The 72089-nt window shown below is 39.8% G+C and overlaps 2 protein-coding genes across 3 annotated transcripts; both read left to right on the forward strand.

Moving 5' to 3' along the window:
* The first annotated feature begins 7252 nt into the window (after window positions 1-7252).
* On the forward strand, window positions 7253-9959 carry LOC110941929 (cytochrome c oxidase assembly factor 5). Its single transcript, XM_022183623.2, has 3 exons — window positions 7253-7471; window positions 9302-9406; window positions 9741-9959. Exons 1-3 carry the CDS (start codon window positions 7403-7405, stop codon window positions 9780-9782), a joined length of 216 nt encoding a protein of 71 aa, XP_022039315.1. The 5' UTR covers window positions 7253-7402; the 3' UTR covers window positions 9783-9959.
* Window positions 9960-18173: 8214 nt separating this feature from the next.
* On the forward strand, window positions 18174-26840 carry LOC110941930. 2 transcript variants are annotated; one of them, XM_022183624.2, is made up of 7 exons: window positions 18174-20072; window positions 20472-20629; window positions 21146-22445; window positions 22865-23022; window positions 23571-24780; window positions 25403-25560; window positions 25968-26840. In XM_022183624.2, the coding sequence occupies exons 1-7, from the start codon at window positions 18215-18217 to the stop codon at window positions 26655-26657; spliced, it is 5532 nt and encodes a 1843-aa protein (XP_022039316.1). In that variant the 5' UTR covers window positions 18174-18214; the 3' UTR covers window positions 26658-26840. The 2 variants fall into 2 exon arrangements, with proteins under 2 accessions (XP_022039316.1, XP_022039317.1); XM_022183625.2 differs by having other exon boundaries at window positions 25974-26840.
* Window positions 26841-72089: the final 45249 nt, after the last annotated feature.

Below are 72089 nucleotides of genomic sequence, written 5' to 3' on the forward strand. Positions count from 1 at the left end.
GGTCCCTTGCGCTGGAGTTTAAAGCCGGGCGTGGGTCATGCTAGCGATCCTATGTGGCCGGCTCTTATTGGCTTGTTAGGGGGGGGGGATATTCCACGGTCCTCCCAACCGCCCGAGTGTGACACTCCACAGGTTAGCTTAGTCCCATAGCCACCTGGGGGTTAATACCCTATACCGAGTCGAACCGTTTCCCCATGGAAGAGGTGGGGGGCTGGTGACCTTCCCTGGAGTCGAACCCAGGTCTCTGGGAGAGAATGGGTGGGACTGGCCAACTGGGACACCCCAGTTGGTTAGCTCTTATTGGCTTGTTGGCTAAGGCATAGCGGGCCATGTTTAACTTTTAAAATAGCCACGCCCTAAACCCACGCCCCACCATACCGTCTTCAATGTGGGCAGCCCAGCGAAGCCCACCCAAGCCACGTGTCAATCCATGCCCCAAACCCCCGCCCAACCATACCCCATGGTCTTAATAGTTTTATTAGCTTCTTTACTTTTTAAGTTAGATAAGCCTTTGTCAACCAGTACTGGTATCGAAAATACCAGTACAGTTATCGGTACATAAAGATAAAAATCGACGCTAGCCTGGTACAGAAAACACTAATAGTCGGTATCGAATTGACCTATGTATTAAAAACAGAAGAGATTGAACAGTAACAATAACTAAATATTAAAAAGAGTCTTTAATGAAAAGTAATAAAAATAGAAATGAATGAATAGTATTGGGTACCGATATCAAATTTACTAAAATGAGTGTATTTTCGGTATTCGTTCGGCACTGGTATTCATCGGGTTTTACCCTCAAATACCGGTGCCGTACCAGTACCGACCGTATAAAGCCGTAATGTACCAGGTATATTCGGTATCGGTATCCATTTTTGGGGATTTCGGTAATGCTATTTTCGGTACCGGTTGGTACCGAACTCATCAAATCCTGTAGCAACGTAGCAATGCAAGTAATTGCACAGTTTAGATTACTTTTCATACACACAGTAAGTAAACTGTATTTCGTTTGAATGAGGTTTTATATACACAACAACTTATTTTGCTTTAATTTTTGTCTTTTTACGTAGAATGAACTGTAGCATGTAAAATTAAGTTGGATATTTAGATTATTGATGAGAAAATCGTATCAAATCCTGTAATCAAACCGGTATCGTATCGGTACCAAATTTACTATACCAAATCATTTTCGGTACCAATTTGGTACCCACCTTTTGGCGTTTTCAGAATCGTTACTTTCGATTCAACACCGGTCTAGCACCATACCTATATTTATTGATTTTTACCTTCAAATACCATACCGTATTGTACTGAGCATTTTCGGTGCCGGTACCTAATTTCGATCATTTTCCGGATCGGTACTTTCGGTGCCGTTACAGGTACCAAGCTCATCCATATTTTAACGTGTTAGCACCGTAATAACTAAACTAAAAACAACCGAATTTCCAACGTGTAGGACGTGTGGGTCCTATTATTATATATTAGGTTATTTAAAATCGCTTTTTTAGGACGAATTGACTATCCTTTTCACGACATTTTTATTTATGTTTTGATATTCGGTATCTGCTTGCTGTTACTAACACGCGTTTGCAGTCATTGGGTCCCCGCCGCAACGCGCGAGCGGAAATTTAACTAGTTTATATTAAAAAAAGAAAGCTTTGAACAGTAATCTTCTAGATCTTATATTATAATAAAATATTATAATAATTGTTATTCTTTTTATTTTTTAAGTTTGATCAGTTTGGTGTCAACCAGTACTTGTATCAAAAATACTGGTTCAACGCTAAAAGTCGGTACTAGATTGAGTTTGATAGTCTTTTTAGTTCGAGAAAATTGGTACTGCTACCCAGTACCATTTGCTCATCCCTGATCACGGGTATCGTACGAACAACAACGGTATCGTACACCTTTTTTTTAGTTTCAGGGGTAGGGATGAGCTCGGTGCCAACTGATACCCCGGTTACGGTATCGGTATATGAATGTAAAAACCGGTACCGAACTAGTACTTAGGATCTTTCGATTCAGAAAATTCGGTACCGGTACCCATTACTATTTGCTCATCTCTGACTACGGGATTCTATCGAACAACATCATTACCATACAACTTTTTAGTTGATTTTCTTTCGGTTATTTTTTAGTGTTTTTTCTACATTTACTTTTTATTCTTGTCAGCGGTTCCGTGTGTAACACGCTTGTATTGATTTCAAACACATATAAAGACAGACTAAATAACAAAATAAGTTCGCCGTAACACGGCGGCATTTTTTATAACTAGTTTGTTATTAAAACATCTCTAGAAAAACTCACTGCACAGACTCTCTCTCTCTCTCTCAAAACAGGATTAAGGCCATGGGGTATGGGGCTTGGGTTGGGGCGTGGGTTGAGGGAAAACGCCCAAGCCACCATCCCGGGTGGGCTTGGGTTGGGGCGTGGCCCTTGGGGCTTGGCTTTCAAGCCGGGCGTGGGGCGGGGGAGCAAGATGACATGGCGGGCTGTGAATGGCTCATTCAAACTAGCTGTTGGCTAGCCGTTAGGGGCTGCTTTTTAAAAAAAAAAATCCTTTATAAATACCTTACCATATTTAACATTTTTCTCACACAATATCAAACACATAAAACACAATCTTGCCATGAGTTCTTCAAGTTATAGTGAATCGTCATCATCATCTGACGATGGTGCGGAAATATTTCTACAAACGATCGCGGCGGTGGTGAAAGCTATCGTGGAAGACGAAGACGATGAGGAAGAGACTCAACAACCTAAACGGAGGAGAATGTACATCGCTCGTGAACGGCACACCGCTGACGATTTGTTGGTAAGCGATTACTTCTCAGCGGAACCTAAGTATGATGAGAAAATGTTTAGGCGTCGTTTTCGTACGAGTAAAAACTTATTTTTAAGGATATCTAGAGATCTTGAGGAGAAGTATGTTTATTTCCAACAAAAACCCGATGTAACCGGGCAATTAGCATTTAGTACGTGGCAAAAGGTCACGGCCGCACTTAGGCAGTTAGCGTACGACAATAGTTCGGACATTATGGATGACTATTTAAAAATGTCTGCACGTGTAGCTAGAGAAAGTCTTCACAAATTTTGTTCGTGTATTCTAGAACTTTATAGGAAAAGATATTTGAGAAAGCCCTCATTTAGTGACATGCAACAAATATTGGAACATCACGCAGATTCTCATAGGCTACCCGGGATGCTAGGTAGTTTAGATTGTATGAAATGGCCTTGGGAACTTTGTCCTACCCAATGGCAAGGCGCTCACACTAGTGGATTTCACGGGGTGCCAGCCATCATGTTTGAAGCGGTTGCGTCCCAAGATCTTTGGATATGGCATGCGTTCTTCGGTATGTCGGGTTCACATAATGATATTACCATCATAAACCACTCGCCTCTTTTCAATGATCGGGTAAATGGTATAGGACCCAAAGGAACTTTCTTTGTAAACGAGGTTGAGTACATATACGGGTACTACCTAGTTGATGGGATTTACCCAGAGTGGGGGGTTTTCGTAAAATCGTTCACAAGACACGGTACCGCAGATCCAAAGAGATTAAAGTTTAACAGGGTCCAGATGGCTGCACGTAAAGATGTCGAGCGAGCATTCGGTGTTTTGAAGAAAAGGTGGCGAATATTGGGAATGTCTTGTCGACTATGGGACAAGGATCAGATTGGAAACGTGATGTACACATGTATCATTCTTCACAACATGATTTTGGTGGATGAAGGTAGAGCGGTCGTAACTTACTATGATGATGATGACCCCCAACCAGGTAACGTAACAAACGAAGATAAAGCGGCAAATGAATTTTTTATAAAGTAAAGGGATATACATCACAACCTTCGATCTGATTTGGTGGAACATGTTTCCACGATTCCTGGGTTCGAAACCGACGAAGACGACAAAGACGACAAAGAATGATAGTTTTTTATTTTGATAATTATTTTGTATTTTTATGTAGTTTTTGGTTATATATATATATATTATAAAAAAAGCTGATGTGGCTTGGCCACGCTAGCCAAGCCACGCCCACCATACCCCCTTCAAAGCGGGTTTGAAACTTGAGTTTTGAAAATTACACGTGTCAATCGATGCCCCAACCCAAGCCCCACCATACCCCACGGTCTAACATTAACAAGATTAACAAAGTCAGCAATATTCACAAGACTGACAAAGTCAGTAATAATTTTGTTGTTGATAATTATGACGATTCTCCTGCTTCTTCTATAAGTACTCTAACAAGTGAACAGATTGATAAGCTGCTAAGTCTTTTGAATAACAAACCCAAAAGTGATCCTTGAAGCAGTAATTTTGCGGGTAGGTTTGTTAATTCTTCATGTTTAAATAGTTCCGCTGATGTGTTTTAAAAACCTGATTGTGATATAAAAATGTGTATTGTTTTTCAAACTTTCTTAGTGATGGGAAAAAGATTGGGTGGAGTATCCATGCAGGGGCGAAGGACACGTAGATTAACGCTTGATATGACCCTGACCACCGTAATTAACTCAATGATATTGTAGCAAGGCATGATGATAACTATTGTCACGATGTTCGATGCAATAATTAGCCAAATAAAAGAGTAAATTGCCATTTTAGTCCCTGAGTTTTGTCAAAATTTGCCATTTTAGTCCAAATAGTTTTTTTTTTTCGCCTCTGGGTCCCTAATTTTTCCCTTTTGTTGCCATTTTGATCACATACCCTAACTCCGTCCAAAAACCTCATTTTTAACCAGGGGTATTTTGGGGATTTTCATATTAAATCTTTTCAGTTGCCATTTTGATCCAAAATTTATTTTACATTAAAAATTAAAAGAAAAAATTAATGTTATAAAAATCACACTTATATACATATATATCTATACAGTCTATGTCAGGGTATAAACACACAATCATCATCACCATCCTCAAGCACTTCAACCACCATCATCCTAAACCACCGTTCACCACCAGCGTCACCATCATATCAAACCACCAACGACTACCGTGCACCGCCACTTCCGCCGCCACACAACCACAACCACAACCATCCGGAAGGAGACCAAAACGAACCCCATCTCCCTTTCTTATTCACCTTTCCACCATCGGCCTCTCGACCTTCTTCAGATCTGAAATACCGGGAAACGGATCTTAAATGTTGGTGCTTGTCGGCTAGATCTGGTGTTGCAGGTCCATCGGCCGTTCAGATTGAAGGCGGCGGCGATGAATCGACGTTGATGGGTGTGATGGTGGTGTGTCACAGGTTAGGTGGTGGATGATAGTTTAGTAATAGAGTGTAAAACGATGGAATGGTTATGGTGGATAACGGTGTGTGGTCGGAGATGATGGTGGTTTACGGTGGTTGCAGGTTTAGGTGGTGGTTGCATAGTGGTGTAGGTGACGGTGGTGGAGGTGGGTGGCGGATAGGTAGGTGACGGTGGTGGAGTTGGTAACCGGTGTTGGTTGTGGTGGGGGTGGTTGTCACGGTGGTGGTGATGGTGGTGCATAGATGGAGGACACACGGTGGGGATGGTGGTGATGGCATTTGCTGCAGAGAGTCAGAGAGAGAGAGATGCAGGCTGGGAGGGTTTGAATAGATTTACACTAAATTATAAATTACCATCTGCCATAGACTGTATACATATGTATATAAGTGTGATTTTTATAACATCTGCCAATGAATGTCCACTCAGGTTACAGCTTCCAAATGGAGAGACTTACTCATTTGATTATAATAATTATTATAATCATTATTAATATTATATATATATTTCTATTTTTTTAAATTGGATCAAAATGGCAATTGAAAATATTAAAATTAAAAATCCCCAAAATACCCCTGGTTAAAAATGGAGTTTTTGGACAGAGTTAGGGTATGTGATCAAAATGACAACAAAAGGGAAAAGTCAGGGACCCAGAGACGAAAGAAAAAAACTATTTGGACTAAAGTGGCAAATTTGAACAAAACTCAGGGACTAAAATGACAATTTACTCCAAAGAAAAAGTCTACTATAGAAACTTACTTGAAATGAAGAGAAGCAAACTAAGTCCCTTAAATATTTACTTTCTATAAATACCAGTCTAATCGTTAATTTTACACTTCAAACAACTTCAATCTTTTAGCTTTCACAAAATAATAACAATAAATAATTCAAACAACAACCGAAATTCTTCCCATTGTCCCTCACTACCACCATTTATCCCCCAATTTGATCACTCGTTTTTCTTCCCTCACAACTGTCGTTTGTCAAGTGGAGCCCAAAATACTTTCAAATGCAAAATCCCCAAAGCCAACGCAACTCCCAACACAATCACGTACGCAAGACCCAACACAATCACATACCAACCTTTAACATCGCAAACTGGTTAAGAGCTCCAAAAAGAATAACTATAACAAAAAGCGCCACTATGACTCGTTTCGTTCTAGCCTCCACTCGACCTTGGAATACAATTGAGAAAGAGGCTTTGGTACGTACTAGAATCAACACTTCAATGGACCCGAGAACCGCATTGCAAACCAATTTCACCATCAACTTCTCCATGAATAACATCGTACACACCATTAACTAAACTAGTAAGTTAAGGATGTATGACTAAAAGTTTATACAATTAAATAATCTAAGCTAAATGCGGGTACTGGTACTTAAAATGATCCGTACAATACGATACTATATTTCATAGTAAATTATTTCTAGATCAAGTTGTGGAAGACTTGCATTTCTCTTTTGAGATGCAAGTTAACTCCCACTTGACGCAGAGTGAGACATTGGTGGGTAATGACAGGAGACCTAGGGAAATATGGGTTCGATCCTTGATCCAAACGAGTTTTACAGCTAATTTCACCGTCGTGCCTACGGGCGGGTGGATTACTGGGTTTTCCCCGGAATTGGTGGTGGACTCGGGTTACTCTCGGAGTAATCCGTTTGGTCCAGTGGATGTCTCAAGAGTGCTCGGAATTGATTCTGTCGGCTGTTAAAAAAAGGTAAAATAGCGGTAGTGTATCAAATAGCAATGAGTTCGGTACCGAAAGAACCGGTACCGAAAATCCCTAAAAGTGGATACCGGCACTGAATATACCCGGTTCGGTACCGGTATTTGAGGGTAAAAATCGGTAAATACCGGTACCGAACCGGTACCAAAAATGCCAAAAGTGGATTCCGAATCGGTACCGAAAATACATCCGATTCAGTAAATTCGATACTGGTACCGGTACCGGGTCTGATTTGCTCATCCCTAGTATCAAACCAAAAATACCGATCGATACCGGTGCGGATACAAATTTTAATCGGTAGACACCATTCGATACCGGTGCGGATACCAAAATGCTCATCCCCATAACCACAACCTTAATCAAAATCGTAGAAATCAGATTCTTCGAAACCGTGAGGATCGGAACCAGAGATTGAGAGGGTTTACGAGGATGGCGAAATCTTGCAAGGGGCTAGCTATGGAGCTCGTCAAGTGTCTCAGCGAATCTGATTGTGTCAAGGTACTAAAGATCATCATTCGGTTTTACAATCACCATCTTAACATGCCTATATTATATCAGTTGTTCCATTAGAGCATATACAACATGCTTATTTGAATTGATGCTATAGATTTAGGTCACAAGAAATCAGTAGCACTTGACAAAGAGCACACAATACTCACTTAAATAAATTCATGTGTAAAACTAATGGCTGCAGTTTAATGAATGGAGTGATACAGTATCATGCAGCAGTTTATGTATAGATTATGTATCTTTTTTTATAGGTGTGTAAGCGTGATAACGAACCTTTTATATGAGTGGAAACTTGTTGAGGCAGGAAGTATTGCAAAGTGCAGTTAATGTTGGACATACCCTAATCTTTGCTATAAGCGTTGCCGCAGTTAGATCTCATGTGGTCGGGTTCTCGTTTTAGAAACGTGTGAGGCGCTAAGGAATGTTTATTAGGGGCAAAAAGGCGCACCTCATGCAGTTCTGGGTTAAAACTGGTCAAAATTAGGGTCCATAGGAGGTGGCGACGGTCGAGCTACAGAAACCGCAGCTGCGATTAGCTGCTGATGTTAAGCGGCTGCATTCGCAAACAGAACATATCCAACACGCGCATACACAGAAAAAATCAGAACACATGAGTATACGTGGTTTGGCGTTAACTGACCTACGTCCACGGCTGTACCAATGAGTATTATTTCTTTAAGGTGTAAATTCACAAATTACGTAAGAGATATATTTATAGGCTAAACTAAATAAGGCTGGCTACCCTAACTGGCTTAAACACAGCGGGCTGCCTTAGGGCCGAAGAAATACCGGGCTGGATGCTCCTAAACGGCCTCTACACTTGACAGATAATATGTAAAAACAACCCCAAGGATGACGATATTATGAACTTGGTTTTAAAAAGCGCGAAGCGCACAAAAGCGACGAGGTCTAAAACCATGGCGCAAAGCGCAAAAGTTGTGGGCTTTTCGTACCCGAGGCGCAAGACGGTTATATAAATATAATATTTATTTATGTATCCTATAGGTTTTTAGCTTGCCCTACCCAAAATATAGCTATAACTAAGGCTTTTATATTATTTTACCTACATGTACAAGAGGCGCGCTCCTCAGCCTCGAAATTACCAAAGAGCCCAAAGGCGCTGAGGTCTGTACCTTAGTGCGCCTTGCGCATGCTTTTTAAAACCCAGATTATGAAAGGTTACTTGATAAATAGGTTTACTTGTAAAACATATGAGAGACATGCAACTTCTGGTTGTAAATAAACCTTATTTGGTTGTACATAGAGTCATAGACGTGCACCTCACGGCTCGCGCCTCGGCTTTAGGGACCAAAACGACGCCTCGCGCTGTTCTAAACTAGGGTTGAGTTTGGGATATCTTTTTTTTGACTGATTCTTTTGAAAGTGTACCATCTGAACCTTGACATACCTGAGAGATATGGTACTTCTAACTTTTCCTGTACATGACTTGTTATCCAGAAACTTCCAAAGATGAATATTTGTTCTCAAACCAAATATACATTTTTGTCTTCATTTCACATGTGAAGGTCATAATGAGAAGTGAACAGAGGTGGCAAAGTGGGTAGGTCAAGTAGGTTGGGTAATGGGTCAAAAACTCAAAATTGGTTCGGGCTGAAACAAGTTTTTGTGTGCATCGGGCTGGTTGACCACTTGACCCACAAACATTTTTTGTTCGATTTTAAATTTTTAATATAGACTTTATGTTGATCTTAGTAATTGGTCTTTTGGCTAGCCTGCTCCAACTGATTTGAGATAAAATACTATTATTTCGGTTGATTATTGGTCTTTTAAAGTGCATTTCGGTAATCTGTTTTGCAGGTTGAAAATCGTTCTTTTAGAGAGTGCGCTAAAGAGAAGAGCCCCTTAATTACTAGTGAATGTGTTGGACTTAGAGAAACATATTTCAATTGCAAGCGAGGCCAGGTAGTATTTTCTCGCATAACTTGTTCTACTAACTAAGCGATGCGATTTTTATGCACATCAAAACGGGTCGGGTTTTTGTGAATGTTTAATAATTAATTTATTAAACAAGATTACAAAACCTATACTAATTCTATTGTACATGGCTTTCAACCCATATGACCGTGTTGTTTTCTGCTAAGTTTGTGAATTTGATGCATTTGCGACTGATAAAATATGACTTATAAACCGACCCCTTTTAAGTAAACGGGTCAAAATTTAACTTTCAGCTCTGGATTAATATTTTTAATTTTTTCCTTGATGTATTGCTAACCAAGTCGTGGCTTTCGTGTGGCAGGTTGACATGAGAGCAAGGATTCGAGGGAATAAAGGTTACTAATCAGACGTTTTTGTAGCATGACTCGAGATAACTCGATAGATGTTTTTGCACACAAACTAGAGATTGCAGATGATAATGTTAAGGGATTCTTGATTTCTTGTAATAGGATCGAGTAGTTTTTGTAATGGGATTGGATTCTTCATATACAATAAATGTATATACATTTTAAAACTTTGCATAAGAAATGTCGCAATTTTAGAGACAAGCTTTATTCAAAAATAGAAAAAATATTAATTACAACATTTAAATTCTTAGCTAATAACCAATTTTCTACGATTAAAAACAATAAATATTAGCTTATGATGATAATAATCACCTTATAAAATATTAATAAATTTGAATATGACTACCTGATTACAATCTAAACGCAATGAGAGTAAAAAGCATTTTGTTACTTTTAACTTTTTTTAACTACGACTTTCATAAAACAAAAAAAAAAAAAAAAAAAAAAAAAAAACTAGCAAGAAGCTAGAAAATTACAACCAACGTGATTACAATTTAAAAACACACCAATCTTTTCAAAAAATATTGATAATTAGGGATATGTTTTTTATCCATAGATAAGCTAAAGATTTTATGTCTTCCACTACTTTAGAGTTTAGACCATGAGTAATGTGCATCATAGGGGCGTGAAGTGACTTGATAATGCTCACAACACCCTCCCGTGGGCTTTATATAGGCATAAAGAGAAATGGATATTTCTAGTATAATGCCCAATAAGAATAACAAAATTGAAAACTAATGATGGAATAAAGGCATAGTGTTAACTATTAACAATTTTGGTTAGTAAACTGGTTTTCATATCGATTTTCAAAAGAAAAAGATTCTGTGAAAGTGAAAAAAAATTGTGAAAGTGATTGTTTTCTTTAACGCATTAATTAGTTTAAATTTTAATTATTATTATATAATGTTTTTTTAGGAAATAGTAAATACTCATTAAATTACAACTAAGTTATGGGAATCGTGTTAATTTAAAAGTTGTGGTACACCTGATTATTATTATTATTATTATTATTATTATTATTATTATTATTATTATTATTATTATTATTATTATTATTAAATAATAAATAACTTTTGTTCAACTTTTTTATTAGAGTAAATTATGATTTTAGCCCTTGTGGTTATATCACTTTACCCTTTTAACCTAAAAAAAATCTTTTAACATCTGAGCCTACGTCTTTTTTTCTAACTTTTTGGCCCCTAAAAGTAAATGGATGAGGTTAGTGTTAGGGGCCAAAAATATTAGAAAAAAAGACGTTGAAGACTCAGATGTTAAATGATTTATTTTTGTGTTAAAAGTGTAAATAGGTATTACCATTTTTATCATCAATAAAGTAGTATTTTATTATTATTCTTATCATTATTAATGCTAGTGTAGGGATAATGTACATTAATTCAGAAGTGTGAGAAGTGTATCTATACTATATAATAAAAGAAACCACTTTGGTGACACATGTCACTCATTGGAGCCATCTATTTTTTAACCTATTAAAATTAAATAATTATTTAAAATTAAATAATTATTTATGAGATATACGTAGAGATATACTATTTAATATATATAATTATGAGATATACGTAGAGATATAGTATAGATTAAAAACTTATTTAGAAAATATACTATTAATATTAAATTATTATTTTTATAATATATTTCCTTAGACATAGGAATAGGTTACATTATAGTTTTATTATATCGATTTTAATATTTACGTTTATACTTTTACATCCGAATTTAGGTAACATATTTAAATTGTCTATGACTCTTTATAATCAGTAATATGTTTTAAATATATTTAGCTCTTTATAATCAGTAAATGTTTTAAATATATTTATTTTAAATAAAATATTATATATTTTTTAATATGTTTTATAAAAATAAGAATATGACTTAGGATGTAATTTTAAGGAGAGAAAAATTATTATTATTTAATAGGAGAGAAAATGCAGAAAATCAAAATCTGAAATTAATCAGAACTCAACTCATGTATTACACGAGGTTTTTTAAAGAAATAAGTTTTTATTATTTACTATATAAAATTACATTTATTCAACTTATCCAACCCGTGTAATATATGAGGTATTTAAAAATATATTTTTTTATTATTTGATATATAAATTCAACCCGTGTAATACACGGGGATTTTTAAAGATATAACTTTTTTTTATAAATTACTATACAAAATTACATTTATACAACCCGTGTAATACATGAGTTTTTAAAAAAATATAACTTTTTTTATTATTTGATATATAAAATTAGATTTATTCAATCCGTACAATATACAGGGTTTTTTAAATATATAAATAATTTATTATTTAGTTTTTTTTCATTATTTGATGTATAAAATTATATTTATTCAACCTGTACAACAATACAAGGGGTTTTAAAGATATAACTTTTTATTTTTTAGTATATAAGATTATATGTATTCAATCCATGTAATAAACAAAGTTTTTAAAGATATATTATTTTATTATTTAGTATATAAATTCACATTTATTCAACCCGTGTAATACACGGGGTTCTAATCTAGTTATAACACTATATAACATCATATAAACACCGTATAACACTATGTAATACCATATAACACTATGTAACACTATATAATACTATACATCTATCATAGACATGCTATCAAACAAAATATAGTGTTATATAGTGTTATATGATGTTACATAGTATAATACGGTGTTTATATTGTAACACCTCAAATTTTTGTGTCCAATGATGTGTTAACACGTGTCATTTGTTTACACGTGGCATCTATAATAAATAAAGGACTAATTTTGACAAACCTTGAAAGTATATAAATTCGAGGGTTATAAAATGTCAACAAGGGTAAATATACTGTATAGTATCCCTAAATAATGCTTAAACCTTCAAACGAATAAATTAAAGATCGTACAAAAACAAAACGCGGAAGAAAGTGAGAGATTACAAACTACAGGGGTTAACTGTGTCAACATGTTTAATAATACCTCTGAGTGACCCTTTAACGTTCCAAAGACTTTGTAACGGTATTATACCCTCACTAAAATAATATATATAAATTTCGCGAAGTTTCGATATGAAACAAGAAAGTTACGATCGAACTCGTAGAAGAAGGGTTAAAAGCGTCAATAATGAAAGTTAAGGCTTTCTGAACAATTAAATAAATAAACCGGGGACTTAATAAAGCGGGTAAATAACACGAGGCCCCTATCGGTAAATAACCGAGGGCCAAACCGCAAAGTTACCCCTTCAGAACCGAAAGGTCAGACGAATCATTGCGAAAGATTTCGTTATTAATGGCCAGATTCTGTAATCATTACAAAAAGATTTAAAAATCCTGAAATCTTAACCTTAGGCGACCCGCGTGAAGGTTAAGGATTAGTTGAGGCGGGCCGCGAGCCTCCTCACTAACTCGCCTGATTTCTTACTCTTTAGGCGACCCGCATTAAAAGGCATGGGAACTCCCATGCGGGCCGCGTAAAGTGCCCAGATGCAGAAACTTTGTAGTTTCTTGCCTTTTGGAGCTTTTGAACGATCAAACACCAATTAATGGAGCATGGGCGCCCCCTACACGACCCATACACCTCTAGGACACCTACCCATCATCTCTGGACTATTGTGGTAGTTGTAATGATCATAGGGGCTTGTTCTTGGCTATAAATAGCACCTTTGTGTGCATAACATTCACAACAACTCAAACACACATCTCTGGCCATTCTAAAGGCTCCCAAGTGTTTCTTCTCTGCTCCATATTCAAGTACTAACTTCTGTAAGTTACCTTGATCATCCATTGTTCAGTTTATGCTTAGTTTTTAGCTAAAAACCAAACCGTCGTAACTACGGTTTGACTTCACAATAAATCAGTAATGGTTCAGTCTTATGACGAATCAAAAGTGGTTATGAGTTGGTATTTACGTGGGTAATAAACCTCTAAAATGGTTCCCCCTGATCACCACTCTAACTATGTCAAATGTCGAGTCAAACGTGCGGTTAAAAAAAGTCAACAGAAAGCTATTTTAGCGATTTATGCATAATCTGTAAAGTATATGTTATGGAATCTGTTTTGACAATCATAAAACATGATAATAAGTATATAAACGTGTTTGCGCTCGTTTGAATCGACCGTTTGCTATATTGACCCGGTTCGGAGCCGAAAGTCGCAAAAGTTTGACTTTTGCTTTGACTTCAGTTCTGACCCGTTTTAGTGAGGTATAAATATACCTTAGGACTCTCTTAGGACCAGGTCACATGTTGGTATACGCCTCTGTGGTCGGTTCATGAGTTATCCGAGTCTTTTGCGCAATTCCGTCATTCGCCTAAAAGTTGACCGTAACGGCCTTTTAAAATTAAAACGAGTATTTCGGACACGTGAACGGACCAAAACCTTGCTGGTTAAATTATAAGCATGTCCTTAAAGTTTCACGTCAATCCGAGGCCTAGAATGAGAGTTATGCTAAAAGGCGCACTTTTAAAAAGTTTTGTAATTAACGGCGCAATTAGCATAACGCCCATCTAACCCAAGTTTTCGTCACCAAAACTTTTACCCACTGTGGTAAAATAATATTTTGGGAATTTTAAAGATTTTTTAATAATTTTACCTTGCTCATAACCTGCGGTTATGGCTACGGTTCGGTAAATACCGAATATGCCCTTTTTGGCCAAAACGGGAGTTCTACAAGGTCTTTTGACCCGATTCCAGTTGCTACTGGTTTTAAATAATAAATAAAGTATTTTAAGCTTTATAAACTGTTCGGGAAACTCAGATTTCCTGTAGAACTCGAAAAGCCCTTTTAAAGTCTTTAAAATGACCGAAAAGCCCCTTCGGGGCATAATATTAACTTAAACTCGTTACGGGCGTCACGGAAGGTATCCTACTGATACCAAAATACTTTTAAGGCATATTGACTTAGGAAATAAGCGTACGACTCTCATAGTTAACCGTTTCGCCTATTTGCGCACACGGTACGGCTCATGGAACTAGTTTTCGTGCAATAGCCGATATGGGTCAAATTATATCATTTGAACCCCAAAATCCAGAGTATGAACTATAAACCCATATAAAACAAGTCACTGAACTTGTTGGGTCCAACTCATACTCCATTCTCGGTTTTCGCCTTTTCGTGCGAATTAACCATATCTATATATCGGAATCAACCGGTTTAAGCTACGGCTAATATAAGGACCGTTAGGATTCTAAGAGGTTAATTAAAACCTTCGTTCCAGATTAGGAGCCCCAGTAAAAGCTATCGGTGACTTGATCTAAATTAAGGATTAATACTTGCAAAGGTAAATACTTTAACTTATTTCCCCTATATGGGCTTGGGTTACGGTATATTAATACCGCTTGATTGAGCATTATATAATTCCATCGCTTAGGTGGTTAATTGATTAAATATGATCGGCTCATTTAAACAGTTTTGTTGCTTATAAGCCTTTGGGGGGTTTAATGACCGTTGTCCCGGATATCCTTGGCATCATTTTACGAAATGGCCACGACCATCGACATCCCGGTGTAGGCGTACACCCGGTATAAAGTGTCGACATTAAAAATTAAAAGACGTAGCCGTTGGTTTTTGTACTACGGTTTTACGCAAACGTGGTGTGTCTATAAATCTTTAACCCGGCACGACCCGGGCTACTGAACGCATAAAAGAACATGTAAAACGTTCACAAGATCATTATGAATTTTCCCAAGTTAAAAAGAGTTTGTGCCTTGTGCATTCAAATCAATTTTAATAAACATTTTCAAATGTGTCAGTTGAATGTATTTACCAGTGTAAACTGACGTATTTTCCCCAAAAAGATTAAGTGCAGGTACCTAAACGTAATTGGCTGGTATTAGCTCCTTAGCGTCGGGATAAGTCTCGCAAGCTTGATTGCAGTATCTGATGGAACAATACTTTATATTTATTTACGATCCACTGTGGATATTCAACTTCTGTAATACGTTGATATTATCACTAGAGGTTGAAATATATATATTTATCTTATGCTTCCGCTGTGCATTATATAATTGTGTGGTTTGACTATATTGTTGCCAACATCGTCACGGTAATCCCCCACCGGGCCCACCGGTGAGACACGTGGAAATCGGGGTGTGACATATATAGTGTTATATATAGTGTTAGGCTAGTCGGTATGGGCTCCAGCCCGGGTCCGTCTTGCTTCGGCGACGGCGTGCACACCGTGCCGCCCCCCTGCGTCGCGTCGTGGACGTCGAGATGGTGCCGTTTGCGACGGTCCAAAAATAGTGGGGCCCATTGAATTAAAGTTATCGCTTAAAAAAATCAATTTTTTCCCAAAAAAGCAACGGTAATATTTCCAATATTTATAAATTTCAACTCAATTTTCACTTTCATTCATCAAATTAACCACAAAATCTCATCCCTCTCTCACATAATTTTTATAAATGAGTGAATTGCAAATTTTGTCCTTTATCTTTATACCATTTTGCAGACGGTGTCCTTTATCTTTAAAATTGACGAGTTTTGTACTTTAGGTTTTAAAATCTTGCGCGTTATGTCCTTTGAGCCAAACTCAGTTAATTTTTTCTGTTGAATCTGATCACTCAAGGGCAATTTAGTCCTTTTACCAATTACTTTAAAATATGTTAATAAATAAAACAAAAAAAAATTTAAAAATAATACAATATGTGTATATACATTTATATATAAAGAAATAACACCCTCTCTCTAACTCTCTCTCTCTCTCTACGTCTCTCCAGCCACCACCAACAACCACCTCCGACCACCACCCTCAACCACCTCCGATCCCCTCTACTTCTCTCAACCGTCGCCGCCAACCATCACCACCACCCACTAACCAAATCATCTCATTTGAACAAATAAAAAATCCCCAAATCCCCAATCTTTTATTCCCACTCTAGGGGTCCGGTAACAGGGGTACGACTCAAATCGGTAGCGGGCTTAACCGGATCGCTGAGGATGTGGGTTGGTGCGGGTGTGTAGTAACACGAGACACTACAGAGGAGAGATTAGAACATACCTTATGTTATTCCTAATCGGAACCGGCGACGGGTTGTTCAGAACGGAGATGGACGGCTCGGGGTGACTGATTAGAACATACCTTATGTTATTCCTAATCGGAACCGGCCGATTCCGGTGCGGATGAGGGTGCACCGGCGGCTGTTGTTCAGAGTGGTGAAGAAGGCTGAGGGCGATGGTGGTGACAGGCGGCGGTTGAAGAAGACGATGGAGGGTTTAAGGTCCGACGCCGGCGGTTCCGGAGACGGGGTGACTCGGCGGAGATGGAGGGTTGGAGAAGTGTGGTGTCGGTACGATGAAGGAGGTGCTGTGGTGTCGATGTGGGTAGAAGATGGCCGGCGATGGATGTGCATTTCTGAATTAGTTTTTGGTGTAGTTCGGTAGTTTAGAGATGGTTGGGATTAGGATAATGGATTCTGAGTTTATTTAACAAAAACATTACTGAATAGTGAATGCTAATGTGTGGCTATGCTATATCATCATTTTTTAGGGCTTGCTGAATTGAAGACTGCAGAGGTTTTTTGAGAGAGAGAGAGAGATTTGTTTAATTAAATATTATTATTTATTTTTACAAAGTAGTCCTTGTATATAACTTTTTTACACAAGAACCCCTGAAAAGGTGAAAAGACAAGGATACCCTCATGTGCAAGGCACATGACAATAGTTAACTGAAAAAACTAACTAGGTTAGGTCTAAAGGACATAACGTGTAGGATTTTAAAACCTAAAATACAAAACTCGTCAATTTTAAAGATAAAGGACACCGCCTGCAAAAGGGTATAAAGATAAAGGACAAAATTTGAAATTCACTCTTTATAAATCTTCTTCCACTTTTATAAACCTTACTCTATCATGGATCCCTTCAACAACCCGAGCGACCCGAACAACCCGAACAATCCGTATAACCCGACGACTCCCAACAACCCGACCCAACCTAATGTTTTCTCGGTCCGGGATATTATCCGACGCAAGAACCGAATCAATTCTCGCAATATTATTTAAGTCTATGTTTTTTTAAGTCTTTGGTTTTTTTTATTAACTTTATGTTTTTTTTATGTTTATGTAATGTGGTTTTAATATTAATGAAAATAGTTTGTTAGTATATTTGTTAAATGTTAAAAAAAAGAAGACTAAAAAAAAAAAAAAACATAAAAAGTGGTGGAGGACTATGACTAGGACCATCCTTCCATGCCTTCTAGTTTTGGAGGATGAACCATCTTTGGGAGGATTATGACGTAGCGCCTACATGGCGGACCATCCTCCAAAAATGGTTCATCACCATACCGAGTAGCCTTATAATACACTTGTGAATTAATATACAGATCCTCTACCATTAATGCTTATCTTATCATTAATTATTAATTGTTTATATAAAGATATATGCTCCTTTTCTTGAAACCCCGATCACCCACCGGGGCCCCACCGTCGATGGACACCATCTCCGGTCTCATCAACTTACAAAATCAGTCAACCCTACCAACATCACCACCTACACCTCCTCCTTCAACATTAAAAACCGCCACACAACAACCACCACACATCACAACCACCACTCTCACCGCCGATATACCATTCTCCACCTCCATCAACCAACTCCACACCTTCTCCACCGCCTTATCAGCATTCCTCAACCACTACGACGACTTGCAGACTCATATCAATTTCATTACCTCATCAATCGACTCCAAATTGCCACCTCATCTCGTTGAAACTGTTTGCCCTAACTTATCAGCCCTAACGAACGTGCGTTTATTAGAAATTGATTGTGATCGTACGATAACCGCTTCACCAGAAGTCAGTTTGTCAGAACGAAACCCTAAGGTAAGTGATAGCGCCAGTTTTTCGCATAATTCTGGAGAAATTGATGCTTCGAATAAGCTTGAAGTTGTTGATGTATCGAAGAATGTTGAAGAGATTGATGTATTGAAGAAACATGCGGAAACTGATGCTTTGAAGAAGCCTGTTGTAGAAACTTTTGTTGATCAAGCGATAAATGATGTTCTAGAAGCCATTGTTTCAGAACAAAACCCTAAGGAAAGTGAAAGTGATTGCGAACCGAATCATGAGTCTGCAACTGCCGATTTTTCGCGCAATATTGAAGAATTTGATGCTTCGAAGAAGCTTGAAGTTGTTGATGTGTCGAAGAATGTTGAAGAGATTGATGTATTGAAGAAACATGCGGAAACTGATGCTTTGAAGAAGCCTGTTGCAGAAATTTTTGTTGATCAAGCGATAAATGATGTTTTAGAAGCTATTGTTTCAGAGCAAAACCCTAAGGAAAGTGAAAGTGATTGCCAACGGAATCATGAGTCTGCAACTGCCGATTTTTCGCCCAATTTTGAAGAATTTGATGCTTCGAAGAAGCTTGAAGTTGTTGTTGACGTGTCAAAGAATTGTGGAGAAATGGATGCGTCTGAGAATTTTGTAGAAATTGATAGTTCGAAAAAGTGTGAAGAAATTGATGTATTGAAGAAACATGTAGAAACTTTTGGTGATCAAAGTATAACTGCTTTTCCAGAAGCTGCTGTTTTAGAACAAAAGCCTAACGGAACGGCTACGAGTGGCGAACGGAGCAATGAAATCAATGTGAGGACACCTGAAGGCCTTGAAGAAACTTGTATCGGTAAGGATCCTCAAGGAATTGATGTACGGCAGAAGCCTGAAGAAAATTATTCTTCAAGGAGTCCAGAAGAAACCTACACTTCGAAGAAGCAAAGAAAGCGAAGAAAAACTGGTAAACGTAAGAAGGATAAGGATAAGGATAAGGAAACGGCTTTAAACAAGTTTGCGGGGAAATTGCAATCCTTGTGTAAAAACATGTATACTAGGGGAATGAGGCGGTATGTAGCAAAACATTTATCTGAAACGTTTAATCTTCGCGAGGAAATTATTAAGGCGTTGAAGCTGGCTAAAGATCCTGCAAAACTCGTTCTAAACTGCACTGGCAATTTTTTTAAACAGGAAACTGCAGGAAGGCTGGCTTCAGTCTTGGTGTTGGAGTGTTTTTTGATGATCAGTAATGATGATGGCATTGAGATCGAGAAAAGAGAATTCGAACGTGCATTAAATAATGCTGTAATTTGGAGAAAACGGATGATCAGAGAAGGTGGATTTGGACACACGGACGAGGTTGATGCCAGGGGTTTGCTTCTGCTTATCAGTGGATTTGGGATTCAAGATGATGTTTTCAAGACTCAAGATATTGTGGATTTGATTCAGGCTAGTAATGTGAAGGGAATATCAACCGCACTTCGTCGTTCAGCTTTTCTTATGCCAAAAATTCCAGGTTTATTGCTTTTATATGTTAATTTATTGTACTTTAAAACCTCTATAAATGCATACCCTCAGGACAAGAGGAAATATCGTTTGTTGGCGTCATTTATTTATTTGTTGATGATGATAACTACAGATAACAATTATAATAACAATTATGGACTGAAGAAAATTATTCATTTGGGTTGTGTTCTGTGTGATTAAGCTAACATGGCATATGCATATGCATTTGGGTTGAAGCATCGTATGTATAATGTAGGAGAATTGTTATGGTGGATATAACTAAACTGACTTTTAAAGGTGGATACAAATATATGATAATGAATCTAGGTTAAATTTTAAACATTCATATATTGTTATTTTTTTAGCTTCATGAGCTAAACTCTATTCTGGTAAATTATACTTGTTTCAGATGTAATTTCATTGATGGTGAAGAATAATCTAGAAATTGAAGCTGTTGATATTGCCTATACATTCGGGTTGGAGGATACGTGTAACTCTCAGAACATATTGACGACATATTTGCGCAATAAAATTAAAGATATTCAGAACGATTCGCCTTTCCAAACGGTAACCAATACCCTCTCTCTGTTATACTAAATATAGTATATTTTTTTTGGTGTTGTGCATCTTTTCAATTAGAACACTTTCTTTTTTAGTAAACTTAAAAATTTTAATTACTTGCCCCTTTTTATCACTTGAAAGAATTCTAGCAGAATCCTATATATGATTATTGAACTTTTTGTCGGTAATTAGTGCGTCAAATATGATTACAAAGGTTATATTTTATTTTAATACGGGCAAAGTATTAAAGTCACACTTTGGGCAACTTTTGACCCGTTTGAGAATTGTTTTTAAAATATTACCTTTCGGACAGTTAGAATTTATGTATAGCCCGGATCAACCTATCTATAAGCAAATGGGTCTAAAATGCCATCCCTAAATTGAGTAATTGATATGTTCAACTAGTTTCACCTATTTTGTCATTATTAAAGGGTAACCAACTCAAAACATTGCATACGAAATATACGATTTCTCAAACGTACGAGGGACCAAAATTAATGTTTGCGATTTTTAAATTTTCAGTTGGAGGCAATGAAGCAGCAATTACTTGATCTGAAATCAGTAAAACAATGTTTGGAATCTCACAAAGTTGATCCTTCGACGCTTCTTCCCGACTTAAAAATCAATGAAAATATACAAATTCTCGAGAAAGAAGTAAACGAATCGAAATTAATCCAAAAAAGGAAGTCTTTAGAAAACCCAATTCATCAGGAAGCAAAGCGTGCTTGTTTTGGTCATGAAAACATGCCACACCACCATGAACCTGTTGATAACTACGGCATGGTGTTAGAGCAAACCCCGAGCGAAAGCGCTAGTGATTGCGAATGGAGTCATGAATCTGCAACGATGCCTGATAGCACCGATTTTTCGCACAATTATGAAAAAATTGATACTTTGAAGAACCTTGAAGTTGTTGATGTGTCGAAGAATTCTGAAGAAATTGATGTGTCTGAGAATCCTGTAGAAATTGATACTACAAAGACGCTTGAGGAATTTGATGTATTAAAGAAGCATGAAGAATTCGATACATTGATGAAACATGCAGAAACTGATACTTTGAAGAAGCAGGAAGAAATTGTTACAGAAACTTTTGGTGATCAAACCATAGGCGTTGTTTCAGGACGAAACCCTAACGGAATGGCTACTAATGGAGAACAGAGTCGTGAAATTGTTACGGCACCTGAAAGCTTAGAAGAAATTAACGTATTAAATAAGCTTGAAGAAATTGATGTCTTGAAAAAGCCTGAAGAACTTGATACTTCCATGATTCCAGAAGAAACTGTTCCAGAAACTTCTGTGGTTTCTGTGTTACAATCCTTTTGTGAAAGCATGAGTCCTAGGCAACTGAGGCAGCATGTAGCAACACATTTTTCTAAAATGATTAATCTTCGCGAGGAAATTGCAAAATCGTTGAAGCTAGCGAAAGATCCTGTGTATCTCGTTCGAAGCAGCATTGGCAGTTTTTTTGTCAGCCGCAGTACAACATTCCGCGATTACAATAAAAAGTTATCAAGAATGGTTGCAGTTTTGATTTTGGAGTGTTTTGTGATGATCAGCAGTGATGGCATTGAGATCGCAAATAGTGACCGGGAATACGCTGCAAAAGATGCTGTAATTTGGAGAAAACGGATGATCAGAGAAGGTGGATTTGGAAAAACGGACGTGGTTGATGCTAGGGGTTTGCTTCTGCTTATCAGTGGGTTTGGGATTCAAGATCATGTTTTCAAGATTCAAGATATCATGGATTTGATTCGAGCTAGTAATTGGAAGGGAATTTCGGCTGCACTTCGTCGTTCAGCTTTTCTTATGCCAAAAATTCCAGGTTTGTTGCATATGTTAATTTCTTATACTTTAAAACCTCGATAAATGCATACCCCCAAGACAAGAGGAAATATCGTTTAGTGTCGTTTTATATTTATTTGTTGATGACAACAACAACAACAACAACAAACTGAAGTTAAATAATTCATTTGGGTTGTGTGTGATTAAGCAAACATGGTATATACATTGGATCTTTGAATTAAAAACCAGATACACATTCTTGATGTACATAACTCGATTTGTACAATGGTTGCATGATGCAAACTTCTTGTTATATCATTTTTATAACTAAACTGACTTTTAAGGGTGGATATCTACATATGATAATGAATCTAGGTTAAATTTTAAATGTTTATATATTGTTTTTTTTTTTTTTTAACTTCATGAGCTAAACTATATTCTGGTAAATACTTGTTTCAGATGTAATTTCTTTGATGGTGAAGAATAATCTAGAAATTGAAGCTGTTGATATGGCCTATACATTTGGGTTGGAGGATATGTGTAACCCTCAGAACATATTGACGACATATTTGAACAATAAGATTAAAGATATTCAGAACGATTCGCCTTTTCAAAAGGTAACTAATACTAAGTATAGTATGGTCTTTTTTGGTGTTGTGCCATCTTCTTAATTAGAACACTTATTCGTAAACTTTGAATTTCAAATTACTTGCCCCTTTTTGTCACTTGAAAGAATTCAAACAGAATCCCATATATGATTATTGAACTTTTTGTCGGTAATTAGTGTGTCAAATATGATTACAAAAGTTATATTTTATTTCAATATGGGCAAAGTGCATCTTAACTATAACTTTTTGAGTAAAATGATTTAAGGAGTTTTAATGTATTAAAGTTAGACTTTGGGCAACTTTTGACACGTTTGACAATTGTTTTGAAAATATTTACCTTTTTGGACAGTTAGAATTTATGTATAACCCTGATCAACCTATTTATAAGCAAACGGGTCTAAAATGTCATCCCTAAATTGAGTAATTAATTTGTTCAACTAGTTTCACCTATTTGTCATTATTAAAGGGTAACCGACTCAAAACATTACATATGAAATATATGATTGGGCAAACGTATGAGGGATCACAATTGATGTATGTAAATTTTTAATCTTCAGTTGGAGGCAATGAAGTCGGTAAAACAATGTTTAGAATCTCACAATGTCGATCCATCGAAGCTTCTTCCAGACTTCAAAATCAATGAAGAAATACAAAATCTCGAGAAAGAAGTAAGCGAATTAAAATTAATCCAAAAAAGGAAGTCTTTAGAAAACTCAATTCATCAGGAAGCAAAGCGTGCTTGTTTTGGTCATGAAAACACGTCGATAAATCCTGAAGAAAATTGTACTTGTGAAGAGATTGATTCATCAAAGAAACGTTCAGAAACTGATTCTTCGAAGAACCCTGTTCCGGAAACTTCCTATGATGAAACCATAACAGCTGTTCCAGAAGCCATTGTTTCAGAACAAAACCCTAACAGAATGGCTAGTTATCACGAACAGAGTGATGAAAACGTGAGGACACCTGAAAGCCTTGATGAAACTGATGTATTGAAGAAGCCTGAACAGACTGATATTTGTAAGAATACAGAAGTAACCGTCGTATTAAAGAAGCCTCAAGAACCTGATACTCCGATGGTTCCAGAAGAAATTGATACCTCGAAGAAACCTGAAGAAACTGTTCCGGAAACTTCTTGTGATCAAACCACACCTGCGGTTCCAGAACCCATTGTTACAGAACAAAACCCTAACAGAACGGCTGCTAATCGCAAACAGATCCATGAAAACGTAACGGAGAAGTCTGCGATTTCTGAATTAGAATCCTTGTGTGAAAGCATGAGTTCTAAGGAACTGAAATGGCACGTAGCTGCAAATTTATCCGAAATGATTAATCTTCGCAAGGAAATTGCAAAGACACTGAAGCTCGCTAAAGATCCTGCAAAACTAGTTCTAAACAGCATTGGCTCGTTTTATGTACAGGACCGTAAAAAATTCTTGCAGAAAAAGCAAGATTTAGGAAGGAAGGCTGCGGTTTTGATTTTGGAGTGGTTTGGGATGATCAGCGGTGACGGCGTTGAGATTGCGAAAAGTGACGAGGAATTCGCAGCACAAGCTGCTGTTGAGTGGAGAAACCGGATGATCAAAGAAGGTGGTTTTGGAAAAACGGACGAGGTTGATGCCAGGGGTTTACTTCTGCTTATCAGTGGATTTGGGATTCAAGATCATGTTTTCGAGATTCGGGATATTGTGGATTTGATTCGAGCTAGTAATGTGAAGGAAATTTCCACTGCGCTTCGTCGTTCAATTTTTCTTGTCCCGAAAATTCCAGGTTTGTTGCTTTCTTATGTCGATTTCTTATATATTAAAACTTCGATAAATGTATACCTCAGAACCAGATAAAATATTCGTCCAATGAGGTTATTTATTCATCGATAACGATAACAATGGTAATCCCAGGCTGGAAAAAAATGTTCATTTGGGAGGTTATTCGTTTATCGTGGTTATACTGAAGTTGACGTTTAATGTGTGTGATTAAACAAATATATATATAGTGAAAGGTTAAAATACAAAAGGCTCTTAACGTGCGGCAGTATGCGACCACCAATATAACGTGTGCAGTTATGCAAATAACGTGTGTAATTAGGGTTAACCCAACCCATGCGTAATTATGCAAATAACGTGCGTAATCAGGGTTTATAACGTGCGCAATTATGCAAAGTTAATTACTATTGTGCCACCGCGTTCAATTAAAGGCCTAGATTCAGATGTGCGGTTGAGATGCTCGCATACTCGTCGCACAATAAGATGGTCGTGTACGTTAACCGGCCTATATATATGTATAGACTTGATCAGTTTTTTGCTGTTCCAGATTTTTTTTGACCCTTAATGTATTCATTTTTTTGTTGAATTCATGAGCTAAACTATTTTATGCTGAATTATACTTGTTTCAGAGGTAATTGATTTGATGGTGAAGAATAATCTGGAAATTGAAGCTGCTGATATTGCCTATACTTTCGGGTTGGAGGACAAGTGTCGTCCTCTGAGCATACTGGCGACATTTTTGCGCAATCGCATTAGAAATATTTCAAGCAGTTCTTTTTTTCACATGGTAACCAATACCCTCTCTTCCTTTGTAGTGTGTTAATAGTAATATAGCTTTTTAAGTAGAGTAAATTACGTTTTTGGCCCCTGTGGTTATATCACTTTTACTATATTAGCCCAAAATAAGAATTTTTAACATATCTGCCCCCATGGTCTCTATAACTAACCATTTTGGCCCCTAAGTCTAACCATTTTAGCCCCCATGGTCTCTATAACTAACCACCATTTTGGCCCCCATGATCTCTAGATTTAGGGGCCAAAATGGTTAGTTATAGAGACCATGGGGGCAGATATGTTAAAAATTCTTATTTTGGGCTAATATAGTAAAAATGATATAACCACAGGGGCCAAAAACGTAATTTACTCTTTTAAGTAAGATGTTCTGAAATCGGTGTTTGTGATTTTTTTTTTAAGTTTCAGTTGGAGGAAATGAAGCAGCAGTTATTTGATCTGAAATCTGTAAAACAATGTCTGGAATCTCACAACATTGATCCTTCAGTGCCTTTTCCCGACTTCCAAATCAATGAAAAAATACAAAATCTCGAGAAAGAACTAAACGAAGAAAAACCAATCCAAAAGAGGAAGTCTTTAGACGGCCCAATTTATCAGGAAGCAAAACGTGCTTGTTCTGGCCACGAGAACATGCCACACCACCAGAGTCCCGTTGATCATTATGGCATGAATCGGTATCATCAGTCAACACAGCTGAGCACTAGCTACTTTGACCCTTGCCGAGACCTTCATAATAGTTACATCAGTAACTATACCCCTTCATCTGTATATAATTCACCCGCAATGCATGAAACTATAACCAGCACCGTGCCCAATGGTCCAGCCGTCGGTAGTTTCATTGGTTCCAATGGCCATATACACCATTCGGCTAATGTTAAACCTTACGGTCGGCATGAGCCATATGTTCAGCATTATTCAAGACATGGTCAAACATATGATTCACAACCTTATGGTAGAGGTAGACCGTGGGAGTGGGGCCCGCCAGAACCGTTTCCACCATCTAATCCATTGGGTGGCTTTCCAAGAAGGCGGGGCCCAACCTCGGATCTCTACAGTGATGCTGATAAAATTGCAATGAAATACTTAAGGTAGTAGTGGTGCATAATGTTCGGTCTTACTTTACCTGAATTAGGGTTAACTTAATGCATGCCTATAGGTCGTTGTGCTTTGATACAACAGTTTTTGTAACTCTCCTCTCTTTGGTACACATGCTGTTATCAGAAGTAGTGGCAGTTTTTTTACAAAATGATAATGTTTCTTAATTTATAGATATTTTATTAACTAGGCTCATTATTTAAGTAAGATGTTACTAAGCAAGGTTTGATGCTAAAATTAACGAGACATATATACTCACTTAAACTTGCAAAAATTATATCTCAAGTCATGAAGAGCATTGTATATTTATATACTAAAAACTTGTGTTTTGAAAACATATGATATTACATTATTACTACACGATATATGATACCACGGTAATACTCAAATGGCTTAGTAACATATGATTTTATTCAACGGCCTTGAACCTGAGCCAAATCGGTTGTATCGAGCCCCAAAGGTCTTGATTACAATCTTCTAATCAAAACAAAGTCTAAGAACCAATAAACCTTTATATAACCATTAAAAGGGGTAAACTAGGAAATTGAAATTTTAAGTGGATTTAAAAGATTTTATAATATCTTCTCCTCCAGTCTCCATCTTAGTTGTCAGGGTATGGTCAGGCCGGGCCAAATGGTTTCAAGCGTAAACGGTTATAAATCATCCATATGTATCACATTTAAAGCAATAAATACAAGCGCATCATGTAATTAATATGATTTCCTACTTTACAAAGGGTATTAGAGCATCCACAATAATACATTTTTCCGTGTTGTTTTTACTCATTTTTCCACATCATCCATTTTTTCTTATTGTGGACCTTGTTTTTGTACCTCATTTTTTAGATACGTTTGTCTGCAAAAACGACTAAAAACAACAAAATGGTGGGACCCATGTACTTTTAATATATATAATATAGAGAGAGAGAATAAGTGTGTAAATGTGTGGTTAAAAATTAAAAAAGGTGGTGATGATGTGGTAATATTTTTAAGTGTTTTTGTGTTTTCTTATTGGGTGGGTTTTTGATATTTTTGAAGGGTGAATGTTTTTCTGATGTGTCAGCTGACTGAACATGTTTTTAGGTGTTTTTAATGGGCCTTAGACCGCCCGTAGTGGGGCGTTTTTTTTTTTAAAAAAATTGCAAAATAACGCCATATAACGCCCAAACCCCCATTACACGGGGCGTTTTGGGACGTGATTTTTGAAAAAAAAAACGTTTTGGCGTTTTAATTAAAACGCTATGCACATATGGTCTTAACCAATCAGTTTTGAGCATTCCCTGACAACTTTTGACAACCTCACTTTTGTTTTAAATGCCCTGACAACATGCATTTGTTGTTTGTTGACTAGCCAATGGAGTAATGACAACATGCACAGGACCCGAAAGCATACACATGACCATTTTGTTTTTTTTTTTCTAATTGGAAGGGGCGTTATTGGCATAATGCCCCACTACGCCACTTTTGCTATAATGCCTCAACGCTGACTAGGATGCCACGTGTCGGATAATGCCCCATGGTAGAAGCATTATGTTTGTTCACCACTACACATGATCTTATTGTGGATGCTCTTATAGTTATTTGACTATTGTCATAAATCAAAAAAGTCCTGTTCTCTCTCCTCTTTAATACAATTCACATTTTTTTTTTTATAAAAAACAAATTCTTTATAGGTTTTTACAAAACATTTTTAACTTTTTTTACGACCCGGTTTTGAAATTTTTTTATAAAAAAACAAATTCTTTATAGGTTTTTACAAAGCATTTTTAACTTTTTTTACGCCCCGTTTTTTCGCGCCGTTTTTTACGCCCCTTTTTACGCCCCGTTTTTACACCAAAATTTTTTTAACGAAAAACATTTTTAAACTTTTTTACGCCAAATTTTTTTTACGAAAAAACATTTTTTTACGCCAAAATTATTTTTTACGTCAAACAGTTTTTTACGCCAGAGACTTTTTTTACAAAAAACTTTTTTTTACGAAACAGTTTTTTTTTTTTTTACAAAAAAACATTTTTTTGCGAAAAACTTTCTTTTACGAAAGATTTTTTTTTTTTACGAAAAACTTTTTTTTACGAAAAAACTTTTCTTTACGGAAAACTTTTTTTACGAAACACTTTTTTTTTGCGAAAACCTTTTCTTTAAGGAAACCTTTTTTACGGCAAAAAAAATCGCGACTAAACCAAAGTCACGACTCATATATGTCTCAGATAAGTTTATACTTATCATCATCCCGATAAAATATAAAAAAACTAACAACAAAAATCAAAAACCATGTGTGGATCTTAAAAAAACAAGGGTTTGGCTAAAAATTTTCCGGGAATCATGGCTACAAAGTGGTATTGCAGGTCAAAAACCTACCTGATGAAACAATGGTTAACCGGGCAGGGTTAACTCACTGGTCTCGTCAAGAAGGGTTAATCCCTTCCTCTCGAGGATCGCTGGCTGGATCACCGGTGGTTGATCTCCTGCACAAGGAAACAAGCCGTGACTCGTAACAAGGAGGATGGGGTGGGGGGTGCTCCTTGTTACCACTCTCCGGCGTGAGAATCAGTAGTTTGCTTGGGAAGCAAAGTAAGATAGTCGTAGTAGTGAGAGAGTTGTGAGAAGATACCTCAAACCTGGTTTGGGGTTGGTATTTATAGCCGAGGAGTGGAGGAGGATGATGATGGATGGACTGACGACGTGCTGCCCCTTTTCAGGTGTGTCAGGCTCGTCGGTTATGGAGGTTACGCCACGTCAGTCCATTGCTTACGTAGCTCTGACAGGTAACTGTCATTGGTGCCACTTGCACTGTGGTGTAAGTACCACTTGCTTGAGTACATAGGATGCGGTGCAAGCCACATCGCTATGTGCGGTAACCTCTGAAGTTACCGCGTCTCCTACTTGTGATCAAGGAATACGCGAGATGCGGTGCTAGCCGCATCGTCGTCTTGCCTGCATTGATAGAAGTGTTCACTGGACGCGGTGCGATGCCGCGTCGCTGTGAATACTTCCGTTTTCGTACACCAGATGTGATGCTATGTCGCATCACTCTACCGTTCTCCTGTTCCATGTAAGTTCTCCTTTGTTACTAGATAGATTGGATTCAACCCTTGTGTCGATGCGTTCCCGCATGGGCACAAGTGGGTTGTTAGCTAGTGGGGGTTTTGATAAGGGTAATGGTCACTCGCGGTCGATGCTGACGCGAGATCTAGGACCATACCCCTTCAAGTCCCCCCAGTCTAGTGTTGCTGCCACATACAAGGTGTATGTGGGAGGAGTACTGGACTATGGTGTTTGGAAGGTAGTTTGGAGTCTGGAGAAGATCCTAGACCATGTGTGGTCTTTTCTGTATGTAAATGAAGCTGGAGGTCCGGAAGGGTCATCTGACGCCTCTTCCGTATCGGTGAAGGAATCTCGTCTGATGCGAGATTCTCAGCCGATTTATGTCACCAGGTGGTCAGCCACCTGTTGTTGTGTCGAAGGTCTCTTGGAGATCTTGTTAGTAATGCTGCACAAACTTCGAACCAACCTCTGAGATGGTGGTTCGAAGGTATGTGGAGGTTTCCCATCCTTTAAAGGTGGGTTTTTCTTCAGACCAATTGTTGAATTGGTGCATGAAGAAGAAAAGAAACTTTTGGACCAATCTTTGAGACTGGGACCAAAAGTTGCTGATGCTTGCAAGTGCTTTGCTCGAGCTCTATGTTCAGCATCGAGTTATGAGACGACGATCCCTTTTTTGTGGGGTGTTCGTGTTTATTGTCATAGCTCTCTAGTAACCGCATGTTCTTTGCGGTTACCTCGTTGCGTCATTGTTGGCCATGTTTGGTCGAACAATGTATATTCATACTATGGGTAAATAAACATGGTCATAGGCAAGGGTATGCCCACCATTGTTTATTCTATGCGGCCCATTATCGGGTTAACAAAGTCATAAGCAGACTTGTTACCGCTGTTCGGACGCTTGTTGTTCGACGAGAGTTTATTTAGAGCGCTGTTCTGCGTTCGTTTTGGAGCCACTTACCTTCCCGCTCCAATACCGAGTTTGCCATGCAGTAGCATTGTTCGGTGATGTGGAGTGAGCTTGGCTCTTCCGTAGCAACCACTCTGCGGAAGCTATGGTTATGTCCGTAGCTCCTCGTGAGTGTCTGTGGTTTTGTATTACCACATTTGCTCGAAGTGGGTGTGGGTCGGATGTAGCTCTTGAAGGTTCAGGAGACAGGGTTGCTGATGTGCGTTCGCGTGCATACCCTTCCTTCCTTTCGTTAAAGAAGGTGTTCATGTACCCTCTGCGGTTGTGAACCGGGCAGGAGGGATTTGAAGCTTGAAGAGAATGAAGGCAATGCAGTTCCCCTGTGTCTGAGATGCGGTTCAGTCCAACGGCCAGCGCTGGTTCTGAGCATCTGACACACCTGAACGGGCGCGTGTGTGGCAAGGCCGCATATTCCACGTGTGCTCGTGGGTAGTGCGGATAGGTATTATACCCCCTTATAGTGTAGAGATATATGTTTTTACCTATTTTTAGGGGTATGTTAAAAAACGACATGCGGTATGGGTTATGGTGCGGTATACCAGAGAAACCGCATGCCGCTTATAATTGGATAATGTAGTCGCTTTTTGTTGCATACGTGGCTGGACGCACGTGTGAGTTGGTGGAAGTTGGTGAGATCTTCCTGGCATGTGCTGAAATGAAAGGACGTTTACACTGCCCGAGGCATTAAATGCACTGTAGCGAAGAGTGTAAACGTCGCTTTTGTCAGGCGCGTGGGCGGTCACGCGCGCGTGATAACCGTCAGCGGAAACGGCGCTCGACACGTGGTGTCCTATGATTCGCTCTTTTTGAACGTGATCATTTGTTTTCTCCCTCCGCATTAATTGCGATGGGTATATAAGGGGAAACCGTTCGTGGTTTCCCCTCACTTGTTCGAAAATTCAAAAAATTTGCCGTTTGAGAGAGAAACTGTTATCTGTCTTCTCCGACTATTTTTTCTGAAATTCCGGTGAGGTTGCTGGTGTTTCCGTTCACCATATTTTGTTTCTTGAATATTTTTGATGGCTGAACCATCGAATCCACACAATGTGGAGGGTGAAAACCCTGAACAGCCGGTAATGGCTGAAGAAGAAGACGAGGGGGCTGCCGGTGTTGGTTTACCGGCGTTAAGGTGGACCAAGAAGTCTTTTGACAATCTTATGCTTACTGTCCAAATGCCCCCTGAATATGGGGCTCAATATCCATCGGAGGGTGATACTGGTGCCGACGCTCCGGCCGGTTATGTGACCATGTGGGCCGACTTTTTTGGTGACTGTAATCTCCGGTTACCGTTGACGGTGTTTGTCGTGGATGTCTTGGAGTGGTACAAGGTCCACATTTCTCAAGTGAGTCCGTTTGGTATGATTCGGATTCGAAATTTTGAGTTCACCTTCCGTGCTCTTGGTATAGAGCCTACCGTCGGAGATTTCCGACGGTTCTATCAGATGACAGTGTCCATGGGGTTCTTTTCTTTCCGTCAACGAGACGGTACCCCCAAGCTGATGACTCCCCCCAAGGGGATGACGATGTGGAAGAAGAAATTCTTCTACATCAAAGCTGCTGCCATTGTTGCAGATATGACGTTTCGGAATGTGACCGAGACGATCATCGCGGAGACCATTGCGGTCCCTAGCACGAAGTCAGTGGAATGGTTTCCTCAGTTGCAGACCATTGAGACCGTGAAGCTGACCAATACGCAACTATGGCTGTTGCGTATGATGCTGAGGAGGAGCAAGAACTCGAAACCCGTGGTGCGGGAGAAGAGCGGTGGTACGTACTTTTTATCTGTTTACGTTCCTTATTTTTGTGTGCGTTACTGATATTTGTGTTTGCTATCAGAAAATGCTCCTGCATGGAGGATGTTTGCCCCGGATTTCCTGGGTACGGTTGAGACCGTGGTTTGTGCGGATGGTGAAGAGGATCACAATACTATCATCCGTAGTAACTTCCGGGTGCCTACTGAGGCTGCACTGGCAGTTGAGTTGCCGTCAGGCAAAGGTATAATATCCAAGCTTTGTCACTTGTGTTGATAATGTTGGTTTATTGACGTATTGATTCCATGCAGGTGATCTTGGGGCCTTGGGGGACCCTGAAGCGAAAGGTGTGCCAAAGAGGCAAACTGTGAAGGGCGTGCGCTTTCGCCAAAAGAAGATAAAGGAGGTCACTACTGTGCCTCATCTGGTGCCGCAGGCAGCAGGTATCTCTCACTCCTCTTTTCGTCGACACAAGGATTATGTGATAGTATCTGATACCCTTGAGGGTTTGGGTACAGCCGCGGAGTCACGTTCTGGTGCTGCGAAGAAACAGGCAGAAGAGGCGGCCGCGGGAGGGACAGCTGCGGGTCCCCCTGTGATTGGTGAGAAGAGGAGGCCAGAGCAGAAAGCTGCTGGTGGTGTTGAAACCAAACGTCGGAGACTAGTAACCAAAAGGTCTGCTCCGACGCAGAAAAAAACCTGCGGTTGTCGTTGGTAAGTGTAGGCTATCTAGTCTTAACTGTTGTGTAACTAGTTTTGATAGCTATTTGACTTTTTTGCAGAGCCTCAAGATGAAGATTTGTCTATCTTCGATGCTCCGGAGTCCCCCCCGCGTGCCACGGGTGCGGGTGCAACGGAGGTGCCGTCGACACCTCCCGTCAAGGTGGTACCTGAGTCAACCGTGCAGAAGGAGGGTACCGCAGAGAATGCTGCGGCCCAGATATTTGATACTGTCGACTCGTCCAACAATCTGATCTCTCCCAATGAGGGAGACGATTTGAGTGTGCGGTTCACTGCTACTGGGAAGCAACATTTTGATGCTGAACCGCAAAAAACTGGCGCTGAAGCGCGGCAGCATGATGCTGGGCCGCAGAAGTCTTCGGTTGATAAGGGTACCAGCTCGTCTGCCAGTGGTGCGGGGTATGACGGGCCTCCAATTCAGCCTGGGGAGTCTGAATTGGAGTATTACTACCGCACTTATTCCCCGGGTCGCAGTATGGTGTATCACCGACCCCCCTGGACTGTTATGCAGGGGGATGATATTTCGAATGATCCTGCGGCCTGTAAGGAGATTTTGGGTGGTCTGGGGACCCCCTTTGAAGTTGAGCGCGCCCGTGCCGCACCTCGAGAGTTGCGTATAAACCAGCTCTCAACAATGTTGGTAGGGACTTCCATTGTGGCGAATGCCATTTTGGAAGACTATAAAGTGCTGGGTCGGCGCGAGGAAGATGCTGCTCGTATGCGGGCAGAAGCGGAAAAGCTGGTCCAGGCTGCCCGTGCGGGTGCGGAGCAGCTGGAGAAAGACAAAGCTGCTTTTGAGAAGCAGAAGCAGACTGCTGAGTGGGCTGCCACTGCCCAGCTGAAACAGGTGCGTACCCTTGCTAAACTCCTTGCTGATGAGCGCAAGAGTTGGAACGAAAAGTTGTCCAATGAGCGCAAGAAATGGAATGAATCTTGGGCTAAGCAGAATAACGTTCTGTTTCATACTCGGCAGGAGTTGGCGAATGTCAAGGCGGCAAATGTTGCCTTGGGCAGCGAGAAAGCTGCGGCGGAGGCCATATCGGTTAAAGCGCTGCAGGAGAAGGCCGACGCCTTGAAGGCGCTTGAAGAGGCCAAAGAAGCCGGGGCTCGTGCCTCAAAGGCCCTTGAAGAGGCCGCGGAGAAGGAGAGCCGTTCTTCCAAGGCTCTGGAAGAGGCGAATGCGGAGCGCATTCGTTTGGGCAAAGTTGTTGAAAGCCTGCAGGTACGTTTCGTTACCTCTGTTGTATATTTCCTTTATTGTTTTGAAAATATTTATCGAGTGTACTGTTTGCTGTTCTTGTAACAGGCTGAGGTTCAGGCCCGGGAGGTCGCGGTTACGGACCTTACTGCCCGCGTGTCTGCTGCGGAGAAGCGGGCGGACGCTGCTGCTGAGCCCAAGGATGCCTTGGTGTCCTCTTTTAACCAACTGGAAGCTGACCGTGAGTGGTTGCGGACTCACGGCATCGCGCGTGTAAGTATCCATTGTCTTTACATTGGCTTGGATTAGTACTTCAAGACTTATAATCCTTTTATTGCAGATTGTCGAGGCTATAATGAATGCCCCTGAGACCTCATCTGGTTTGGACCTGGTTAAGGAGCGTGCGCGCGATGCTGGCTTCAAGGCTGGTTATAACCGCTGCATTGGGCATATCAATGTATTATCCGCAGGCGGTTATACTGATCAGGCATCCGGGTTCCGTGATGTGGATACCGAAGGTCGTCTGAAAGCGGCCGTAGCCTCCTTTTATGATACGCCCCTTGCCTGTGTAGGGGAGCTGGACGAGTGTTTGGAGGTTGCGGACTATGTTGACCGCTTGCGGATGCTTTATCCTGATGTGGAAGAGGAAGAACCCGCTGGTGGTGTCGGAGGAGACGCGGGGACCAGCGGTACAAAATAGGGTTTAGGTTGGCGATTGTGCCTCCTTTTTGTATTCCTCTTGTATAGAATAGGAACTTTATGTAAATTCAGTAAGCATCATGTGGATACTTGAATTTTTTGAATATAAAGTTTCTTTGTTCAGTTTGTACAAGTGTTTTTAATTCTTGCATGTCTGAATGTGTGTATGCGTAACTTTACCCATTTATGAACGGGGTCAAGTATACTCCATACTTTTGTTGTATGGGTATGCATCAATTCTGTTATTTACCGTGTGAGGGTTTTAGAATTGCTTAAGCTTTGTAAAAGCTTATATTACCGGAACTCTACCCATTTGTGAATGGGGTCGAGTGTACTCCATACCTTTGTCGTATGAGTCCGCGTCAATTCCATTGTTTGCCTTTTTGGGCTCAGGAATTGTGTTTAGTGTTTAACAAAAACTTGTGTATCCGGCCGGATAAAACATGCAAGTCTTTTTGCCTTTTGCTGGCCTATTACAATATTTGTGTGTGGTTACCACTTTGTATGGGTATCACGAATGAAGATTTTGCCAATCTGTTTTTGGGATACCGCAAAGTGGAACACGCATTTGTAATAGTAATAACAAACAATAATGTAGAAAATTGCTTATTTATTTATTTGCAAATGGCCTGCGGCCCAATAGGTTACATAGAGAAATGTAAGAACATGGCTTACATATAACAGCGTCGAAGCTGTTGTGCATTCCATGTGCGTGCGATAGGTTCGCCTTCTAGTGTTTGCAATCTGTACGCGCCTTTCCCTAAGACCTCGTTGATGAGGTAGGGTCCTTCCCACTTGGGGGCGAGTTTGCCTGGGCGCTCGGCATTAGATGCCTCGTTGTCGCGTAGGACGTAGTCTCCTGGGTTGAAAGTACAAACGCGGACGCGCGCGTTGTAGTACTTTTCAAGTTTGGATTTATATTTGGCCTCGTTGATGGCAGCGTTTTCGCGCCTTTCTTCCAAGAGGTCCAAATCGATCCTGCGTTCCATGTTGTTGTCTAGTTTTTCAATAGCCAACATTCTAGGAGAGGGGAGACCTACTTCTGCGGGAATCACCGCTTCTGAACCGTAGACTAGGCTGAAGGGTGTTTCCCCATTGCTTGTTTTTGGGCTTGTGCGGTGAGCCCATAAGATACTTGGGAGTTCATCGACCCAGCCACGCCTGGCCGTTCCCAACCGTGCCTTGATCCCTTCGACTAGGCTTTTATTGATACTCTCGACTTGGCCGTTCCCTTGCGGGTGTGCGACTGAGGAGAATATGTGCTCAATGTGTAGTTCCTCTAGCCATTTTTGAAATTCGTCGGCAGCGAAGTTGGTGCCGTTATCGGTGACAATGCACATTGGTAATCCGAAACGGCAGATGATGTGTTCCCAAATGAACTTTCTGGTTATCATAGCAGTGGTTGAGGCGAGTGGTTTTGCTTCTACCCACTTGGTGAAGTAATCAACCGCCACTATGATAAATTTAACCGCACCTGGAGCGTCAGGGAAAGGTCCCACAACGTCAATTGCCCATTTCTGGAAGGGCCATGCGGTTGTGACGGGGACTAAGTTGTTTTTTGGCCGCAAGGTTTTTGGAGCATGACGTTGACAGTCGATGCACTTGCGCAACTCTTTGACGGCATCCAGGTGCATGCCGGGCCAGTAATACCCGGCATTCATGATTTTGGCCACTACCATGCGTGGTCCAGCGTGTATGCCACATATGCCCTCGTGTATCTCTCGAATGAGGTATGTGGCATCCTGGGGGTTGACGCATCGTAGTAGTGGCCCGAGGTATGATTTGCGGTATAAGATACCGTCTCCCATCTGATAATGGCACGCTTTGTATTGTAGTTTGCGTGCTTCTGATTTGCTTTCGGGAGTCACACCGGATTGTAGATATGCGATAATAGGTGTCATCCATGATGTTGAACCGTATTGGATGACGTTGACTTGGCGCAGGGGTACCGAAGGATTTTGCAAGATTTCGATGCGTATCTCCTTTGCCAAGTGTTGGAAGCTGGTAGATGCAAGTTTTGATAGTGCATCTGCGGACTTGTTTTCGCTTCGATTAATATGGCGAATATTGAATGAAGCGAATTTGGATTTTAGTTGCAGGACTTGTTCGAGGTAGAGGATCATGATATCCCCCTTTGCGGCATAGTCGCCGCGTACTTGGCCTGCAACTAACAAAGAGTCGACGTGGGCTTCCAGATGTTGCACGCCGATTTTGACTGCTAAACGTAGCCCCGCTAACAGAGCCTCATATTCTGCCTCGTTGTTTGTGCTTTTGAATTCGAGGCGGATTGCATATGTAAGTTCTTGGCCGTCAGGGCTGACGAGTCGCAGACCTGCACCCGCCCCTTCGTCGTTGGAGGCACCATCTGTGAAGAGTGCCCATGTCTCTGAGGTGGGTGGCGTTGGTGCAGGAGTTTGTGCTTCTTTGCATTCTTGGATGCGATTCACCGGTACTTCGGCGGCGAAATCAGCTAAGATCTGGCCTTTAATCGCGGGGCGCGGTTTATAATGTATCGTGTGCGCGCCTAGCTCGATGGCCCATTTCGCTAATCGCCCAGAGATGTCGGGTTTGGAGAGGATCGGGCCGATCCTGTAATTGGTTAGCACTGTGATGACGTGGTTTACGAAGTAGCGTCGCAACCGTCTTGAAGCGTGCACTAATGCTAGTACCAATTTCTCCATTATTGAGTACCTCGTCTCTGGGTCGTTGAGCATCTTGCTGATGTAGTAGATGGGTGTTTGAACCCCCTTTCGCTCCACAATTAGTACCGCACCCACCGCGTTGTCCGCGGCGGATAGGTATAGTATGAGTGGCTCATCCTTGCGTGGTGCGGTTAAAGTTGGGAGTTGTATCAAACACTCCTTCATTTCCCGGAAGGCCTGTTCAGCCTCTGCGGTCCACTGGAATTGTTCTTTCTTTGAACAGCTCCGCAGTGTCTTGATGAACGGATAAGACTTAGCTGCGTGGTTGGCTAAGAATCTGTTAAGTGCCGCTAGCCTGCCGGCTAGCCGTTGCATATCCTTCATCGATGAAGGCGATGGCATGCGCTCGATCGCCTGGACCTTCTCCGGGTTTACCTTGAATCCATCTTTAGTCACGATGAACCCAAGGAATTTGCCTTCTTCCATTCCAAACGAGCATTTCCCTGGATTGAGCTTTATGTTAACGCTTCGCAGAGTTTGGAATGTTCTTTCGATATCTGTGAGCATGGTATCTTCTTCCATGCTCATAACGACCAGGTCGTCCATGTAGATCTCGACAGTTTTGCTTATTTGGCCGCAGAAAGTGTCGTTCATCAACTTTTGGTAGGTTGAGCCCGCGTTGCGCAACCCAAACGACATTTTTGTATAGCAGTAATTTCCGGTGGGAGTCCGGAATGCCGTTTTGTCTTCATCCTCGATTGCCATTTGTACTTGATGGTATCCTTTGTAGCAATCGAGGAAACACTTCCACCTGAATGGTGCGAGATTATCGACTTTTTCGTTGATTTCTGGAAGTGCGTAACAATCCTTGGGGCAAGCTTTGTTAAGGTCTTTGTAATCGACGCACATGCGCCAGCCCCCGGATGGTTTTTCTACCATGACTGGGTTGGACAACCAAGTCTGGTATTTAACTTCCCGCAGGATGCCTGCGGAGAGCAGTTCTTCGATCTGCTCTTGCATCGCCTGATTTTTAGCTGACCCAAGGTGGCGTTGGCCTTGGATCACTGGCTTGATACCTGGCATGGTATTCAAGTGATGTTGCGCAATATCACGTGGGACCCCGGTCATGTCTGCGGGTGTCCACGCGAAGATGTCTTGGTTCCTGAAGAGGAGCTGCTTCAGTTGCGCTTTGGTGGTCGGGGACAAGGCGTGACCCAATGTGACCTTTTGTTCTGGGTATCTCGCGTTGAGAACCCATTTTTCTGGCTGGTCATTGGGGGTGGGCCTTGCGACCTTGGTCGGACGTGCTTCGTCCGACATCATGACGTCCCTGCGGGTATAGATTATCGCGACCCCCGATTCGGTTGGGAAACCAACCGCAGAGTGGGGGACCGACGTAATCATATTGAAATCTCCTTGGGATTCTCTCCCGAGGAGTACGTCATATCTGGAGGTGTGAGGTAAAACCATGAAGTTTACCTCTTCTGTCCTTGTGCGGTTTCCGCTGGAAAGACGCACAGGAAAAGTAATCTGGCCTAGGGGAAAGACAGTTTCCCCTGCGAACCCGGTTAATGGGTAATCTACTGCTTGCAACCGATCTTTGTCCTCCTGGTCGAACTGGTTGAAGCATTGTTCGTAGATTATATCAGATGTACTGCCCGGGTCGATGAATAGACGCTCGGTGCAGTAGTGTGCCAGTTGGCCTGAAATGACGACGGCGCGCCTATCGCGCGGTCCGCCTCGGACTTTTGGAAAGACGACTTGCTCGTCCTTCCAGTCACATTCCGGCCTTCTTGCCGCTTTCCGCGGCCTGCCCTTGCCTCCGTGGATCATGTGGGTGGAAGCCACGTGCATGGTTCGCTTCCCGGAGGAGGTACCTTCGCCGTGAGGGGTAATGCGCTTGGTGGGTTTTTGCCCACCTGGCAAAAGATGTTGCAGTTTACCCTCCTTTAAGGCGCGCTCAATCTCCAGTCGGAGACTGATGCAGCTGTTGGTGGTGTGGCCTGAGTCCTTGTGGTACTCACAGTAGAGTGTGAGGTCCTGATTTTTCTTGGACTTCATTGGTTGGGCCGGTCGCAAGAACTGTGGGTCCGCAAGGAGGACCTCACTTGGCGACATGGTGATCTCGGTCCAGTTGCGGTCCCGAGATTCTTTCTTGGACGCCCGATTGTCTCGGGCGGGGTTGTAGTTCTTTGGGTCGAACGTGTTGGTTTGCGGGAAGTATGGTTTGGAAATATCGCGATTTCCAACGTCCCGGTTGCGTTTATTGTTACGCTTGGACCCTTGTTGGGATGTTTCGGCTTGGGGTTTTGCCTTTGCCACATGCGGTTCGAGTGACCGCTGTGTCTGGGCGTATTTCTTGACCGCAGTCATGACATCTTCCCATTTTTTGGGCAAGCCCTCCTTGCCAGAGATGGTCATGATCATCTCTCTGTCCTTGACGGCCCGGATGAAGTGGTTTCGTGCCATTTGGTCTGCCACGTCACCTATCTCCAGGCACTCTTTATTATAACGGACGACGAATGCTTCGAGCGATTCGTCGTTCCTTCGCCAGATGTTCATGACGTCACACGAATCTCGTTCGTGGCGTCGCTGCTGGCAAAAATGTGTGAGGAACTTGGTACGCAAGTCCTCGAATGAATCCAGTGATCCCACTGGCAAAGAATCGAACCATGCCCTGGCCAGGCCCGTAAGGGTCTGGGGGAAAAAATTGCACCAAGTGGGTTCATCCCACTGGCCGTTGATGCCCGCGCCCATGAAGACGTTCATGTGGTCGTCCGGGTCGGTCGAACCATTGTATTTCCCAACGTTGAATGGGAACTTTGTCGTGGTGACATGGGCGTTGGCAATCCGCGTGCCGAACTTGGAATTTTCGGCCGCTGCCTTTGGCCTGTATGGTTCGTTTGCAGGGCGCTTTGCCGCCCTAAGGTATATGTTGCGGGGGTGACTGGGAGGAACATAGTTGCGTCCTCCCGGTCTGCTACTGGTGTCATGCGAATCACCGCGGTAGCTATGGTCGTCAGGGTCGGTATGACCGTACCCTTCGGTGTATGGTTGTGGGCCCAATCGGCTCTGAATGCCGGGGCCGCGTCTGGAGGTTGATCGCCTCCAGTCCTCGCCATGGGGGCCAAGGCGGGTGTGTACCGGTCCTCTGGTGTGGGACCCGTATGAGGAATCATCCTCGTTGAGGGTGTGGACCGAACAGTAAGACGATCCCCTTTCTTCACGCCGGCTTCTTGAAGCCGGGCGTGAATGGATCCTGCCGTCGTATTGTAAAATACGCTCAACAGGGGTGTGCGGTGCTGTGGGAAGCCCAGCTCGTATATTCGCTTCAGTACAAGCGCGGTTGTATGCTGCAGTCAGCGTAGCTGCCTGCTGCTCGTACCAGGCATGAATGGTCGTGCCTGGTGGGATCACAGATGGGAACTGTGATAAGTCATGTCCGAACATAAAGGAGGGGCTCCTTTGTGTGGACGTGCCAATGTGTCCGGGTTGGGAGGTCGAGGCATTGACCCCTACCGGGTTTGGGATTGGAGGATTTTGGTTATCCGCAGTGTTGTTTTGGTGATCAGTCATGATCGTGAGAGAGGAAAAAGGGATGGATTAGAAAATGCTAAGAGTAGCGGTGGGCGCCAATGATGAAACAATGGTTAACCGGGCAGGGTTAACTCACTGGTCTCGTCAAGAAGGGTTAATCCCTTCCTCTCGAGGATCGCTGGCTGGATCACCGGTGGTTGATCTCCTGCACAAGGAAACAAGCCGTGACTCGTAACAAGGAGGATGGGGTGGGGGGTGCTCCTTGTTACCACTCTCCGGCGTGAGAATCAGTAGTTTGCTTGGGAAGCAAAGTAAGATAGTCGTAGTAGTGAGAGAGTTGTGAGAAGATACCTCAAACCTGGTTTGGGGTTGGTATTTATAGCCGAGGAGTGGAGGAGGATGATGATGGATGGACTGACGACGTGCTGCCCCTTTTCAGGTGTGTCAGGCTCGTCGGTTATGGAGGTTACGCCACGTCAGTCCATTGCTTACGTAGCTCTGACAGGTAACTGTCATTGGTGCCACTTGCACTGTGGTGTAAGTACCACTTGCTTGAGTACATAGGATGCGGTGCAAGCCGCATCGCTATGTGCGGTAACCTCTGAAGTTACCGCGTCTCCTACTTGTGATCAAGGAATACGCGAGATGCGGTGCTAGCCGCATCGTCGTCTTGCCTGCATTGATAGAAGTGTTCACTGGACGCGGTGCGATGCCGCGTCGCTGTGAATACTTCCGTTTTCGTACACCAGATGTGATGCTATGTCGCATCACTCTACCGTTCTCCTGTTCCATGTAAGTTCTCCTTTGTTACTAGATAGATTGGATTCAACCCTTGTGTCGATGCGTTCCCGCATGGGCACAAGTGGGTTGTTAGCTAGTGGGGGTTTTGATAAGGGTAATGGTCACTCGCGGTCGATGCTGACGCGAGATCTGGGACCATACCCCTTCACTACCCTCCACCATCATTGCCACGCCATCGTCATCAATTGTCGGAAAAAAAAGTTTTGACCTATCACTGCCAACTCAACCCATATCTTTATTTTCAACACCGGCACCACCGAAAATGATCGAATCATTCCGAAAATTCAACCAAAAATTACCCGAAAAATGATCGAATCAATCCCAAAATCTCAATCAACGAAACTTGTTTGAATCGTTCAAATCTGTGTGTAATATGCCGAGTTTCGAATCCAAATTCACCAAAAACAGATCGAAAATGAAAAGAATTTAACCTTTCAAGAACTAGTTGAGATCAAAGTGCCCACCAACTGTTAAAACACTGATGTCGAAGATGTTAAAAAATATGTGTTAAAAATCAAAAACCAACTGTTAAAACATATAAACCAACTGTAACATATAAGCCAAATGTTAAAACATATATGTTAAAAATCATATATGTTAAAACATATAAGCCAAATGTAACGAAAACTGCTATAAGCCCTTTGGCTCTAAACATATATGCTAAAAAATCAAAAACCAACTGTTAAAACATTAATGTTGAATCATAAAAAATCAAGAAAACCCCATCATCAAAATGTGCTTACCTCATCACAGAAGGGATTTCCACCGTCTTTAACACAAATCAAGAAAACTCATCTCATCACAGAAGGTATTTCCACCATCTTTAACACAAATCAAGAAAGCCAATCATTAAAAAAACCATAAATTGCATAAAAAATACACCTTATGTCGTCGGCTCAACATCATCAGAATGGAACGCCACCGCCGTCGGACCTACCCTCCACCGTCACCCACCTCTGTCACACACCACCAAAAAACCCCCACCGCCACCAACCCAACGCCACCACCACCAACACTTGTGGTGTAAAAAACTTGTGGTGTAAATTTACGGAACTCGTAAACCACAAACTTGTGGTGTAAAAAACTACACGTACGGTATTTTTTTTAAATTTTTTTTACGAATGTGTTTATAATACATGCATCTACGTTTTTGAAAAAAAAATTTGGTCCACCTCGCCCCGTACGGTGTGGTTCTCGCGGTTCTTACAACTCGAGGTGGTTCTCATTCTAGCGGTCCCCTATATATATATATATATGGTAAGGTTATTGTAAAAAAGGTTAAAAGTGTGAGAAGGGTGAGAAATATTGTGGAGATGACATGTGTCCTAAATCTAAATTAATTCAAAAAGGTAAATAAGTAATTTTATCATTAATTCAATTAATTAAAAACTTCTCATAACCGCCACCTTAATTATAGGAACTTGATTTTTTTAAAAGATCTCTATAAACACCAAACAGTAAAGTATATAGCATCATTCAGTAAGTATATAACACCATACAGTAAGTATATAACACCATACAGTAAGTATATAACACCATTCAGCAAGTATATAACACCATACAGTAAGTATATAACACTATTCAGTAAGTATATAACACCATTCAGCACATATATAATACCATTCAATAAAGTATATAACATCATACAATAAAGTATATAACATCATACAATAAAGTATATAACACCATTCAGCACATATATAACACCATTCAATAAAGTATATAACATCATTCAGCACATATATAACACCATTCAATAATCATTACATCTCTGTATCATCTTCTCCACTGCCGGCACCACCACTGCCGCTCCGCCGCCGCTGCCATTACATCTCTGTATCATCTTCTCCACTGCTGGATATCTTTTTGTCGCTCATACCAAACCACCAGAAACCACCTTGCCGGAACCCCTGCACCTTCGGACACCCAAACCACCGCCGGAACGACACATCCGCCGTCGCCGCAATCATCGAAAAAACGAGAAGAGGGCGCTGTTCAAATTCTGGAAGCAGGATGGGGCGCTGTTCAAATTCTGGAAGAAGGAGGAGGATGATTCGAATGAAGAAGAAAGAGAATTCGTAATTTTAGGGAATTGATTTACAGTTTCCTATTTCCATGTTGATGTAAAAGACACAATTGCCCATACAAATTTCAAATCAGTCCAAACTAATAAAAACATTTTACAATTTGGTCCCTTTTGATCTAAACCATTAGATCAAAAGATCTAATGGCTGAGATTCTTTCTCACCCTTCTCACACTTTTGGTCTTTTCTACAGGAACCTTTATCTATATATATATATATATATATATATATATAGGATGAGGTTCATGAGTGAACAACATCCTTGTTTGTGAACCGAGTGAACCAATCTCAACCATTCATTTTATTACTTGATGAAAATGTTAGGATTGTAATTCTACATTTATTTATTTTTTTAAATTCATTTTCTATTTATAATTATCAGTTACATGTCCTTTTTTTAGGAAATTAGGAGATTTCATTTAATTATATCCAAGATTCTATCATATCTTCAACTAATAATTTCAAAATTCATACTTCTAATATGTTTCCTTTTTTTATCAAATAACGACATGATCATGGAGGACGCTTAATAAAACTAATTTATACACACGTATATACACTTGTGTATTTTAAGCCATGCACCTGTATTTTATCTGTTTTTTTAGTATGTTTTTCAGTTTTAGAACAAAATCAAACACATTATAATGTATGCTAATTAAAAGAGTAAATATCATGCAACAACATCCTTGTTTTTGTTCCATCATTCAATCAATAAATATATATTTAGAATAAACTTAAAAAAAGTCAATGTGTTTCTGTTTACAACTACTTCACTGCCAATACAAGTTTACACCCTTGTTCTAGATCAAATAGTATTCAAAGCATAAGAGAAACAATAGCTTCTGGCACCAATGGCTTCAAGACCTTCAAAGCAATTTAATTTTTAGTCTTTAGTTCTTTTTGCTGGTTCGATACAGGTTTATGACTATATATACCAATGGCTTCTGTCACGACTCCCGTCCCGGTGTTACCCGGTCCAGGAGCCGCGGGACAGAAACCCGTGGTATTGATTATTTAATTTGGCAGCGGAAATATTTGACAGGATCTTTTAAACTGAAAATGTCCAATTATTTTATTTCACAATTTGGGACAAACCCCATAATTTACAGTAAAGAGAATTTCACGAGGGAATCCCTTGTTTTACAAAACATGTTTATTTGTTTTATTGAGCCACTACTTCAAGCTTGTTAGTGCTCCGTAGCACTTTCCTGGATTCACAGTAGGTCACCTGAAACATGTTTGAAAATATTTTATCAGCGGGGAAATACTGGCGAGTCACTCAGTTTATAAAACGACACCTTAGTTATGAATTACAGCATAAGAGCGATTACAATGGCTACTATCTTATTTTTATCTAGCGCCGTGTCACACCCTGGTGACGATGGTCATACCACTATTGGGTCCTTTCACCCAAGTAGTGATGATTATCACCGTTAGGTTTGTGAACCTAACTGTGAGAAATTAGTAATGTGCACAATACCCCACTTGCCAGTGATTCAAGATAACCACGACTTAATCCCTGTAATTATAACTTTGAAAATAATTGGAGTATTGTAAAACATTATTAAAAAAAGAGAATGACTCACATTGCAGGTTTAATTGGGCAGAGATTAGCCTACTGATTTAGCCGTGTAACCTAGTTTAAATAACAATGCACACGAAACTAGGTCAATAACTTAATACAACATTTACGATAAGCTCACGAAATCAAAACTCTCACGACGAATGACAAAGTATAGCCCAAATATGGGCAACACTTAAACATCCATCGGATCGGTTTCAATCGATCGGACATTGTAACGTAGCAGTGATCGAGTTAATACCTTGTATTCGTAGTAGCGCCTTGACACCTTAAAACTCGATTTAAGCAGAATATGGACGTTTTGAAACTGAAATTTCAAACACAGAAGCAAGTCCCATGCACAGGCAATTTATAGCAACATTTTAGGTTTTACACGGCCCGCGTAAACCCTTACTTAAACCTTACGCGGCCCGCGAGGGCCACCTAGTCTACAACTAGGGCTACCGTGTCACATGTAGGCCCGCCACGTGTGCGACACGTGGCCTGGAATGCTTATCCGTCAAGTTTGCTTTGACGCGGCCCGCGTAAGCCTAAGCTTACGTTTTACGCGGCCCGCGTGAAACCCAAAATTCTTGTTTTCTTGGTTTTTCATGCACATTAGGGTTTCAGGGGTCCGGGTTTTCACTTACGAGTCGTTTTGGGACATTTTTGGCAGGTCCTTACATCCTCCCCACCTTATTTAAAATCTCGTCCTCGAGATTTACTGAAATAAGTGAGGATACTTTTGTTTCATTTCTGATTCTAACTCCCAGGTGTATTCATGTCCTCTTTTTGAATCCCACTTGACTTTGACCAGTACTAGTCTTTTGTGCTTGAGAAACTTGACCTTTCTGTCTTCTATTTGGAGTGGTTTCTCAACAAATTTTAGCTTTTCATTCACCTCTATATCCTGAAGAGGTACTACCAGTGATTCGTCAGATAGACACTTCTTGAGGTTAGATATATGAAATACATCATGTACTCCTCCTAGTTCTTCTGGTGTAAGCGATATGCAACTGGTCCTATTCTTTGAGTTACTGGGAATGGTCCTATGTACCTTGGACTTAGCTTTCCTTTCTTACCAAAGCGGGCTACCCCTTTCCAAGGAGAAACTTTTAAAAGTACCTTGTCTCCGATTTCAAATTCCAGCGGTTTGCACCGATTGTCTGCATAACTCCTTTGGCGATCTCGAGCTGTTTTCAGTCTTTCCTTAATTTGAGTTATTTTTTCGGTGGTTTCCTGTACAATCTCAGGACCGGATAATTTACTTTCTCCTATTTCTGCCCAGCAAACTGGAGTTCTACACTTTTGTCCATACAGTGCTTCGAACGAGGCAGCTTCGATGCTTGAATGGTAACTATTGTTATAGGAGAATTCAATTAAGGGTAGGTGGTCATCCCAGTTTCCACTGAAATCTATTACACATGCCCTGAGCATGTCTTCCAGGGTTTGGATCGTCCTTTCACTTTCCCGTCTGTTTGGGGATGGTATGCAGTGCTTAAGTTCAGTCTAGTCCCCATGGCTTCTTGAAAACTTGTCCAGAAATGTGAAGTAAAACGACTATCTCTATCTGATACAATAGAGAGTGGAACTCCATGTAAGGATACTACTTCGTCTACGTATAGCTTGGCTAATCTTTCCATGCTAAAAGTTTCCTTCATGGGTAGAAAATGAGCTGATTTGGTTAATCGATCCACAATTACCCAAATTGCGTCGTTACTTTTTCTGGTCTTGGGTAGCTTAGTAACAAAGTCCATTGTTATTAGTTCCCACTTCCACACAGGCATTTCTAACTGTTGGAGTAACCCTGAAGGTTTCTGGTGTTCTGCTTTAACTTGCGAGCAGGTCAGACACTTAGATACATATCTAGCTATGTCCTTTTTCATTCCTATCCACCAGAAATTATTTCTTAAATCTTGGTACATCTTATTATTTCCAGGATGCATGGTATACCTAGATTTATGGGCTTCCTCTAGAATCTTATTTCTTAAATTTCCTTGCTTAGGTACCCAAATCCTGTTCTTGTGGAATCTCCAAATTCCATCAGTTCCTTGCTCTAATTCCTTGATCCTTCCTTTCATTCCTTCAGTATCATCCTTGATTTCTATTGCTTGAACATTCTTCAGTTGTTCCATTAAATCTAATTGAAGATTATCTAAGAGCACGAACTCGTTTTTGCTTTTTATGATACTTACAACTTAGGGCATCTGCAACTACATTTGCTTTCCTTCGTGATATTGAATATCACAGTCGTAATCACTTAGAATTTCCATCCATCTTCGTTGTCTCATGTTCAATTCTTTTTGCCCAAATATGTACTTTAAGCTTTTATGGTCTGTATAAACGGTAAACTTACTTCCATACAGATAGTGTCTCCAAATCTTAAGGGCAAAAATTATCGATCCTAATTCTAAGTCATGCGTCGTATAGTTTTCCTCGTGCTTCTTAAATTGCCTTGAGGCGTACGCAATTACCTTTTTGCGTTGCATTAGTACACATCCTAATCCTAGCTTAGAAGCATCACAGTAAACTTCAAAATCTTCTGTCCCTTCTGGTAAGGCAAGAATTGGAGCGTTTGTTAACCTTTGTTTTAAAATCTTAAAAGCCTCTTCTTGCCTAGGTCCCCATTCAAACTTTACTGCTTTACAGGTTAGCTTAATTAATGGTACAACTATCTTAGAAAAATCCTTAATGAATCGCCTATAGTATCCGGCTAACCCTAGAAAACTTCTAACTTCCGTAGCTGATTGCGGAACCTTCCATTTGGTGATTGCTTCTATTTTGGAGGGATCTACGTGAATACCTTCGTGATTCACCATATGTCCTAGAAATTGCACCTCCTGTAGCCAAAATTCACACTTTGAGAATTTGGCATAAAGCTTCTCTTTTCTTAACAAAGTTAAGAGTGCATGTAAATGCTCACAATGCTCGTCCTGGCTTTTGGAATAAATAAGTATGTCGTAGATGAAGACAATTACAAATTTATCCAAATACGGTTTACAGATCCTATTCATCATATCCATAAATGCTGCAGGAGCATTTGTTAGTCCAAATGGCATAACTGTAAACTCGTAGTGACCATACCTCGTCCTGAAAGCGGTTTTAGGTATGTCTTCTTCTTGTACCTTCAGTTGATGGTATCCGGAGAGTAAATCTATCTTAGAAAAATATCTAGCCCCCTGAAGTTGATCAAAAAGATCATCAATCCTAGGTAATGGGTATCGATTCTTAATTGTAACTTTATTTAGCTCTCTATAATCGATACACATTCGCATGGAACCATCTTTCTTTTTCACAAACAACACTGGTGCTCCCCAAGGGGATGAACTAGGTTGTATAAATCCTTTGCTTAATAATTCATCTAACTGCTTTTTCAATTCTAACATTTCGGTGGGTGCTAACCGATAAGGTGCCTTAGCTATTGGTGTAGTTCCAGGAATTAGATGAATTCTAAATTCTACTTCCCTATCTAGAGGTAATCCTGGTAGCTCTTCCGGAAACACATCCGGGTATTCTGATACTACATGAATTTCTTTAAGTTCCTTACCCTTAGAGCTAATGATTACCGAAATCATATACACTATTCCTTGCTTTCGTTCATAACTAGCAACTTTCATTACATAAATGAACTTCATTGGCTTATGTGGCTTATCTCCTGCAACCCTGATTATTTCTCCTGATGGCGCACGAATTTCTATGGAATTCTTATCACATAGGATTCGAGCATGGTTGGCTACTAACCAATCCATTCCTAACACAACATCGAATCCAGCTAAATTCTTAGGTAACAGGTTTGCAGAAAATTTATGACCTGAAAGTTCTATCTTACCTTCCTGCAAAACTTGTGTCACACCCCAACCGATGGCGGAAACATCGGGATGAGACGAACAAATTGCTCAAAACAACATAACACTAAATGTGACAATATGAATTAAATCATTTTATTAAAACTAAAGAATAATACATTGTTTCAAATAGTAAACATAGATTCAAACATTGTTTAATTGCTAAAATGGGTATCTAAAGCCATCCTAGCTTGTTTCTTGAGTCTTGTACTAATCAACCTGCAATATGTATTAAAATAAAATCAACAAAATATGTTGGCGAGTATACAAGTTTGATACATAGCATAATAAAATATTTGAAGTTGCTCATATCCAACGTGAATAACATGACTACACATTAACAGTATATACTCGAAACGATGTTACTGTATGTGTCCAAACCAAAGTTTAACGCAATTAAAGTGCCAATCCCAAAAGTATAACGGGAGGTTTTAACATAGATTAACCTAACAATACCCGCGAGAATAACGGGAGGGGCGTTTCTCAACCTATAGCGCTACCATTGTTAGGGGAGGCTTGCAAAGTTAATGAACACATAGTCATGAGAGTTTACAATAGCATAACATGTATAACATGAATCAAATGTATCACGTGCAATTTGGATAGAGTGTGCATAGAGCTGTTTGAAGTGAATAATGTGATTGATATAGAATACATATTGCACCCAAAAGTGTTAAAATGGAAAATGGGTCATGTATATTCACATTGATTGCGTTGCGATTTCTTGTAGAATAACGCACGAGTAAAGAAAATCCAAGAGGACAAACGAGGGCGATTTACCTAGATATGAAAATATCACATAACGATCTCGTTATTATTTATAGGTTAAATATGTTTTCTAATGTTTATTGTTTAATTACATCATTAATTAACTAAAACTATAATTTAGTCTCTTAATATTTGATGTTAAAGAAAGATATAAAAAAAGAAACAAAAAGATAGATTATCAATTTTAGTTTTATGAAATCACTCACTGTTTTAATGTAAACAAATTCAACGAAATGGTTGAGTTTTAAAAAGAAGTTGTTTAAGGAAAATAATAATGGTTTTTTTTTCATTCAGTTATACCTTTCCTAAAGTTTATCTTCTTTACAAACAAAAGCCCAAAAGCAAACTGTTATGACATGAACGCATATTTTAGTTGTTTAAATGATGAAAAATATCAGAATTGAATATGTATCGACAGAGGTTAATACAAGTAACAAATGAAGTAAGAAATCGTATACCGAACGTGGCGGTTTGTGTTCCACGTGAATTCCAGTCGTCTTCTCGGTCTTCGGCGACGACGGCTTCTTCTCCGGTGACGACTAGCTTCTCCGGCAAGGGAGTAAGGTTTGTATGAAGATGTTGTGGGGTTGTGTCGAAAAGATAAGGACAGAGAGTGTGTGACGGTGTAAAACTGTGATGATGGCTTCAGTTTATATAGAGGGTTCGCGGACATGTAGGTGGTCGAGTTCTTGGTCCATGTTCTTGATTGAATGTAAAGTCGGAAACCATATAATAGCTGTCAATCGCGAGAAGTCAGGTAGTGAAACAGGAATGACAATTGGTTGTTGTCGTGTTTCTGGCTGGGCGGCAAAACGAAAGAAAAAAAAATTGAACTGAACGTGTGTCCTGTTAATTGTTTAGAAACAATCCAAAAGTCAAACTTTCAATTGTAAAAGTAACTTTGCATGTTAAAGGAAACTTTCATAATCCTGTATCATGGTTTCTATCTTTAATAATAGTTATTATATATGGTTGAATTGTATTAATAAAAGTATTATTATTTTTTTTCTTCAAGTTTCATAAGTTACATTAACCTCCTTGTATTTTAACTTAACTTAACTAATCAAAATAACTTGGCTACTAACTTGATTAAAACTAACTAGATTATAACTTAATTAATAGTTTAGAAAAAAAACAAAGATTTAACCTTGAAATTGTAAATTTGATTAATTAAATTAATTAAACTAATGAATAAATAAATAACCATATTTATACACGAGTTAAATTAGGATAAAATGCTTTCAACGATTATACACTTCTCGAAAATTTCCGTTGGTTAAAGGTTAGGTTTCGAATTTCAAAATGGGTTGGGTTTTGGATATCCGTTTTTTACGGATGTTACAACTTGATCTATGCTAACAGAGTTACCGTCTACTGTTTCTACTGTATAAATCTGCCTAAGTTTGGTTAAAGGTAGCTTAAGAGCTTGGCAGAACGAAGTATTTATAAAACTTTGGTTTGCACCAGAGCCAAATAATATTTTCGCATAAACGTTGTGAACTAAGAGCGTACCCGCTATCACATCAGGAATCAGATCTACTTCATGTGTAGTCAACTGGAAGGCTCTTGCATTCTTTTTGGTAGTTCCTTCTACAGGTTTAGCCTTGTTGTCAGCTAGTTTAACCAGTTTAGGGCAGTCTGGCCTAAAATGTCTAGCTTCTCCACAATTGAAGCAAATTGTTGATTTCTTTCTTCTGCAATCTTCTTCTTGGTGCCCCGGGATTTTGCAGAAGTTACAGTGCTCCTTACATTTTCCAAAGTGCTTTCTTTTACAGGTACTGCAAAATGGAACAATGGAGGATTGCCCAGTTCCTCTTTTCTTGAAGTTGTTACTAGTATTACCCCCTCGGAATCCTTGGGTAATCTTCTGAGCCAACTCCTTCTTCCTGTTTTCTTCTTGCGTATGCATCAGTCCGTCGGTCAAGGTGTTGGCTAACTCCACCGCATCGTCAATCGTGCGGGGTCTTGCAGCTTTGATGATATCACGAATCTCGCTAATCCAACCCCAAATGTAGTGAGAAATAAGTACCGGCTCTGGCGATGCCAGAGTTGGCACAATTCTGGCATATTTGAAAATTTTCGAAGTATACCCTCGACAGTCAACATCCACCATTCGGTGGCTCAGGAACTTGTTTGCCATTTGTTCTTTTTCATATTCGGGACAGAACTTTCTTTCCAGCAATTGTCTAAATTCTTCCCAATTCATGGCATAAGCAATGTCACTTCCCTTAGCTTGCAATACCGTGTTCCACCATTCTAATGCCTCTTCTTTGAAAAGGTGAGAAGCATACATAACCTTGTTTTCCTCTGCGCATTTACTTATTTTAATTACTGCTTCAGTTTTCTCTAACCAACGCAGTGCGGCTGTCGCCCCTTCATTGCCTGCGAATTCGGCTGGTTTACAGGCAAGAAATTCCTTGTAAGTGCAACCAGGTGTTGCAACTTTCATTTTCTTGAGTACTGGGGCTTGAACCACATTATTCTCATTAATGCCGCCTCCATTAACATTGTTACTGAAATTATCATCGCGTGTGCGTTTACTGGGGTTGGCTTGTGAAGGTTCAACAGGACTTTTAACAGCAGCGACGATTGCCGGGATAGCAATGGCTATCCCTGAGCGACGATGTTTTCTATATCTTGCCGATTTAAAAGGTGATCCTCATTATTGTGTTCCGATTGATTACCTTCATTAACTGGTTTATTAACAGCGTGTTCCATCTGATAATTAACAGTATATACAAGTTATTGACACAAATAAATAACAACCAAATGCAAATAAAATAATCGCACAAAATCACGTCAACTTGTATAGCCAAAATTGTCGACTTTGCGACTTTCATATTTTATATATTTTAGTATGCATCCGTACACACCAGTTATCTTATAAAAGGTTTTATTTTAAGTTATTTTACATGATTATATTTTTATTTGTTAGTGCATACATCTGTCGACTTCGTCTTGTATCGAGTCTTAGTCTTAGAATGTTAGATTAGGGCACATTGTACGAGATTTCCCGACATGTCCGTATGTGGGAAACTACTATGTTCGTATGTGGGAAACTATTATGTTCGTATGTGGGAAACTACTAGTTCCGCTTATATGGACATGAGTAGTTCCGCTTATATGGACATGAGAGGTTCCGCTTATATGTACGTGTACATATAAGCGAACTACCAATACTATAAATAGGGTCTTGAACGAAATCATTTGTAACGTTCTTGTTTTCCATACTGAGGTGCTGCCAGTGTGAGATTTGGTTGTAAACGCTGTTATATCAACCAAAATTGTGATTTAAGTGAAGATCTAGTTGTTTCTACGTCAGGTACTTGTTTTCCGCACCTGTATTTGATCAAAACTCCTCTGATAGACTCGTTCGGGTCAGAATACGATCCTACAAGTGGTATCAGAGCTTCAGGAGGAGGAGTTCTACAAAGATTTACTGGATTTCATCATAAATTCTTACTTCTACACCTTCTTTCATCATTTCAGAAAGATTTTACGGTCGAAATTCGCTCAAAATTTCACAGACTGTGTGTTATTGATCATAGTCAAATCCCTGAAAGTTTGACCTTAAAATTCACACTAAAAATGGTCCAAATTAACCTCCGATTAGGTTTCGCTCTTATGGACATTGTGTAGTTTCGTTCTTGTGAACATAGGAGTTTCGCTCATACGTACGCTCAAGACACAAGGTTTCGCTCATTTGGCACAGGTTTCGCTCTTTTGGCACAGGTTTCGCTCATTTGACATCAGGTTCCGCTTTTGTGTCATCTGCAAGACATAGTTCCGCTTTTGTGACACCTAAGTGACCTAGTTTCGCTTTTGTGTCAACCCAAGCTACCTGGTTTCGCTCTTGTGTACACCATAATCCTAGTTTCGCTCATAAGGACACTCAACATCCTGATTTCACTTGGACTTTATTCGTTGATTTTGCATGAACACAGTCTCGGTCCAATCATCAATTGAATTAAAATAATTGTCGGCTCAAAAGATTAAAATCTTATTGCATTTAAATTTTACGGTCCAATGGTTTTGATCGCATGTGTTGTTGACAGCTTTAGTGTGTCAGTTGGTCACGTGAGTGTTTCATTCAAGAGTTGCATGTGATCAGTAGGTTGTGGTTCAATAGATTTGTGTTAGGTTTTTATAGTTGTCGGTTTGATGGGTATACATAAAACAGCGGCCCAATCAGAATGAAATAGTTCATCGACCCAATCATATTACATTGGGTATTGAAGTTGTTGGCTGCACAATTGTCAAAGTGATCTGAATTATAAATCACAGGCCCATGTGATTACAGTTGTTGTTGTCGGCCTCATTAATCTTTTCATTATTAAAGAAGTGCATCGGCCTAATCAGGTTTTGAAATAAACTTCACGGTTGTCGAGTTAGTGGAATTTGAGGTTCATTTAAACTTGATTTGTATTGGTCCAATCGAAGTTAATTCATTCAATAGAGTTGTCGGCCATTAAGGTTGCATGTGAATTGAGATTAGGAACAAATCTTTTGAACATAACCGACCCATGTGCTTTGACTAAAGAAATTGTCAGGAAGCATATATTGATCGGCCCAATGAAATAACTGTTGTAAAATATTCTTGTCGGCCACAATCAAGTGTTGGTCCAATCATCTAATATTCTTGTGAATCGTTTTAATAGGCCTGATCAGAATTGAACATTATGGGGAGTATTGTTCTCAGCTAAATGTTTACTTGGTCTTTGTGATTAATCAAGCCCATGTGATATTTTCATCGGCCCAAGAATTCTCATTTCTATTATTTTGTTAAAGGTCAAATAAGCTTGTATCGGCCCAAGTTCAAATTGTTTTAAAAAAAATCAAGCTCAAAGCATAACAGTTCACAAGAGGTGGTTCAGTCCGTTTGATTTCAAACTCGTTCAAGGTCGTGTCTTTTAGCCAGGTCATTGGGAAAGGTTATTTGAGTTTAATCCGGGTCATAGCAGTCTGCATAGTCGGTCAACTTTCAGTTTGCACAGAATATTCATCAGTTCGAGTGATTCAGTTCGCACAGAGTATCAGTTTGATTCAGTTGCTTTGATAAGTGTTTTAAACTGATTGTGTTTTATTTGTTTGTGTGTCGTCAGGTGATACAGATGTATTACGAGATGAACCAGTTAGTTTGAAAGCTTCTTTGGAAAATTCTTCGATATAGAAACATGGATTCTGAATTTTACAATGCGTTTGCTACAACTCCGACAAGTCCATCCAACATTACTAAAACCATGACAATGGAGATTGAAACCGGAACAATGCAAAAACCCCCGAAACTTATGGGAATTGAGGATTATCACGGATGGAAGAAACGGTTTGAGAATTGGGTTCAGGCGAATCATCTAAAAGCTTGGGAAAGCATCAAAACTGAATATGAGAGGCCAAAGAATTCAATTGGAGTTGGTAAAATCATTTCAGAGTTCACTGAGCAAGAAAGAGAGAGTTACAAAGCCGAAAAAATGATGATCAATCTGTTACAACAAGCTGTTAAAGAGGATATATTTGTGTTGCTTCAACGTGATGAAAGTGCTTATTCTATCTGGGAAGCTCTTAAAAAGAAGTTTGAAGGAAGTACTGAGATGCTATAGAGTAAAGCAGCATTGCTGAAAAAGGAGTTTGAACTGTTTACGTGCATGCCTGGTGAAACAACAAAGACTCTTATTGAAAGATACTGTCATCTTGTACGCACCATGTCACAGTTGAAGATTACTAAAACTCCAGCAGAATGGGTTGAAAAACTTGCTGATGCGTTACCGCAACAGGAATGGGGTACATATCTGATGATATTGAAGAATTCCGGACAGTTTAGCAGGTTATCGATTGCACAGTTTATAGAGAAGTTGGAGGCACAGGATCTGGAGCAGCAGAAAATTGCTAGAATGAACAGTTCTACTCATCAACAAGATATTAAATTGTACTATAAAGGAAATGTTCAAACTGCAGAAGCAAGTCCAAAGATACAAACTGCATTTAGTGCTGGAAATCAATCTACACCAAGCAGTCAAGGATCAGTCAACACTAATGGGTTTTCAACGGTGAATCCTCCAAGTGTTCAAAGTTCATCTACTGGAAATGGTCATCTAATTCAGTGCAATGTGGCTTTACATCTTCAAAATGGACAAAATTATTCTGAAGAGATTGTAAAGAATCATATGGGATTATTGGTCACTGCATTAGAGTCTTATGAAGGGTTGATTGCCGGAAGAATTGGCAATCCGATGCTCACAAAGGAAGATTATGACCAAATCGATGCAGAGGAGCTGGAACTGATGGATATTAAATGGGCTTTAGCGAGTGTTTTGAGGAGAGCAGAAAAGTTTAGATTGATTACAGGAAGAAATGACTTCTTGGATGCAAATCTTTCTAATCTAGGATTTGATAAATCTAAAGTTGTCTGTTTTCGTTGCAGGGAGAAAGGCCACTTTAAAAGATAGTGCAAGAATCAGGAGCCGAGAGGAGCAAAGGAGTCGTTTGGGAAAGATGAATATTATAGGAAAACTATCTATCAGCAGATCACTCATCAACCGAATCAACAAAAAGAAGCTCAAACGGCACATGGAAGAATGATCGAGGATGCAAACAGGAAAGCTTATTATGGCATCGTTGATCAAGATGATGAGAAAATGGCTGAAGGTTTTAGCTGGGACAAGTTTATTCCAGCTGATTCAAATGTTCAAGCGTTTATTGCACATATTATTCGAAAGCCAGAAATGCTGAAGGAATGATGGAAGTGTTATCGGATGAAGAGAAAAGTGAAGATGAAGGATCTGTTTCATCTGAAAACAGTTCATCAGAAACAAGTGATAGTGATGAAGAGATGGAACAGATAAATCTTGGAAAAACACATTTATCTTCTGACACTTTTGAATTTTATTTTGCAGAAAAATTGAGGAAATTGAAAGAGAGGAAAGCTGCAAAAGGATTGAAAGAAGTCAAAGTGGTTGAGAAGTTTGTGGAAATTGAAAAGATAGTTGAAGTCGAGAAGATCGTTGAAATCACAAAACCCTGTCTTACTTGTTTAGAGTCTTGTAAACAATGTATAGAAAAAGATGAGAGGTTTAGTGAGTTAGAAAAGTTGAAAGAAAAATTGGTGTTTGATGCAAAGAATTTGAAAAAGTCGTATGATGTATTGAACGGACATGTGAATAGTCTGGAGAAGACTAATTCTGAAAGAGAGAAAGCTTTGAAGATGATGAATGCTACCATGATGACAAAGCAGAAAGAGATCAACTTATACATAGAAGAATGTGCAAAGTGGAAGAAAGAGTTGGATAGTGAAGCAGCTGAGAATGAAAGAATCAGAAGATTGTTGCGAAGTTACAAAGGTTGTGACTACATAATCGATAGAATTTATCCAACAGTTGAAGGATTTGAAGCGTTTAAAGGTGAAGAAACCACGTCAAAGAAGAAAAAGGATACTGGTAAGAAACAGGGTGTCTGTTATAATAAGTGTCCGCCTCCAATTTGGGAAGGGTACTCGCCTAGAAAACCTAACGAGGAAGAACTAAAACAGGCGGTCAATATTAAGTTAGAATCCGAGATAACCGATGTTTTACCAGACAATATTGATGTCACGTTCACAGCGTCCGACACAGATCATGAGTCCGAACTGATAAAACGAGTGGTCGATCAGGTGTTGGATAAGGATGAGGAGTCAGAGTCAAAGTCCGAGTCCGAAAGTTCGTGTCAGTCAGTCGGGAGTTCAAATTCGTCCGAAAAGAGTTCAAAATCATCGGGAAAACTGGTTTACAGTAAAGAATTGTTGTTGTCAAAATCTAATTTGAATGATGAAACATTTGAAGTTGTGTATACTTTGAATGATTCTGACAAATTATATTTTGATAAAGAGTTTCCAATAAGAGGATACTGGTAAGAAACAGGGTGTCTGTTATAATAAGTGTCCGCCTCCAATTTGGGAAGGGTACTCGCCTAGAAAACCTAACGAGGAAGAACTAAAACAGGCGGTCAATATTAAGTTAGAATCCGAGATAACCGATGTTTTACCAGACAATATTGATGTCACGTTCACAGCGTCCGACACAGATCATGAGTCCAAACTGATAAAACGAGTGGTCGATCAGGTGTTGGATAAGGATGAGGAGTCAGAGTCAAAGTCCGAGTCCGAAAGTTCGTGTCAGTCAGTCGGGAGTTCAAATTCGTCCGAAAAGAGTTCAAAATCATCGGGAAAACTGGTGTACAGTAAAGAATTTTTGTTGTCAAAATCTAATTTGAATGATGAAACATTTGAAGTTGTGTATACTTTGAATGATTCTGACAAATTATATTTTGATAAAGAGTTTCCAATAAGAGGTGTTAAACCAGAAATGATCAAAAAGGTTTTCAAATTAACAGAAATTAATATTTCTGAAATAAAAGATGAAATGGTAAACCAAAAAATTACACCTCAAGAGTACAACAAAGATTAAACAAGAAAAAAGGTTACAATTCTGGTTCTGGTTTTCAAAAGAAACCAAACCAAAATCGTAGCTACAAAAAGAAAGGACTTGGTTTTATTCCACCTGAAACTATAAAAATGAAAAATTTTCTAAAAATACAAAATTTGTTTCAGGACCATCTGCTGAAGAGGAAAAGAAGAGCTCATTCTGGAGACAATCAAATCAAGAATTTCTTGCTGAGAAAAAGAAGAATGAAGTTCAGAGAAAAGAAACCAAAACCTGTTTTAGATGCAATGAAGTTGGACATATTGCATGGAATTGTCCTAAATCAACCAAGACAAAACAGGGAGTTTCTGGAAAACTGAAACAAGTTGTTGTTGATAAAACCGAACCATCGACTGAAAAATTTAAAGTTTTCAAAAATTCAACATTTGAAGTTGGTGAGTGTTCGAAGAGATTTTACAGGCGTAGTGTGAAACTTGACAACCAAAAATGGGTTGTTAAGAAATCTGAGGTAAAATCTGGTGATGAATCTGATTCCACAATATCAGAGGAGCCACAGTTTGATGAGAGTGATGAAAACTCAGTTCCTTCAATGGATGATGAGAACTTTCCACCATTAAGGACTGAGAATTTTAAAAGGAAAGTTGGAAAGTCTGAAATCTCAAAATCAGGGTTATTCTGAAAAGGATAATTTTGATGTTGAGAAAGCATTTAATGGGAAAGTAAAGAAGATTTTCGGAAAAATGGTTGATGGGAAGGTGAAAGGGGTAAAGGACTTCTACGCTAAAAAGAAAGCAACTTACACCCCAACAAAATCTGAATTGAAATCACCCAAGGCTGGTCAGGCTTGGGTGGACATTTTCTTTGCTTGAAAAAACTGACTTGCCGGAGATCCCAAGTTTGTAATCGTGGATCAGGAATCGGCATCTTTCATGTTTAATAAGGTTGTTTTGAAAATGCTTGAAATTGTTAAAATTTTACAGGTTGAATGACTACGCTGGAGCTTCCAGGTTGGTAAGTGCGAAGCAGGAATCGGCACTTTGATGGGCAAAATGTAGATTCATTCCTACAATTGGTATTGATTGGTTATACCTACAAGTGGTTATTCTTACAAGTGGTTTAGAGGTTGCTTGATTGCAAACAGTGAATCAAGGACATTAAGTTGTACTTGATTTACTACATTTGATAAAACTGACAACATGATGAACCATATCCCCGTACTTAAACAAGTGGTAAACTTACAAGTGGTAAAAACAAACTCATTTTCCGGAAAAATCATTTTGATTAAAACAAACTTAAGTGTTTTGAAATCTAAATGAGAAAATGGTTTGTGAAAGGGGGAGTTCAGATTGTTTATGCCTAGTGAATGGCGAATTGAGGCGATTTGATATCGGTTGTCATGTTTCTGTACAGTTTGTTTTGAATGTTCTTCAAGTGGGTCAAGAGCTTAGATAGTTTTCAAATTTCTTTAATGTGTTTGCATTTTAGGGGGAGTAGAAAATTTCAGAAAATCCAAAAACATTAGAAAATTTGAAAAAGCCAAAAACATGATAAAATTCAAAAATGAGTTTCGTTGAGAAAAGAGGAAATGATAGTACATAAGTGGACTGTCACAACATGCTAAAGAATTCAAAAGTTAAAATGTGATAAACAATCTCATTGCGGATATGCCAGTAGGTTTTTACACATTTAGTTGATTGTGACGAGATATAAACCTAAAAATTCAAACTTGCTTATTCTGTGGGGAACAACATCTTGGATATATAGGTAACCCCTGAAATCTTGTTTGAAAGGTCCCTTATTCTGAGATACTAGGTCTTTATGCTCAGTGATATCTGGGGTATTATCCCAGGACTTTTGCTCTATGGAAGTACTGACCTAGTCCCCCGATAATGCTTTCCGCAAATGCTTGAAACATAGCATCGCCCTCAGCATGCTGATGAAACAATAAAATTGATAGTCGCTGCTGTTGAAACAAAAAGATACTCTAAAGGGGACACACCGAAAAGTCGAAGCCGTCATCTCTCTGCGTATACGGAAGTATCGACCTGAGCTCTCACGGCCCTCGCATCTAATCCCTGAACAGATATCATCTGTGGTATACTCACCTGTAAGACTGAATATTGGGATCTGGATACGGGAGTATATTCAAATAGTGGGACACACGGATAAGTTCAAGAGCTTAAAATATTAATATCATATCTCGAAACAGTTGAACTTTGTGTGAAAATTTAAGTAGACAAATATACTGACAATCTAGGTGAATTGTTTAAAACTTAAAATGAAATAAAGCTTAACGGTGTTGGTGACTTGTCTCAAAAACTGATATGATCCTCTTACACGAACTCACAAAAATATTGTATGTAAATATTTCTTTACTGCATTTCATGTTTCTTTATTACAAAATCCAAAAAGATTTTCAGTGTGTTTTAGCACAGTTTCAGAAAACTCAAAAAGATTTTCGACAACTGATATTGGAAAGCTGATTTTCAAAATTCTGAGTGCTAAACATAATGAGTATAATTTGAGGGGGAGTTAGTTTTAACACTGATTATTTTTTATCAAACCTTCAAATGGTTCATCAGATTGAAAAATCATTTTGTTTGAGTTTTGAGAGTGAGTATGTGTTTATTTTGAAATATGTATGTAAGAGAAATTTACTTTGAGGTAGAGTTTTTCCAGGATAAGATGAGCCAGGTTATTTGTTCATGAGATCTGAGCTAGATGAGACCCAGGTTCCAATACCTGAGGACTCTGATTGGAGGTAGCCAGGCAATGATCTTGAGACATGAAGAGTCAGGCTGATTGATATTGAGAAGCTGTTAGATGGAAAGCCAGACAACGATCCTAAAGCTGATGATGCTGATGAACTGAAGAAATGCCAGCATATTGCAAGGGGGAGTCTGAAGACTTGCAAGAAGATATTGAGAGAGTAAAGCCCAGAGACAGATCAAGACTGAAGATGCGAAGACTCGACACTTAAGACTCGTCAACATCTGAGGGGGAGTCTGTTAGTGCATACATCTGTCGACTTCATCTTGTATCGAGTCTTAGTCTTAGAATGTTAGATTAGGGCACATTGTACGAGATTTCCCGACATGTCCGTATGTGGGAAACTACTATGTTCGTATATGGGAAACTACCATGTTCGTATGTGGGAAACTACTAGTTCCGCTTATATGGACATGAGTAGTTCCGCTTATATGGACATGAGAGGTTCCGCTTATATGTACGTGTACATATAAGCGAAACTACCAATACTATAAATAGGGTCTTGAACGAAATCATTTGTAACGTTCTTGTTTTCCATACCGAGGTGCTGCCGGTGTGAGATTTGGTTGTAAATGCTGTTATATCAATCAAAATTGTGATTTAAGTGAAGATCTAGCTGTTTCTACGTCAGGTACTTGTTTTTCGCACCTGTATCTGATCAAAACTCCTCTGATAGACTCGTTCGGGTCAGAATACGATCCTACATTATTATTATCTTATTATTATTATTATACACGTAACCACACCACCATACAATCACAACCAACTGGTGTCTCAGAAACGACGCTCCCTCTCGTCGTATTTCCATGAGATCTGTTCCCCCACTTCTTGAATTCGATTTCCTGCATCTACCAGCTCCTCGCCAAAATGGCAGAGTTCAGCCAAGTTCTCAGTGCTCATAGGTGGGTTTGGTGCAGGTTCAGGGTCAAACTGGGGGAAAAAGGTGTTAAGATTATTTAAGAGATTCTGAAATTGCCAGTCAGTGGTTCACCATTCTTCCAGCTCTCCTTGTAGAGGTCGGGGGTTGACAATGGGATCTGGGATAGCAGGCTCTAGATTAACTGGAAGTTGTGATTCAACTGGGTAATTGAAGAGGTTTTCATCGGCAGGTCCGATGAGGTCGCTAAGTGCCAGTTTACGATCCAGCTCCTCCCATGATGGCATTTCCTGGGCTTGCCCGGAATTTTCCCCAATCTCTTTTCCTTTCCCCTTATCCTTCGGGTCCTCAGGCTTTATAACTTTCTGTACTGCTGGTTTCTTCCTACGCATACGCCTCCAGCCTACAAGCCTTCTTCTCTTTTTCGTCTTTGGGTTTTCCTGCGGTTGGGCCTAGAACACCATTGGCTCTTCAGTATCAGCCTGGTAGCCAGTGAAAGTGCCGGTAGTATCCATATCGTTGTTATGGATAGTAAAGTTTCGGAGTGCCTCCGACAGTTCATTCATGCTGAGAGCACACATGAAGACACACACAAACCTAAGTTAAAAAAAATTATTTATTATAAAGTAAATTTTCACGAAATCACAGAATGGCAATCAGAAAAATTATTTCTAAATACTTAATTGGCTTAAATCAGTGGCTCTGATACCACCTTTTTCTGTCACGACCCCCGTCCCGGTGTTACCCGGTCCAGGAGCCGCGGGACAGAAACCTGTGGTATTGGTTATTTAATTTGGCAGCGGAAATATTTGACAGGATCTTTTAAACTGAAAATGCCTAATTATTTTATTTCACAATTTGGGACAAACCCCATAATTTACAGTAAAGGGAATTTCACGAGGGAATCCCTTGTTTTACAAAACATGTTTATTTGTTTTATTGAGCCACTACTTCAAGCTTGTTAGTGCTCCGTAGCACTTTCCTGGATTCACAGTAGGTCACCTGAAACATTTTTGAAAATATTTTATCAGCGGGGAAATACTAGCAAGTCACTCAGTTTATAAAACGACACCTTAGTTATGAATTACAGCATAAGAGCGATTACAATGGCTACTATCTTATTTTTATCTGGCGCCTAGTCACACCCTGGTGACGATGGTCATACCACTATTGGGTCCTTTCACCCAAGTAGTGATGATTATCAACGTTAGGTTTGTGAACCTAACTGTGAGAAATTAGTAATGTGCACAATACCCCACTTGCCAGTGATTCAAGATAACCACGACTTAATCCATGTAATTATAACTTTGAAAATAATTGGAGTATTGTTAAACATTATTAAAAAAAAGAGAATGACTCACATTGCAGGTTTAATTGGGCAGAGTTTAGCCTACTGATGTGGAAAAAGTAGTTCAACTAAATAAACTAAATTACCCTAAATTAAGACTCAAGTAATAAAAATCTAGACTCTTTAACCTGACTAAACTACTCACCGGCAAGTGTACCGGTCGACTCTAGCACAGAAAAGTAAGTCCGGATGTCGAACCCACAAGGACTCTAATGAATTACGTTAACGACTAAACTTAGACTAGACACTGACACGACTAAACAAATGTTGTGTTTGGGGGGGGGGTTACTAAAAATCTAAAATTGTGATTAAATTGAAATTAAACTAAGACACGAATGAAACTAGGGTTTTAATTCAGTTGCGATTAAGGACTACCTAGACTTGAATCCAGTTTAACTACGAATGGACTTCTAACGGTTTTATTGATGTATGGAGCCGGGATCGTTAAATACTAAACCTTAAGGTATTTCAATGCTAAGACTTCCCGACCCTTCTCAGGAAGAAACCTAGGAAACCCTACAAGGCTGTTATGATTACCGACTGTTAGATTTCCTCTCAGTCCTCTAACGACTCTAAAAGTGCCCTAATACGACTATCTACCTCTCAGCGCGACAATCTAAGGCAGTTCTAGGTTCTAACTTGGTTTACTAGACACAAATGCAATTAGGGAACTAACGTCGACTTCTCTCAAAATCTAATTTAGCTATATTCTGCACCACGACCTAATAACTAACTCGAGCCTCTCAGCGACAAGTTAAGCAGAATATTTACTTCTAATTACGTTTTAATTACTGTTTCTAAGGCTATCGCCCGATTTACCCAAAGATCACCCGAACCCGCAAGGATGCAAATAATCAACACAGATCTATTATGTGAAAGACATCCACAAAAATCTATGTGAAACAGTAAACAATCCACAATCAAAAGTAAATACGCACACGCACCAAATCAGAAAATCTAGAACACGTTACTTTCAAAGTCAATCCATAATCAATTCAATAAAAACCGTTAAAAGATCTAAACATAAATTAAACCATCATCAAATCTAGGTAGTATCTAAAATTTAGCCAAGAATCATGATGTTCAAAACAAACAAAACAAGTTCAAAACAAGAATTCATCGTAAAGTATCGAAAACGCGAAAATAAGGAACACCGGGAGATAAAACCCGAAAGATCTTCACTCTCACGATCCAAGCTTCAACCGGATGATTCCCGTTCGGCAAAATACTCCAGAATGCTCAAAATCACCTCCGAAATTCGTCCTAGGGTTTCTTGATTCGTATTCAGAGTTGTGTTCAGTTTCTTGGAAATCAAAACATCAAAACCCTAATTTTCCCGGAGATTACAACCCGTCGCGTGACGTCTAGGGGGGTCGCGTGACGCTGCGCCTCCCTTTCTATTTTTTTTTATTTTTTAATTCTAATCAGCTTCCAACTCTTCCCGACGCGCGTACGAATCCCGATTTTCTTCCAAACTGCTCGGTTTTGCTCGTTTTTCAACACTTTAAGCTACGGGACCTGAAATCAAAGCTTAACGTCAGCAGTATCGCAGTTCTAACCTAAACTAGACTCTAAACGACTGAAAACTGACCGAAATATACACTACAAACATATGTACTTTGCAGTACATCAAACATCCCCACACTTACTCTTTTTTCGTCCCCGAAAAAGAATTATGCAACGGAATCAGAGATAAATATTCACTTGGGTCGAAAATTATAGGTATAATTAATTAAAACCAAAGCTTGCGTTAGCTGCGATTGCAAATATACCTTATCCACTTTAAACCCGAATCCAATCCTAAACCCTTATCATGTGAATTTAATTTAAGTGCGGTCAATCCACCTAGGGTCTCACACTAGAATCAACAGTCCATCTACTCCCGCCTCAAGCTTATAGGACTAAAAGAACGATCATTTGACCAATTCCCGACCGTCTTATATCAAAACCAAGAGAGTTTACAATCAAACTTTTTTTTTTCATTCATGAGACTAGACGATGCTTTCCCTAGCCAAGAGGCAATCCGGCTGTAGAGTCGCTATCCCCAACCACAGATTACTTATGTTTCGGTACTTATTTATTTATTTATTTATTTTTTTAGCACGGTTGATTTCACACACCCTAGAGGTAATTCGGCTGTAGAGTCGCTATCCCCAACCACAAACTACATAGGAATGCATTACTTTCATTTAGTTTCTAGCCCACTTTTTATTCTATTTTTTTATGATCAAAAACTCTAACGGTTTTAACTTATAACGGTGCCCCTTATACTATTATTGGCGGTTTTAGTTTCTGTTGGATCTGAGTTTCCTTTTGATTGTACTTTTGTTTGTAAAATAAGATGGAAATGAATGAGTGTGCAGCGGAAATTAAGATGAACACAAACTTTGTATACAATCAAATGAGATTAATACTTTTAATCAAACATCTTTACACATAGAACCGAATGATTGAATTTATTTCAAACACGATTACAATGATGATGTATGAATTCAAACTCCCCCTCAGCCCGAGCTCAGTAGTTTGTTCGTGCAAAGAAGACGAATGATGTGAAGAGCTAATAGAACAGTACAAAGTACTATACTATTTATAAGCACTTGCAAACTACTGAGCATCTTTAGCTGACGTCACCATGAAAGTGACATCTAACCTCCTAACAAACTCTAACCTCTGATCTATACAGACACTGCTTGTGTTAACTACTGCTATTACATTCTATTACATAACAGACTATAGAACAACTGCTGCAACCTTCTACTGCTGTGAACCCAGCAGCACTTGTCCGGATCAGCAGTGCTTGACTCAAGGCAGTAGATTGAATCAGCAGGACTTGAGTCTTCATCAGATCTTTAATTGAGCAGCAGTTATTGGTCAGCAGTTAGTAAGATCAGCAGATAGGAGGTCATCAGTTGTTGTAATCACTTTCAAGGGGAGAGATATGCATATCAGCATCTGCTTATTCTGAATCCACTGAGCTGACCCAGTTTTGGCTTTACATTATCTGTTCCTCTGATAGGGTTCAATCCCAACAATCTCCCCCTGGAACAGATAATGCCAAAACTCTTCATTATTGTGGATATTTTATTGCCTCATCAACAGCTCCCTTATCTGGCCTTTAAATTGCAATTCAAAGCTAAGGGAATCTGTATCTTCATCATCCCTGCTAAGTGGAAGATCAAGGAGATCCTGCAAATCTTCAAGACTCAGGCCAAGAGCTTGTTCCCTTGATATTATCTTCACTTCTCCACCAGACCTGAGCAAAGTCAATACGCGGGTCTGTTTGTCAGTTGCCCACTTTTGTATTTTTGAGCCTGGTGGGTTTCTTGGGAGATGCTTATTTGCAGAAGTATTTGGAGAGGCTGGCCGGTTCATCACTGGCTGAGCAGTGGGAGCAGAATTTTCTTGTTCAAGTTCTTCTTTCAACGTTCTTAACAGGCCTTCTTTTACAACAGCATTGCCAGTAAGAATATCTTGAACTGTTTCAGCACCTAGCTGGCTTTGACTCCTTCTTTTGTAAAAGGCAGTACCAGCTGGAGCAGTGGATCTCCTGATTTGCAGCTTTAATGGTCCTTTTGAAACTGCTGCTTCAGGGTAGTCAGGTTTTTGAGGGATTTTAGGATCTTTCTTCCTTAATTCCTCCAACCTTCTGTAGGTTGACCTGACCAAATCTTCCTTCCATCTAGCTACTTGTCTTTTGGTGCCAAATTCAGCAACAACCAATTCTTCTTTCATTCTTTTCAGTTCCAACTGCTTTTCAGGTACATTCTTTTTGAACTTTGCCCAATTAGGAGGAGTGTGAGTGACTTTCCTTTTTATCATAACTTGAATTTTGGCTGATTCAGCTTCAAGCTCTGGGATAGTCCACTCTTTGTACATGTGTCTCTCTCCTTTGTATTTCTTGTAAAACATGATGCTTTCAATGTAGTCTTTCTTCAGAGTTTCAGCTGCTCTTTCAGAAATTTGTTGACTAACATTCTTTGCAAAACGTTCCAGGGAATTGACTTGTGTAAGCAGATATTGGTAGTATCTTGAAACTTCTTTGTCAGATTTCCCTTGTGAGTTTCTTTGTGAGATATCCTCTGCTTGTTTGGCCTTTATTTTCAAATATTCATCAATGTTTTTGTGCCATGGATATCCTTTGATTGAGGGCAAACTCCTTTTGGCAGGGTCATCCTCAGTATAGAAGGATTTTATCTCTTCTCTGACAGCTTCTAGTTCAAGAGGAAATTGAACACCTGCAGGAGGTAAAGGTTTGTGCATAGGAACAGAAGAAAGTGGAACTGGTTTTGGTATATTGACAAGGGCTAAAGGTTTTGAAGATGTTTGGGATGGTGCAGTGACATCATCTTTAGGAGTTAGCCTCCTCCTCTTTATTTGAGGAGGGACTGATGATGTTTTGGATGGAAAGGTGGTTGTAGTAGCAGTGGTTTGTGATAGACTAACAGCTGTTGAAACAACTGGTGTTCCAACCACTGTTGTCTTTACAACAGATGTTTTAACATCTGCTGTCTTCTGCCTTTTGACAGGAGGTGATTGTGATTTTGGTGGTGATGGTGGTAAAGCAGTAGATGAAGTGTGTGTTGAGGTGGTGTGTGTTGAAGTGGTGTGTGTGGAAGTGGGAGCAGATGTTGAAACTACTGAGGTACCAACAGCAGTTGATACAACAGCGGTTATAATACTAGTTTTGGGAGGTAGTTTTTGAACAGACTTTGAACGCCTGACCGGAATGGATTTGGGTAGCCTTACTTTTCTAGTAGGCTTATTCTTTTCATCAAAAAGATTTTCATCATCTCTTGACCCTGAAGTACCCTGATCCGGATAATCCACCTTGGCTTTCTTTTTGGCCTCTCTATCCCTTTTTACACAAGCAAGTGCTTCTGCAAGTGCATTTGTAGTCTCATCAATCTTCTTACTACCATCTGGCAAGGGGATCTGCTTGGTCATATTTGAATTTTCTGGTGCAAGGTAAAGACCACCAGTTATTCCCTTTCTTCTCCATTCTTGAATTTTCTCCCCCTTTTTGGCATTATCTTCAGGGAGGTGATCAATGAAAAATACAGGTGGAGGAGCAGTGCCAGTGGTGTGCAGGATCTGAGTTTTGAGAGCCTTTAGATCAGCCTGAGTGTCTTTGAACCTAGACTCCATAGCATTTCTCAGCTGTTGAACATGTTTTTCATGTTGCTGATCTGCTAGTTGTGCCTGATGATGGAGATAAGGTTGAAAGAGATTCCAGAGCTCATTTATAGCAGGTGCTTGTTGTAGAGCAGGTGCTTGAGGTGGAACAACAGTGGATTGTACCTTTTGTATCTGTAACAACTGCTGGAGCATATTTTTGAGCTCTGCAACAGAGTTATCAAGTTTTTCAACACGATCCGTCAATTTCTGGTACTTTAAATCATCACCCAATTTAATGGGATCATCTGATTTCCCACTAACAGTGGTTTTATCAGTGGCAGATGTAGGGAATTTATTCCAAACACTAACCACTGATGCCCCTTTTTCTTGGTACTGGGGTCTTCTTCCTTCAACACTTGACAACCTTTTGATGATGCCAGTTGGATATATAAATCCACTGGTGGTTGGCAGAGGTGCTATGTAAGGAATTGCCTCCAAGGAAGTCTTATTAATGAAACCACTGCCCAACTGTAAACCTGTAGGTTCAACAGTTGTAGTGGCTGCTTCACTTGGATTACCACAAAGAGTTACTTGTAACTCGATGGGTGTAACCTCCTCAGGTTTTGTTGGTGGGTTAGCAATGGATGATACAGCAGGCCTAGTCATTTGTTGAGGTATATTCTTATTGACAGGTGATTGAGAAGGACTGGATAGTGCCTGGTTCAAGTCAATTGCATCCAACAGTAGTTGTGTTTTTGGGGGAATTGAGGATGTGATGGTGGGTTTAGAAGGCGGAATTGCTCCGGGCATTGAGCTGTGGATGATGGAGACAAGTGTATCCAGAGCATCATGATGTGGTGGCCCTTTGTGTACAACCTGTCCTTTTTGTGAAGAAGCAGGAGGAGTTATGGTTATGGGTTGAGATATTTGTACCAACTGCTGTGAGGAAGAAGCAGCAGTGGTTGCTAGTGACACTTGTGTTGTCACAGGCATTAACTCTGGTATCTCATCTGCCAGAGTTGCCTTTTTGATTGGTTTGGAGAGTTTTTGATTTTTCTTTTTGGATGGCCTTTTTGGTGTGGTAGGTGTGGGTTTCAAAACAGTTGTTCTGCTGCTTTGATCACCTAGAGCAGTAGGCTCAGCAGCAGATACCTGAGGAGCAGTGGTAGCTGCTAAAGTCTGCTCAGGTACCCCTGCTTGTGTTTTGCAAGGTGCTAACATACGTGAAAACGTTTCAGATGTTAGACAGTTTATTGCAGTTATTTCACCTTGGTTTATTAGAGGAAAATCATCCTTACTGAATTTCTTTTGAAAATAATAGCTTAAAAACCTTGGAAACAGTAAAAATGATTTACTTTCAACATTATTAACCAAATCTTTAAAGATTTCCCGAGAATAGTTATAATTTTCTTCTTGAAGAATCGCATATCCCAGATTTTGAATCTTTATAGGGATCTCATTGAAAGAAGTGGTTTTGTTTGAAACACATACTAGGAGGGTATGAAATAAAAATCTTGTTGCAGGAGGAAAATAACCCTTTTCTAAGGTCAGTTTCGTCATCATTGTGGCTTCATACCCTCTTTCAATGAAGTCAATGTGCAACTCGTTTTTGGTGAAGGAAGTTGTACCTGCCTGGTCATCGAGTTGAAAGACTTCGGAGATGGATTGTGGTGTAATGTGAACAGCTTTACCCTTTATGGAAGATTTGATTTCAGTTGCAATGTCTCCTTGTTTTTCAAGGGTTGCATTCTTCCAAAACTCCCTTTGGGTTGCCAAGTAGATGGATGCGTCGGCGGTGAGCAAAGTTTTGTACTTTGATTTTGCCAATATGGTGATAATGGAATCGAAAACATCTGTGGTTCCTGGTTTTGTGAGAAGACCTAGGAGATTGTGAGATTTTTTGAATGGAATGTCAGTGATGATTGCCTTTTGAGAGGCTGTTTTCGAGGATTTTGATGTGGGTTTTGCAGATGACTTCGATTTTGTCATTTTTGAAACGATTTATCGAAGGAATTTTGTGGGAGATGGAAAGAAAAACTGCTTTGAGAAGAGAATTTTTGTGAATTCAATTCGACAGTAAAACCCTGTTTGGATGGTGAGTGGGGAGTTTTATAGGAGAAAGAGTGAATGCTGACGTGGCAGCCGTTACAAAAAGTCTGACTGCTATGTACTGCCCACGTGACAACCACTGGTGAAAATGAAGGACAGTACTTTTGGTGAAAGCAACGGATGAAAGCAGTGGAAAGGGGGCAGTGGATGATTTTTACTATCAGTAGATAGCATATCAGTGGATAAGACACTGCTTTTGAACAACAGTGGTTATCAAGGAATGAGAGAACAGAGGTTGCCTTTCAGCAATGGGCAGACTTTTTGATGTAGAGCAGACTTTTGAACAATCAGTGGTTATGGCAGACTTTTAAGGATTTTAATGAAATTTTCATTTTTAAGCTATTTTTAAGGATGGATTTTTGATTTTCTGAAAACATTTTGTTGCTTTTATTCATAGAAAACAAGATGTTGCTTGTTATTCCATGTTCAGCATCCCAATCCTAGAGACCAGACTTTCAAAAGTGGCTGTATCAAGTGCTTTTGTGAGCACATCTGCCAGCTGGTCTTTAGTTGGGACATGATGCAGAGAAATCAAACCTTTTTCATAGCAATCCCTCACAAAGTGATGTCTGATGTCGATGTGTTTGGTGGTAGAATGGGAAACTGGATTTTTGATGATATTTTCTGCTGCCTGGCTATCCAGCATAAGTGGTGTCTTTAAGGCAGTGATACCAAAATCCAGTAACTGATTTTGAAGCCACAGGAGTTGGGCTGTACAGCTTGCAGCAGCAATGTATTCAGCCTCAGCAGTGGATGTTGAAACTGCTGCTTGCTTTTTGCTTTGCCAAGAAACTAAGCAATCACCTAGAAACTGGCACCCTCCTGAAGTGGACTTCCTTGTTGTGTGGCAACCAGCAAAGTCACTGTCTGAGAAACCTGAAAGCTTGATATTCCCATTAGCTGGATACCAGATACCAAGTGTGGGAGCACCTTTTATGTATCTGAGAATCCTTTTTACAGCAATGAGATTAGATTTTCTGGGAGCTGATTGACTTCTTGCACAGACACATGTTGCAAACATGATGTCTGGTCTAGATGCAGTTAGGTACAGTAAAGACCCAATCATGCTTCTATAAAGTGTTTGGTCAATCAGCTCATCCTTTTCATCAGACATGACCAGCTTATTTGTGGCCATGGGTGTGCTGCATGGTTTACAATCATT

Source organism: Helianthus annuus, chromosome 5, assembly GCF_002127325.2.
Source record: "Helianthus annuus cultivar XRQ/B chromosome 5, HanXRQr2.0-SUNRISE, whole genome shotgun sequence".
Lineage (NCBI taxonomy): Eukaryota > Viridiplantae > Streptophyta > Magnoliopsida > Asterales > Asteraceae > Helianthus > Helianthus annuus.

Excerpts from the sequence above, each read along its gene's own strand:
- LOC110941929 (XM_022183623.2), top strand. The coding sequence starts at position 7,403 with ATGGCGAAATCTTGCAAGGGGCTAGCTATGGAGCTCGTCAAGTGTCTC. Across the intron at positions 7,472-9,301 it reads GCGAATCTGATTGTGTCAAG|GTTGAAAATCGTTCTTTTAG; the intron begins GTACTAAAGATC and ends TCTGTTTTGCAG. Across the intron at positions 9,407-9,740 it reads TCAATTGCAAGCGAGGCCAG|GTTGACATGAGAGCAAGGAT; the intron begins GTAGTATTTTCT and ends TTCGTGTGGCAG.
- LOC110941930 (XM_022183624.2), top strand. The coding sequence starts at position 18,215 with ATGGACACCATCTCCGGTCTCATCAACTTACAAAATCAGTCAACCCTA. Across the intron at positions 20,073-20,471 it reads TCTTATGCCAAAAATTCCAG|ATGTAATTTCATTGATGGTG; the intron begins GTTTATTGCTTT and ends TACTTGTTTCAG. Across the intron at positions 23,023-23,570 it reads ACGATTCGCCTTTTCAAAAG|TTGGAGGCAATGAAGTCGGT; the intron begins GTAACTAATACT and ends TTTAATCTTCAG.